Genomic DNA, 72,089 nt, shown 5'->3' on the forward strand with positions numbered 1-72,089 from the left:
GGGGGCTCCGGTTTCCTCCCACAGTCCAAAAACATGGAGGGTAGGTGAATTGGCTTCTCTAATAACTGTCCTGATGTGTGAATGAATGTCTGTATGTGTGAGCCCAGATATGGATTGGCGCTCTGTCCTGGGTTAAACCCTAGTGCCCGATGCAGTCCTCCAGGTGGACGGTCGTTTCTGGTTGAGAGTACGCTGTGCGCGTTTGGCTGCCGCTTCTCGCCAGTGTGTGTGAATTGAGCGTTCTGAGCAGTGTAGATTGTAAAGCGTCCTTGGGTGTCTAGAAAGGCGCTATATAAGTGTAACGATAATAATAATAATAATAATAATAATTATACAGTAACAGTACAACACTGTTTAATTCAATATATTAGTATGTTGCTTAAAACATTTCAGCATGCTCAAAAACAAAACCTAATCCCATAAATATGCATGTCTCAAATAGCCACATAACTCACCTCTTCATCTTTTTTCTTAATCTCAGCCTGCACCTCCTCAAGCTCTTCCTGACCTTCATCTGCACTCATCCTCAATCCTTCTCTCAGCATCCTCACACCAAAGATGGCAAACAGTGCCGTGGAGACATAGTAAGTGTAAATCCGTGGGATAATAGTAGTGGCATAACCAAACAGGACTGATAGGGAAAAAACACAGGTCAAAAGTTAATAATAGATCATGGCGGTATAACGTAGTTGTCGTTGGGGAATATTTGTTGCATGCTTGGAGGGTGTCTGCTACCCTTAAAAACATATTAATACGAGGCATGAGGTACTTCTGCCCAATAATGTCACAAACCTAAAAACGTTGTGTGTGTATTATATATATAATTAGAATATCATGGTCATTTTTTACAAACACAAAAATACATAGTAAATAGGTGTTTTCAGTTACTTAAGTTGTTGACAAGTACCAGTGTTTTAAGTGAAATGTTCCGAATGGAGATGTTGTATTGGATTTCGACAAAGTGTGCTGCTAGGTTAAGTGCAAGAAGGCTGGCAGTTCGTTTTATTACAAAAATACAATTCTTGACTTAAAGGTTTGAAAGATTGCTTCCTATTCACAATACCGATAGATTTTCTATGGGGTTAAGGTCAGGAATGGAATTACTGAAATAAATCAACTTTTTCATGATATTCTTTTTTTCTTTTATATATATATATATATATATATATTGATATTGATATTTATTGTTTGAAATAGAAAATAAAGGATTAGAATTAGAATCAATTTATTGGCCACTGTGCCAAACTCTGCAAACAGAGGAATCTGTTCTCCGCATTTAACCCAATTTGTGCAATGAAACACAAATTCACACACTCACACTAGTGAACACTAAGGGGCAGTGAGCACACATGCCTGGAGCAGTGGGGGTTGGTGCCTTGCTCAAGGGAACCTCAGACTGCCAGATCTGGGGTTCGAACCAGCAACCTTCTGGTTACAAGCCTAGTCCACTAACCACCAGGTTATAAAATACCCAACTAATTTACATGTAAAGTCCACCTAAACCTGTGGCATAATTAAACTTCTTAAACATATCATTTGCAAAAATCTTTCTAACAAAACTGCATTCTGATTTCATTTTGATAAACTAAGTAATTCTAATGAAGGCTTTTAGCAATCTTTCAAACCTTTAAGTCAAGAATTGTATTTTTGTAATAAAACGAACTGCCAGCCTTCTTGCACTTAACCTAGCAGCACACTTTGTCGAAATCCAATACAACATCTCCATTCGGAACGTTTCACTTAAAACACTGGTACTTGTCAACAACTTAAGTAACTGAAAACACCTATTTACTATGTATTTTTGTGTTTGTAAAAAATGACCATCCACCCCAGCAAAGATAAGATTGTGAAAAGGTTAAATCCAAATTGATCAATTACTCAGAGTGTGACTTGTGACTGACACTAAACTAAGCTTAAAATTCTTTACAGGAGATACTGATCTGATCACCATACATTAAGACCTTGAACTGTTACATTTCCAACAAATTAGTAAATTAGTCTTGATTGGTATGTTTCACTAAAAATGCTTTCAATTACATATGCTCTTTTAGCTTTGTCATTTCACAGAATTTTGTCTTTTAATTTTGTTGATGAGAGTATTTAAAATATTCACAGAAAGTAAAAACATTTGACAGTGCTTCCCCACTCACCTGACAGGCATGTCATGAGGCCAAGAGCCAGCATAGCTCCAGCCAAAACGGTGAGCCGGTTATAACGCATGGCCATGATGGCTGCGATAAAGAAGGTTTTGTCTCCCAGTTCTGAGACGATGATAACTGAAATGGCTGCCACAAATGCATGGATAAAGCCCAGGTTGCCTTTACTGGGCTCATCTTGACTGACCACTGGACCTGCAGGTTGGCCAGTGGCAACTTTCTGTAGATAAAAAGATGCAACATTTACACTTAGCAAAAGAGGAATTATAAAAGTGTGACTTACAGCATCCCTTAAACTGAAAGTGGTGAGTGAAATGCTGTCAGGTCTGGTTTTATAGCTATGCTACATTTGTATGTTTGTGTATGTTTTATAGCTATGCTACATGTGTATGTTTGACTTCTAAGTTCCAAAGCACTACACCCGAGTTATCTAGGTGTATAAAAGCTAATATTACTTGCAACACTTGTATCATAACACTATTCTATGTACTACTGTCAACGTAAGGCTTCTTTTGTGTAGTCTGCAGCTGGACGCACACAGTGGCATGATAATATCATTGACAACAATACCTCTGACTGAACCTATATAGCCACAGCTGTCTATACATCAGCCGTAGTATGTGCTGCTCTCAGAAGAGCAATCAGACCTGGAATAGACACCATTTACTTTGTTGAAAGAGCTATTAGTTAAAAGGCCAATGTTAAGTAAAGCTGACCTTTTGTAAAAGTTGAAAGCCATTCATTTGACTCCACGGAATCCATAAATGGAATCTACTTAGGTTTTGAAATGACAGTTGCTATGATGCCTTGAAAATCTAAAATTTCACAAATTTTCCAACAATTTGGCTACAGGCAGTCTAGCCCCAAGCAATTATTCCCTGAGGCAAAAACAGACTGGCCAATCAGGACTAATACATTGATCTTTAATGTATAGTAACAAAAAATCCTGTTTAATTCTAAATGTACAACGACAGGCTGGAAAAAATGCCAAGGACCACGAACTTTTAATGTTTCTGGCACATAAACTCACACGAGCTTACACAGAAACATTTACTGGGGGACACACACCCAAGAGAAACCAAGGGAGTGTTAGCTGAAGAAAATGTCTTGCAGAGGTATCACTACGACTGGAACTTCATTATCGAAACTAGACAACGTTAAGAAACTCAATCCAGCCTCAGGAAGCACACTTGCCAACTTCGCTCGCTTTTAGAAATGGGGCTAAATCTGAAATGGCTCCATTTCTTACCCTACCTAGTTGACTACGTAGGTCTTAAAATGACGGCTCCTGTGCCAAAAAGAGAGTATATTCCCAAAAACCATTTGTGATTCAATTGTGCGTTCACTTAACTATACGTTAATCATGTGGATGCAATTTAAAAAAAATAAAACAAAAAAACTAACAGTGCCCTATGTAGGGAGCAATGAGTAATTTGGGATTCGGCCCTAGATATGGTTAACCCACAATGCTCTACTTGCCAGCCTTAATTAATGTAACTTATACGATATTAAAAGTTTAATATTACCTCGATAGGCTGCTGCTCCTCGTTTATCTTAGTGTCCTCCTGAATCGCAGAGACTCCTGTCAAAATCAACAGAAACAGGGCCAAAGAGACCAAAAACAAGCTCGCCTCAATTCTCCGAGAACCGGCCCGGAGAGGCATCTTAAAAGTGTCCCCACACAGCAGGAAGATAATGGTTGATATATGTCCTACCTCAAGACCATAAAACAACTGAATATTTACTTATCAAAGGAATAACTTAGCGGACAGTGAGCTGATCTCTAACTTTAACTAACTAGCTTAATTCATGTCAAAGACTCAGCGAGTCTCTGCTGTAGCAGCTTCGAGCATGCTGTGCTCTGTAGCGCGCTCTAATTGGTCCGCGCTGAGGACAACGTGGACCAAGCATGCCTACGTCATTGAAATGTACGACCTATTTGGTTGTTGGAGCTGTCCGTAAACTACAGTGTGTCAAGTTTAGTCTCGCCACAACAAACTGCAGCATCCTGCTGGTCTCCATTTTTAATCTGATCTGAAGCCCATGTGGATCCACCCGCCGCTCAGCTCTGCTCCTGTATACAGCGAGATCATGGGCTACATACAAATCTATAAAAAAGAGAGACCCTCGCGCACAGCTCACAGGGTCTGTCCTGATTTGCTAAGCTACTTGTAACCATTGAGTGAACGATTTACAATCCGTGCGCGCGTTTTAATTAATTCGAGCGAACGTTTTCCTTAATTAATTGCTTTTATTAATTTACATTTATATTCATGTTCTTATTTTATTTTTTACTAATTTTAACTTTGATTAATATTTTTTCTATTTTTATTATTTAGTTATTTATGCATGCATTAATTGGTTATTTTTTTATTTATATGAATAAACTCGTGTGCAAATAGTTATTATTTTTATGGGGTTGTGTTTTGATTTAAAGCGCTATGTGCTTATAGTGATAAGCTGAAAAGACAATGATGATATATGCCATTTACTTCAACACTTCAGTGGAGCAGAGGGATGCCATGTTTCAGGATGCTCCCATGTCTGTGTGTCTCCTTTTAGTTAAAGCTGTTATAGTCAAATCAGCCGGAGTCATTAGCCACACTCTGGAAACGTTCACATTCTCAGTTTTACGTACACCAAATATTATTCCTCTACCTTTTTCCAACTGGACGACTGCCCACCTGCCTGCCTGGAAACTGATTGGATGACTGTCAAGCTTCTGCTACCCGCTTCAGACCAGCTGTCAGTTGCCTTGGACTAGCTACCCACCCTACATAGTTTTCTTGGACTCCTAAGTATTACTACTATGACTACTATTATAATAATAATATCTTCATTGCCTACATTATATATACTATGATTGTATCAGTACACATGAGCATAACATGTCGACCCGAGGAGGATGGGTTCCCCGTATGAGTCTTGGTTCCTTCCAAGGTTTCTTCCTCGTGTGCTGAGGGAGTTTTTCCTTGCCACTGTTGCCCCTGGCAGGAGGCTTGGATCCGGATCTCTGTAAAGCTGCTTTGTGATGACTTTTTGTTGTGAAAAGCGCTATATAAATAAAATTTGATTGATTGATTTATAACAGCAGACCTATGCTATGTATAGGGTCCTTTTATTTTTGTCAATAATTTGTAGGTAGACTCTTCAGAGGAGGATAGCCTTGATTCCTCCCAAGGTTTCTTCCTCAGCTCAGAAGGAGTTTTTCCTTGCCACTGGCGCCCCTGGCTTGCTCACCTGAGGATTTTACATTTCATGTAAAAACTTCTGTCATTGCTGGAATTTTGTGAAGCTGCTTTGTGACAACATCAGTTGTAAAAAGAGCTATTCAAATAAATATGATTTTATTTAATTTGATTCTGTACGCGCACTTCATAATTGATATGTACACATTATGATAAACACTGAGCTGATATCTTTTGTATTTATGGACTACTTAAGGTAATTCTACTTTACGTGCAGTGACTGCAGTCATTGATACCAGGGCACGCACATTACATACAGCTATTTTAAGGAGCTTTGGCAAAAGACTTAACCTCAGTGAATGAATTAGTTCTTTCATGCAAACAAATTAGAGAAAACATGAACATGAATTTTAATAAATTCCCTCAAATTAAATAAAATGTGTGCACGATTTGCAATTCATTTGCTCAGATTAATTAAAATTTGCTGATTAAAGGTGACTTAAATCCTAGCAGGCAAACAACAACAAAGCCAGCAATTTTTGGAGTTAGTTTTTTGACTCAATTTTTATTGAGTGCAGGTATTCCAAACAGGTTTTTTTCTGATGCCATAGCTAAAATTATATTTTCATATTGTACTATTAATTTGTAATATCTACAACATGAAATAAAATTGCTCAGGAAACTATTTTAAAAAATTATATATATATAAATTCTAGGTGCTGCAACACTATTCTAAAAACTTGTTTCTTAAAACTGATACAGAATAACAGCAAATTTAGTGAAATAATAATTTGAATATTAGTGCAAAGACAAACTTCACAGTAGCATTTGTGAGTAAGAGGATGTTTCATTGGGAGGTTTTTTAACCGTTGGAAACACTACAATGTAATGTTATGCTTAATGTGTGAACTTGTGCATTGAAGGTATATTTCTCAGTAAATCTTCTATGTTTGTCAGCAAATAAACAAGAAGGTATACATGAAAAACACCACTGTATTCTTTAGATATTTATTAATAAATAGTACATTTGTCAAAAATACATCTAGTCCAATCTTAGTGTAGTTCAGAGCAAAAATGGAATGAAGGCTTTGCGATTACTTGGATATGACTTAAATGTGCTTCGGTAGTACTCGTGGCATAGTTGGGCAGCCAAAGCCTGATTGAAAAGAACATAGAGGACCACTAGCCACCAAGTAACAGAGCAACAGCCACAGCACACACCTAGAGAAATGTATATCAGTAGTTCAGCCAGGTAATGTGGGCAGGACACAAGTTCAAACCAGCCCCCATGTGGGATCCTGTGAGCAAAGGTCTCCACTTTACCTGCACATAGAGAAACAGAGAGAGATCCTTTTGAGGAGCTTTAATTTACTTCTGGATTTTATTATTTTTAGATTTCCTAAATGAGTCCTTACCTGAGCTGTTTGTGCGCAGACTGGCCAGCAGTGACAGTGAACGATGCTGAAGCAGAGATGCCCAAATGAACAGCAAAACACCTGCTATATGATACCACGAGAACTGCAGACCAGCAGAGGCACCTGACAGAAAGGCAAAACATGAATATCAATACTTATCTTAACAACAACTTGAAAAATGAACACCCGTTACATTTTATGTTAAAATCGAATCACAGTGAACAATTGGTACATTAAAACCTGTCCTTTTTAAATGTAGCCTCTGCAAATAGATTTTCAGCTTGTGTGTGTGATTTAAATGTAAGTCATTTTTCTGACCATTTTCTTGTTATGCTCATTATGAGATCAGGTGTGTGACAGTGTATGAACTTATACTTCAGTTTCATTCATTCATTAATTATCTGTAACCGCTTATCCAGTTCAGGCCGCAGTGAGTCTGGAGCCTACCTGGAATCATTGGGTGCAAGGCGGGAACACACCCTGGAGGGGGTGCCAGCTCTTCGATGGACAACACACACGCACACATTTACTCTCACACGTATGGACACTTGAGTTGCCAATCCACCTAACAACATGTGTTTTTGGACTGTGGGAGGAAACCGGAGCACCTTTGGAACCTCCTGCATCCTAGCAGGCAAACAACAACAAAGCCAGCAATTTTTTCGAGTCAGGTTTTTGACTCAATTTTCATTGAGTGCAGGTTTTCCAAACAGGGTTTTTTTCTGATACCATAGCTAAAATTATATTTTCATATTGTACTATTAATTTGTAATATCTACAACATGAAATAAAATTGCTCAGGAAACTATAAAAAAAAAATATATATATATATTTTTTTTTTTTTGAAACCCACGCGGACACAGGGAGAACACACCAAACCCCTCACAGACAGTCACCTGGAGCGGGACTTGAACCCACAACCTTCAGGTCCCTGGAGCTGTGTGACATACTTCACTTTCAGACATATTCTCAGATGTATTGCTAAAGGCAGAAAAAACTGATGAAAAACAGGAGCTCAGTTTACCGTGTGCAGGTTGTTGAATGTCCACACACAGGACAGTCAGGCCCAATATGATGTAGTAACTCAAACCAAAGGCATATTGGACAACATGGATCACACCACTGGAGAAAACACTAACAAACAGGCACTCTAGCAGGCGTCTGAGACAATGAATCCACATGAGCAACTGCACCAACAGGACAGTATGATGAAGTTCTGTAATGGGGGAAAATAGTGAGTGAAAGAAGGTGGTCATACTTAGATATAAAATTATTATACTTGGCAATATCATGATGAGCAGCAACCATGCCAGTGTATTCTATAAAGACATACCAGTCCCAGGAACCTTTGATTGTCCAGTCAAGAAATAAAGAATATCAGTCAGGAACTCAGGGAGCTCCTCACCAAATATTACAGAGCGGAGATGGAGGAAGAGGAGAATTCCATTCCACAGGACAGATACAGCATAGAAATGCCAGAACCACCTACAGGAATTGAAGGAGACAATATTTTGAAAATATTCAAAGTTATAAAATGAGCAAGAATTTTAGAGTAGCTGATATCCTTAATACCTGCTTTTATTTTATCCTTAATACCCACTTTTACACACCCTTTCCTGGAGTATTTGCCTCTATCTACTCTCCTGGGAAGGCTTTAAAATAGGTGCTGGATCATCTTTGAGGTCAGGTTATGTTGAATGACTATTTTCTGGATCATAAATCTTACTTCAGCTCAACGCAAATACATTACATGGAGCTACACCACTGCAGAGAACAGTTCTACTGCTACAGCTCAGTGCTGGAGGGCTTTACTTCACACATTATGCGTGACTTCATTATGTAGACTTTACAGCCCATGGTTCCAATCATTGTACTGAAAATGTGTCATGTTTTATTGAGGATGTTGAATTTTACACCAAAACAAACAAACAAAAACGTGAATGACAAGAAAAAAAGTGTGTGAATGAATAAGTGAATCAGTTAAGGAGTAAACGAGTGATATATTGAGAGAGAAAGAGAGAGAGAGAGAGAGAGAGAACCTTTTGGGAACGTCAAAAAGCTGAAAGATTCCGGGGCGCCTCAAATTATCCTTAGTCTTTCCGTATCGAATTAAATCCTGGAAAACTTGTTGGACGTAAAGTGGGAGTGTTAGTGGCAGTTTGTGGAGGAAAAAAGCAGCGACGAATCCTGACGCCAGTAAAATCCACACGATATCAACAACCTGGAGAACAACAGTCATCATAGCAACGTGTCGTGCATCACTTAAACAGTTCCGATGAGAAACGAAGTGCTCGGATGACTTCGGGTTCAGATCATTCGAAATCCGTAATAGTTACTTTGTTAGTTTGTGACCTGATTATTAAATAATTTATACAAATAATGTATAGTTGCACTGTATTTAAGTAACAGTTGACTGACCAGTGTATTCGTTTTTAAGTGGATTATGTTGGTGTTCGGTTTCCTCTGTTTACAGCAGGGGGCGCCAACGCCTCGGTGATTGGGGCCATTTGTGTCTCATTGATATTACTTTAACAAGGAATTTTATACACGTGTTGTGTCCTTTAGCGCTCAACCTCTGTACTTTTACGAATAATTTTCAAGTCCTTACGAATTTGGAAAGCATTTCCCCTAGACAGCGAGCATATATCGATCCACTGGCGTAAAAAGGTTGGCACACCACTGACTGTGAACCCTGATGGTCCATCGGATCTAACAGGATCTAATAAAATTTTTATATCCTCAAATACATTTTAAATTCGCTACGATTTTTATTCTGGAAAACAAGCTAATACAAATATTACCTAAAACTATGAGAGATATAATAATGAATACGCCTGATATAAAATGATAATGCTGAAAATGTTGACACTGTGCTGAATTAAAATTATTTACTAATCTAATTTATAAAGAATAACAAAATAACCCAATGAAGGAAAAATTATTAAATTGTACTGGGAATGGAAAAGTGCTAAAATGTGGCATTTTGTCTAAAATTCTGTTTGATCACCGGTGGTCTGTAAAGAAAACACTGCAAAACACCAGTGGACCTCTAACTTTGTCATCTCCTTGCTATCAGGGCCCAGTCCTATTTCTCAATAACTAACAATTAAATATAACCAATATATGTTCAAAAATTCTATTATTTTTGCATTAATTTGTGAATTTGTTTGAGCATTTATTGTTCCTGATTTAATGTACTTATATCCCTCAGCAACCACTCAACCCTGATCTCATATCTGCTGGAATGTTCCAATAAGCCATTCATATTCATCTATGACCAGACCACCACAGGGTGTGTTGGATCATTCTATGCTGTAGTGTCATGGTCATTGTGGGGATGTGTAAGTGTGTGCTGTGCTGGTATTAGTGGGTTAGAAATAGCAGTGCTACTGGAATATTTAAACAATACCCAGTAATCCAATCTGTTATATTCACCGACCTTGTTGGTCCACCTTGGAGATACAAAGTCAGATACAGAGACAGAGACATCTGTTACTGCACAGTTTTTGTTAGTCATCAGATTGCCCTTGATCACTGGTCACAGGATGCTGAATGTTTTTGATGGGTTTGATTGTTAACCTAGGTGACATGCAGCTAAGAACATAGTAAAAGCAAAAGAAAAATAGGCACTGACAGACAGTACAAGTGAAATCTCTGCAGGTTCAGGTTAACATACGCAGTGGTATGCAATGTTCGGAAGGACAAAAATAACAGCATTTTTGGAATGGCATTTTTGATCTTGAACTAATTATAAACTCAGTGACTAACCTCACAAATATTTTGTGGCTGAGTGCAATCAGTTCATCACTATGACCCAACATTTAGTATAAAACTTGACTTGCTGCATGGGCGCTGTTAATTAGAAAAATTATTAACACAAAAACAAAGAAACAGATATTTAGGACATTAAAAATTATTTTAGGACACAATATGCACATTAGCTGTGTATTTGTATTTGGCACAATGATCTGCTGTTTTCCCTCTGCCTTTGTTTCTGATCCTGAGGGGCCGGTTTTTGGGAGAGTTTAGTGTTTTTTCCTTCTCAAATGCAACTAAATATGTTAATTTCCTGTTGAGTAGAATCACCAAATATTACATTTACATTCTCATTTATGGCATTTATCTGAGCAACTTAATTCAGAACAAAGTTCATCAATTCAGTGAATGCATTCCAGACAATTAAAAGAGTTGGAATCCAAAAACTATTGCACTAAGATACAAAAAGATTCAAAACCCAGTGTTGATATGTAAAAATAGGGAAATACAATATTAACAGTATTGCAACACCAAAATTCTTATTGATTCCTGGCACATAGAAATAGAGCAGTTCAAGACATGTCAAGAAAATCTAAGATATTTTAGTAATTTAAATACTGCGCAGTCAGAAGACAAGCGAGGTGAGGTTAGGCACTGAGTTTATTATTAGTATAGTCATATAGCCCATGTCTGCACCAAACTGTGGGATATTGTTTTCTACCATATAATAAATCTTGCTGTAGGATATGGTACTTGTAACATGTTCTGTTTTGAGTTTAACGCAGAGGGAAGTCTCTCTTCCTTTTCTGTGGATTTCTCTGCTGTGCATGACCTGCAAACATCAAAGAAAATGCAGAGTGTTTTTCTGGGCTTGTCTTCTGATTCTTCAGACAGGAACTCTGTGACCATGTGCAGCTGCTCTGAAGCAGATGTGTGTTTCTCAGCACAAAGAAACATGTACTGTTACCTCAGAACTGATAAATTGAATTTCATCTTCACGTCAAAAATACATTTCCATTATCTATCTGTGGGATTACAGTCATGTGCCAAAGTGACTAAGTTAAAATGACAGATTTTCCTGTCTTACATAGTATGGGCTTTCCGCTTATATGATGCATATCCTCAAAGGGGCATGCTCACAAAAAACAACATTAAACATTGTGCAGTATATTGGAGCTTATCTATTTAACAATCTTTTACAAATCAGTGTTTCACTACAGTCAGCTTGCTTTACGAAAAAAAATCCTTGTCGTGTCACCCAATCCTGATGCTATTCTAGCCACTATTGAAAGAACTATAGCTTTGTGACTACAATTAAGATGCATTATTTGCCTCAGAGATCTTTAATTTAAAAAAAAATTAGCAGCCAAAGCGGCTTTCCTTGAAGCTTACTCAGACAAACATTGATGTACGTCCATAAATAGCCACTTGTCTCTGCACTTACTTATTACTGCTCCTGAGGTACTTATGCTCCCATTTGCCATTTTCATATAGAAACTTATTTAGCCCACCAATAATACACCTCATTTTGTCTGTGTGCAACAGCAGAAATATTCATTTTATATAAGAAAAGATTTATCCCAATGAGCATACCCACATACACTGCTTTTAACACTTTAAATAAACTTTAATGAGACAACCTGAGAAGTAGCAACACAGCATGTCATTTTTCCCCCAGGAATAACTATTTTTCAGGTTGTCTCATTGGTTGAGACATTTTTCAGGTTGTTTTAGTAGCTTTAGTTTCAAACTGGATATTTTCTTCGCTGTGCAGTTGTTTGATCAGGTTTTGTGCATCAGAAATCATCTAATTATGTGGACAAAGATTTTTTCTGCAGCTGAAATTACCACTGGCTGCAGGAGAATGCTTTAATTTGCAATGATTTAGTGTAGATCGTTGTGGTTTGCTGATATCGTGTGGAAGTTATTACACAGCTGTAAATTTGAACTTGTTAGTGCACTGCCTTGGTTCTTTGTCCTTGGGTGTACTCCGTCTTTATAAGAACCTGATTTACTGCAGGAAAGTAATAATATGTAGGGTTCTGGTGTGGGAAGTTTTTGATGTCCCTTATGAGCTATTATCTTTGATACGCATGCATGTGTGTGTGAATCTGTGTGAGATACAGACAGAGTCTCCTAAGGCATTTGATTCCAGGCTGCCTCCTAGAGAAGGCTGCTTTCCTGTCTGAGGATGTGTACTCCGTTTCCTGACTTTCCTGCCACTTCCTCATTGTGCCCAGTTGTAAACCTCCTGACCTTCTTTCTGTCACTTCATCTCTCTTTCCATCACCATATTCTCCTAATTATCTATTAATTATGCCTCTTCAGATATCAAACTGTCCCACATAACCAGTGTCAGTCAACACAAGCAGTCCCTGCATTAGCACACTCAGCAGTTAATGCATGGAATGTGATAGTGAACTGACCTCTGCTACTGACACAAGAAGTTTGTAAACAGCGCTTTGTAGTTCTACAGATACAGATTTTACTCCATCTGTGGCTGTGCACACTTTTTTGTGCCACCTTTCATCCATATATATATATTCCAGTGCAGGTCATATTACCTTACACTGCAGTGCTGATCGAAACTTTGACATTAAACATATTACAAGCTTGGACCTTGGGTGTCTGTAATCTCTCCCATTCCAGTATTTATCAGAATGTATGTGAATGTATCCAATCTACAACATATAAAATGCGTGACAGATTCTGTGGCAAAGTGCACAAGTTACTAAGTTAGCTCTTTTAATTATTAGATCTCTCACAAACAAATCACACTTAATTAATGATTTTATTACAGCACATGTGCTTGATTTTATACTTTTAACAGAGACTTGGCTAAATGAATGTAGTGCTACTACTGTCTTAATGGAGTTGACTCCTCCAAAGTTTCGTTTTTAAATTGCTTAAATATGGAGGCTGGAAAGGTATCTACTTCTTGACCTCTGTGCTGCCTTTGATACCATTGACCATAATATTCTTATAGATAGACTCACAAAATATGTTGGACTCTCAGGAACACCCCTAAAGTGGTTAGTTTCATACCTGCAAGGCAGGAACTACTTTGTATAAATAGAAAATAATATTTCCAAGAGCATGCCAGTGACCTCTGGTCTCCCCCAGGGTTCTTGATCCACTTTTATTTATTTTATACATGCTTCCTCTTGGTTGCCCTGTGAAGGACTGGCGCCCCCTCCAGGGTGTATTCCTGCCTTGCGCCCAATGATTCCAGGTAGGCTCTGGACCCACCGCAACCCTGAACTGGAGAAGCGGTTACAGATAATGATTGAATGAATGAATGCCGAGCAGAGATCTCTGATCTTTAGGGACTAGTCAGTTAGTCCTCACACAGATGAAAACTAAACTTGAAGAAGCAGTGTTTAGCTACTATTCCGCTCTGAAATGGAACCAGCTGACTGAGAATATTAGAAGAGCCCAGACTTTAGACACTTTTAAATCAAGACATTCCTGTTTGGGCAGCTTACAGCTTAGTTTAAAATACTCTGCACTTTTATTCTGTAACGGCACTTTACTTCTTTTCTTTTATTGTATCAATTTGAATAGTTAAATCATATTTAGCATGTTTTCTTTTTTTCTTTTTATGTATTTCCTTTTATTGCACTCTTTTAAATGTTTTAATGGACTTTAATGATTTTTATTCTTGCTTTTAATTTAACTGTTTTTTTTTCTGTAAAGACCTTTGATTTGCTCTTGTATAAAAGGTGCTCTATAAATAAACATTCCTTGCCTATTAAACAGACATCAGTGAGTAAGAGGAGCTTCCTGGGAAAAAAACCCTTAACCAACTTGTTGTTGGTTGAAGACACTGATTAGTGAGTGTCTGAGGAGCAGAGTGTTTGGGTTGGCTCAACCAGTGCATTAGGAGGACATTATAATATGACGCAGCAAAAATCTGCTATAAAGTTACAGAAATAAGTAAAAAAAAAACACATTAGTCACTTAGACACTTGCAAACATTCTTTTATTAATGCAAAACATTCTTTGTTACTGAGTAAATACAGGGACTGTTTAGAAAAGAATATGAGATGCTCGTCAATAGGTCAAAGCTATGGTAAGCAATTTTCTACAGAAATCTTGCTGCAGAATTTGCAGCATCAGTATTATTATGTACCAGATTATTATGGACAATGATTTGTTTCTCTGTATTTAGGAAAAAGACAAAAACCTGGTGACTCCTAACCCAAAAGGGAAGTCTATCATTTACTATTACACTAAGGTCCAGTGTTTTGTAAACTCAACTGTTTAAATTGTATAATGCAGAAAAACTCTGGGATTGATATAATGCACATAAGTGTATATTCTCCCTAATGAGTTGTGTTACTTATAGAGGTTTAAAGGCCACTAGCACTTGAATGTGGAGCATTCACGATGATGTGGAGTGATGAAGCTCCTTCCAATAACTCTGGGTTGAGTTGGATAGTTCCAGATCTAATCATCCAAAATCAGCACCTGACCTCGCTAATCCTCTTGTGGTTAAATTAAATCAAATCCTCACACTAATGTTCCAACATCTAAATTTTAGCCACCCAGGAACAGCAGAGAGAGAGAGAGAGAGAGAGCAAAGATTTTACTGATACCTTTCTTTTCAGAAAAAAGCCTGGGTTTATGCCAAATAATGTATATAGAGGGATTTTATGATATAAATGATCTCTTCCTCAACTTCTCTGATTTGACTTCTAGTGTTTAGACACATTAGAGTAACATGTCAATGTCTATCCCAGTACCCCAAACACCACAACAGCTGAATGCCCTACATTCTCCTCTCTCTCTTTCTTTCCCTCTCACTCAAAAAAAAAGAAAATTGTCCCAGCGACATCCAGGCCACCCTCAGCAAAACCCTTGCTTCTGTTTTCTCAGCCGTGTAATACAATACAACACACACATCCACGCATACTGCTGCCATTAACAACATTCCCCAAATGCAGTTTATCAAACTGAAAATACAAAAACGATTTAACTTTGATCAGTGTTCAGATGTTTCATACCAAGGCATTCTGTGTGCTTGTTTATGAAGGAATGCTGAGAAGTCTAAAGGATCTTTATGATGGAGGAAAAGTATAGAGGGAAAACAGAATGGGGCCCTCTCAACTACATGTTAAAAGCCCATCCATTATCAAACCGATGACTTCCATGTTTATACACACTATAAGTTCTCACCTTCACATTTTGAGCTTGATCACATCTCCTTTGGGGCAGTCAAGCAGAGGCCTGTTTGTGCAGGGGGGGTTCTTGTCCAGTTTACGGTAGTTTATCTTAGCGGCTGGGTGTAAGATCTGCATGGTTTTCCACATCTGTAAGCATTCATGCTAATTGGAGCGGACATTGTGTATGTATACTTCAGAATACATGCAAACATTCACATATGTTGTAACATGCTCCCATCGTTATATTAAGCACTGCAGTGGTGTTTCTTCTTTTTATAAAGCTTCTTTGGAGCTCCCTTAGCCTTACATCAAATGCTGGATAATTTGTGGTAGGAGACTGCAGAAAGTTTAGTGTTGTTTTAATGTGTTGGATGTCAGGCCCTTACATGTAAAACCATAGACTGTCAACATAAACAGTGCTCATAAAGCAGAAAAGTCACTCAGAGGTAAGAACTGTGGTTTTTAGCTGAATGATACAATACACATGTTAAATATATATTAATATATATTAATATATTAATCCAAGGTTTCTTTTCCTTATTGTTGACAGCTATTTACCACTAGAGATCTTTTAGGTCCACAGGAAAACTCTATTCTTACAATATTAAATCTTTCTGAAACTTTAAACAGTTATGTTTACGCAGCTAAACCCACAATATGTGACCTGTATCACTGAATATGTCAATCAACAGATTAACTATACTTCACTTTTCAAATAAAATATTCTGAAATGTCTTTATGTATCACCCACCAAAGAGCCAAACCCTTAAAAAGATCTACTTATTTCTACACTCATTGTCCCGTTTTATAAGCTCCACTTTCCATATAAGTGCACTTTGTAGCCTACAGCTAGACTGTAGTCTGTTGATCGGCATACATTGTTAGCCCACTTTTACCTTGTTTAGAAAAATCCACCTTGTTAGACCACATTGTACATATAAAAGCAGAGGGAGAAGCTATTTCTGCAAAGTTTGTGTTGGTCACCCTGTAGTCCTTATTAAGTGGTCACAATACACTGTTTACTATATAATTTTGGTTGGTCCAGGAGTCCAGAAGTGACACTGAAGTGTCTGATCCAGTTCATCACAACACAGCCAGCAGATAGACTTCAGTCTGTAATTCTAAAATTACAAGGTACAACTATGTGGTCAAATTAGCTTATAAAATGGACAATGACTGTAAAAAAGTAGGCAATTTTAATGGTTTATCCATGTATATGTGCTGGTGTGAATGCATGCAGTGGTGAACTCTAAGTGGGGAAATTTCTAGGCCAAAGGAAACAGACTAATGATTTATGGGAGCTAAAAATATACACGTCTATTTTTTTTCTTAAGCTGTATTAAAACTTATTTGTGTGTAAAGGAATACAACATGAGAATCTGGCTTTTTTTAGTGTCCTGAGCACCCCCTACCTGCTGCTGAGTATAATTCACGTTTACAGTACTGTCCTGAAATTAAGTCTCACACACCTCTCTCTCTCTCCCTCCCTTGCTCACTCACTAACTTAAAAACGACCAAGTTCTGACGAGTTGTGCTACCTTGTCGAAATGTGTTGTCATACAGCAATTTTATACGTACAGTAGTTTAAATAAAACGGTAGTTCAGATAAATGTAGTGTATCAGAAAATGCTTCCTAAAGAAATATAAGCAGGAAATATGCACAGCCCAAATCCCCTTATTAAAGAAATGATAAGATTATTACGGTGATGATATAGATCATATATATATATATATATATATATATATATATATATATATATATATATATATATATATATATATATATATATATAAAACAAATAAAATAATAATAAATAATCAAATAATAAAATAAACAAATACAGTGGAACCTCTACTTACGAACACCTATACTAGCAATCTTTCCAAGATACGAACCAGGCATTTGAATATTTTTTGCCTCCACCAACGAACCATGACTGTAGAAACTAACTGAGCCTCCGCCGAGCCGGCGGCTGGAAATGGCCGCTGACCCCAATAGGCGAGTCTCCCAGCGCGCCCAGAATTGAGTCATTGGCCCATTTTCTCTCGTTTTCTTGACCCTCAAGCTTTTAAGATTAGCAAATTGTAGTTTTAGCAATTTAGCATTAGTGTAAATAGCAGGTTCCAGTGTACTCTGCAAAGTGCAAAATAGCAGAATTCAACGGTAGTGATTAAAAATACCACAACTGTCAACAAACATTTAACTGATTTAACATTTTCTTCAACTATTGTTGGAAGGCTGATTGGCATTCAGGAAAACCAAGTGTCTCAGCTTTGCTTGTTGTTCTCTGATTGGTTGAATGACAAGCCTTAGAAAAAAATGGCTCAGTCTTAGGCAGGAACCGGCTCTCATCGTTCACTTACAAGAGCCGGCTCTTTGAACCGGTTCGTTCGTGACCGACACGTCACTACTACTCACGCATGCACACTTTAACATTAGGTGTCAGTCAGTCAGTAAGCGCAAATGCCTCTTCTAGGTCTGGAAAACCAGTGGAAAAACATTCCACTGTCAGCTATAAAAATTCTGCTAAAAAAAGAAAAAAGAGAAATATTTGTGTACCCCTGTGTGTGTGTGTGTGTGTTTGTATATATATATATATATATATATATATATATATATACACTATACACTATACACAATATATCATTGTGGGGACCATCTGTTTATTGTGTCAAAAATCAGGTCTTCATAATGTAACTTTTTGCATTGTAAGATGAAAACATGCATTGGGGTTAGGGTTAGGACAAGTTTGTAGAATTGGTCTCCCCAAAATAAATGGAAGTCAAAATAATGCCTCCTGAAACCATGGAGACAAGACTGTGTGTGTGTGTGTGTGTGTGTGTGTGTGTGTGCGTGTGTGTGTGTGTGTGTGTATGTGTGTCAGTCACATGGGTCTCTAACCCCATTGTGCTGAGCATTTCCATTGATTTTTTGTGTTTTCTTTTCCAGTGCCCTTTGCTGATGACAGAACAGGAACTGGCACACCTTGGCCTGCACCGTCTGCATGTTCAACCCAGACAGAAACGGCAGTGAATAAACGGACACACTGCTATCATTAACGCCTGTGTATTGGAATACACCTACGTATTGGAATTACTGTAGGAGACATAAATGTTTTCCTGACTAACTCGGGCTAAGACCTTATCTGTTCCTGGGGCCCTCCAGTATGTTTGGAAGTATGTCATGAATTATATATTTTTTATAGAAGTTGTTTCACTTCTGACAGGAGCTAAGTGATATTTCTGCAGTTTGTATCAGAAATCATATAGAAAGCCTACATCCTGTTTTTAATAGGTTGTCATGCTTTTTAAATCCCCTTCACCTTAATAAATTGCCACCCTGTGGGCACATAATGTGCCTTTCTCACGATTGTGCATCAGACCACAATTTGGTGAAGGCTATTTTCCACAATCCATAGTGATCTCATGATATTTCATGCAGACACCAACTGAAAAACAGCTCTGACAATGAAAGAAAAATTGATTAAAAACCTATTTTAGGAGGAAACACTATTACTCTTATCCTCATGATATTAACCTGTGCCATTAGCAAGGCCTTGAGCTCACAGCAATTTTCCTCTTGGTAGTGTGGTATGGCATGTTTCCGATACTAATCTGAACACACTGAGTTCAGGTACCTGTGTTCATTCTTCATCACATTATAGAATGAATGCTTGTTTCTTTTGTTATTTATTTACTGTGAAGATTCTTTTGTTTCTTATGCTGGACACCAAAATGGAAAATGTGTTATCATGGATTTAAAATGGCACTGAGCCATACCACACTATACAGTGGAAAAATGCCTATAAGGATATAACAATCCAGTTTTCAAGCTTTCAAGCCTTGAGCTTTTACCTCCCTGTTGTTCATCTTTCAATGACACCATGAAACAGCACACTTCAAAGAGGGCCTTAGGGCTTATAGCAAGAATTGGGACAGGGCCATAGTCTTTGTCTGGTTTTCCTCTGAAACTGTCTCTGTTCCTGTCTCTTCCCGTTGAGTCTCTATATCTTGTGATTGCTTCTTAATTTGTCTCACACTAACCAACCACTAATGTGTCTCCCAGCTTGCCAACCTATCCACGAGATGTCTTTGTTTTAGTCTCAATTCAGGGGAGACCATGAGTGCTCCACGGTTTAAATGACACAACAAAAAGGAGAAAACAACTTATAGAAAAATGTTCCTGTCGGGAGCTTTTCCATGCCTGCCGTTGGGACTTGAGCGGAGCAATAGGAAGCTCTCTTTTTTTCTCTTCTCTTATGTTGAGCGAGAGAGGAGGTGCAGGTGCTATTGCTCCCAGTAGAAGTGACCAGGACAGGAAACATGTGGAGGCAGCACACTCACACTCCAACACCAATCCCATTAACACACACACACACACACACACACACACACACACACACACCTCAATAGATTCCAGCTAGTAAATTGCAGTAGCATAACAATGCTTGCCACTATTGTCCTTGATGTAGAAGATATGGACATGCTTTTGGCCATTTTCTTTCCAACAGAAGCTACAAAACATGCTGTAAAAAACTTACAGGTGATAGAGACTAGACCTATGAAGAGAATAATTTTATCAGATGCCTCACAGGATATATTTCCTGGCACCTCATATATTGTTTCGCCTTTGGAGATCTGGTATATGTAAGGCATCTTAGCTTTATAGACAAGAATTGGTGTGCAATCTTGCAGTCCAAAGATGATTTAGACAAAGGGGTCCAAGGACTCAGTAAGTTTCTTAAATGGTTCGCACTTGCAGCGGCATTTACACTTTGGAAATAATCATCATCATCATCCTATTCTTTTCTGCTTAATCCATTTCAGGGTCATGGTCTATGGAAATAGTATAAAACATAAAATATGAGTGAGTAGAATTAATGTGAGTGAATAATTTTTTTTAATTGACACATTTATATATATATAAGGTCTGTAGAGAACACGATAAGACTTTTAAGTTTGTTCACAATAGTTGGTCTTTTATTTTTAATATAGGAAATGGACTACATTAAAACATTATAAATAATAGGTAGGCAAGATTTTCACAATCAGTTTGAGTGTATATTAATACCTTTGTCTGCTCCACACCACTCTCACTTTACAAATGTTTTTTTCTGTGGCAGTCCCATTCACTGTCTGTGTTGACCATGTTAGACCATGTGTAGAATACTGAACTGTTTGATCCACAAAGCAGTTGACCTTTCGAACCAATCATTCAGTCAGTTGTTTCTCTTCAGTGCAAAATTTCATATTAAATCTCAAAATCTAATTAAACCATTTAGACTGTTTGAAGTAACTGAACTAATGGAGCGTTAGAAATTATGCATAATTTATTTAAAATAAGTAAAGAACATCCTGAACCAAGGTACACACTAAGGTGGACAACCAGGATCACAAAACAACAAGATATTTCCAAAGTTTTTTTTCTTCCTGTTTTCAAGAAAATCTACTTTAAGCAAATAATGTTTAATTAAAGTATATATTTATTTATTAATTTATTTACATATTTAAGTAAATACTTATTTTTTTATTTACTTATTTACCATAAACCTAGAACTGCAACCATGCAGCATGTTTTAAGTGTGTGACTGTGAGTTAAAAATGTTTAAATTAACTTGTGTTCAACCCTATCTACACTCAGGCCCAACCCCCACATACACAGCTGCTTTTCATGGCTCAGCTATGGGGAAAAATAATTCTCTTGACTGTTTTACATTATGCACAGGTCACATCTAAACCCTAGATATTTACAGTTGTTTTTAACACTTTTAAAGTTTTAACTTTTAAAGGACATTGTCCTGGGGTATTATGGTTATTAATTCAAAACCTTTGATGAGGGATCTGTTCTGGTAGACTACATGTATTTTTAAATAATTGTCTGTGTATTTTGACATTGTCAACAGAAATAATGACAAACGAACTAATATAGTTTTATTAGTAATAACATAATATATAGTAGTAATATAACTGCCAAAATATAATAATAATAAAAATAATAACAGTATTAATAGTAGAAAACCAAAAAGCAGAGTGACTAAATGTTAAAAATGATCTACTGTATATTTTACAGTGCATATATTTTCTTCTCTAATCATACAATAATCAGTTTAGAGATTTTTGTCATCATACCACCACCTTTAAATGGTCTAAAACGCCTGACTAAAATCTTTTATGGCCAATCTTTAAGATTTTTTTATTCTTATTTTATTTAAAATTCAGAAACCTCTCAATTTTATAGATCTGAAATAAAAGTGGAGGTTGATTTTCAACACTGTCATTCAAAGTAATTCAAAAAACATTTTAAAGTATTGCTCATTAATAAGAATTTTCATGGCTACTCAGTGTCCCATATTCACAATGTATATTTTAGCAGCTTTTAAGTTCCACCTACACTCATTGACTTAATTGAAATTAAAAAGTTATTTAGTTTGGGCGGCACGGTGGCTTATTGGTTAGCATGTTCACCTCTCAGCGATGGGATCTTGGGTTCAAGTCTCATCTGGGTGGAGTTTCTATGTTCTCTGGGTTCTCTGGTTTCCTCCCACAGTCCAAAAACATGGAGGTTAGGTGAATTCTTTAATAACGGTCCTGGTGTGTGAATGAATGAGTGTATATGTGAATGAATGTCTGAATGTGTGTGTGCCCAGATATGGATTGGCGCTCTATCCTGGATGAAACCTTAGTGCCCAATGGAATCCTCCAGGTGGACGGTCATTCCTGGTTGAGAGTACGCTGTGTGCGTTTGGCTACCTCTCGCCAGTGTGTGTGTGTGTGGATTGAATGTTGAGTGTTGACTGTAAAGCGTCTTTGGGTTTCTAGAAATAAATAAATATATAAATAAAATTTATAAATAAAATAAATAAATACTAAAGCTTAGTACTATACATTCAATGAAAGAGTACATTACATCCCAATTGGATTTGTGGGGATATTAACTGTAAAGCGGGTGGCAAGTTGGCCTGACGGGTAGTGTCGCTATCACATAGCTCCAGGGTCCTGGGGTTGTGGGTTCAAGCCCTGCTTTGGGTAAGTGTCTGTGCTCTCCCCTGTGTCTCCTCCCACAGTCCAAAAACACACATGGGTGACTCTGGACCAACCCTGACCCTGAACTGGATAAGCTGTTACAGACAATTCACTTTAAAACCATTTCATGCTCCTCCCTGTAGAACAAGCTCAGCAGGTTCTTGAACAACAGTAATTTTGCTTTACAATGTCCAGCTATAGTTCCCTCCTGGTCCCCAGCATCCCTAACCCCCTGCTGATGTTTCTCCCCACTTTGAATTATTCTACTCCCCCTTCAGGGCCCACCCATATCCTTTTGGCTGCCTGTTGGTGTCTGCTGGCTATATGGAAACAACACTAAACTCACTCCACTTCAAAGGAGTAAAAAATAAATGGGATAGGAAGCAACATGAACGTTTATAACATGCCACATAAGCATTCAAATATTCAAGTATCACCCCATATCACTCCAAAGGTACTGCATAGTGGACAGGCTTTGTTAACAACCTTTGGAAACTAGTCATCTGAAGAAGAAACATTATCACGATTTGTCTTGTATATCAGTGTACATTTCCACATGGGTCAACATAGGTCAACTAAATCAATGTTGAGTACAATGACCTGTTTTGTTTAGGACTACAATCTGAATGTCTTGATTAGTTTAGCTGCCTTTAGCAATTAGCATTTGATAAGAGGTTTCCTGGCTCTTAGATCCTGTCTAATCCCCCAGGGTACAGTTTATTGGGGTAATTTCATGATTGGTGTGATATTTGTGTCCCACTGATATTGCATTTTCATGTACACAATTTAAGGATTACAGACATTAAAAAGAAAAAAAATGTATTTTTTGTCTGTTTTATATCTACCTTGAAAGTGTATTCAGGTATTTGAACAAATCAAAACATTTTGTCATCAGAGTGAATCAACTGAACACCTCACCTTTGAAACAAAATTGCCTTTTTGTCTCTCATTCAACAAACGAAAAGGTTTTGAACATTAAAATTAATTAATACATTTCAGATGTCCGTTTGATAAAACGCAGATTCATATGTAAATGTAATCAATTTTTACATTATGTCCTTTATGTCAACATGTTGTTTATTTACAACCAACAATTCATCCCACTATTAGCAAAAAAAATTATTTAAAAATAATTACTGCCTAAGATGGGTTGTTTTGAGTGGTTAAAGGTTTTGAAGACTCAATACCAAGTTAAAAATTGTACCCAAATGGGGAAACCGCCGCATTTAGCTCATTTATAGGTTTGACCAGCAACATCCCTGGACTCCTCCCTTCCTCCATCTCTCCCTCCCTCTGTCTCACTCTCCCTTCTGCCTTTCTCTCCTCCTGTCTACCCAAAAGTCCAGTCTCTGTATCCGTCAAGGTTTGGAGTCACCTCAGTGGACTTTACACGATTTTCTGTTTATTTTTCCATTTTAATTTTAATTCGCGCCATTTTAAGAGCGGTGCAGTGTTCCAGACCGAGGCGCTGTGATGAACAGATGAGGACTGAAGTCCGTGGAACTTTTAATGTTATTATGTTTTAATGCTGGGACAGTCCATCAGAGTGGTCGAACGATGGCAAAGCCATTTTCTCTTCTTTCTCTCGTGGGCATCATGTCTTCAGTCTGCTGGGTGACAGGTAAATAAAGTTTATGTAGTTAAAGCTGTAGCATTAAAAGTCATAAATGTCACTGGTTTATGTTCCCCTTGGTAAATTTTGCGTGGAACGCCATTAGATGTCATTTTATTATGTTTGTGGTTTATCTGCGAGTTGTCAGTTGATAATAAACTATTTGGTGAAACAAATGTGATTAATGAATACTATGGTTAAGTTTGGCTTCAAGCTTAGGTTTTATACTTATTGGAATCCACTACAATCAGTACAGAGCCTCAGGTTGAACTGGAGACCTGATAAACAACCATAAAATAAATGTAACCATGATTTCATAAAATCCTTGTAACTATATTCCCCGTTGATACATTGCAGGGGATTTGGTAAAATTTAAGTAATTGTTTTTCACTTTGAAAAGCACAGTATTTTCATTATATAAACATAATCAATTTATATTAAGAATTCATAGAAAAACACATCCTTGTATCAGTATGTATTTGGTAGCTAGCTTTCTCTTACACACACACACATATAATTTCTTTGTTTATGAATCAGGTTTGCTTCTTTAGGTCATATAACTTTAGCTTGGTTATATGTGACATCTGCCCACTTGCTTTTTGGCTGATATTAGTTTAGTTTAGTTTATATTACTTCACTTAAATCTCACTTTAGCTAACCAGAAATTTAATTAATCAGTTAAATCTGAGAAAGGGGAATGGAAGCATGACCTAAACTGAGTCAGTTGTTCATTCGGTTTGGTTGAGAACTAGACATGGAATGAAGAGGAGGTAGAGGAGGCTGCCTTGTAATTATCTTGTCATGTCTTTGTAGGCTTATGAGTTTATGATCCTGTATATGAGCACAAACTTACTGAAAACACTGCAAGAGAATAAAACGTCCCATAGTGAGGTTTCTGCGTCTTTATTTCAAAAAGAATTAGTGCATTCTTCTCTAAGTTTTCTTAACACAGGGTCTATCCCATCTCTAATATTGTTTTTTCTCTTCAACAAATATCTTTATTTTAAAAATAATTTGTTGATCTGTAATGCATTTAGGCTATACTTTTATGCTAGTCTCCATATGTGGAGATGGGACCATAATTACACTTGACCTGGCAAAAATTTTCCCTAGTGTTTGGTGCTGTTCCCACAGTGCCATTGTTGTTTAAATGATCTCAGTGCCCAACAATTCTGAGATCAGATCTCAGTATTTCTTAAATCAAATGTTTGAATTAGCGGGGCTCCGCAGGGTGTGTTCTTTGCAGCTTTGAGCCTGTTTGTGTGTGTGTGTTGTCCCTTGCCCTGATTCCTTTGGAGCAGGAACCCCACCTCAGGGCTTGGAGCATGGGGCCATTTAGTACGGCCCCGGCCCATCTGCCTGAACTTCCTGTTTTGACACGGGCAGGCCTTGCACTGCTGCTGGTTCTCCAGTGGAAAAATAGCCCCAGAGCTTATGATGTACCTTCCAGAATTCTCAAATACTGCTGATCTTGGAGCAGTTTTGTCTTTCCTTTTCTATATACATGTATGTGGAGCTAATTCTAAATCAGACCTTGGTGCTCCAAAATTTCTAAAATATTTGATGGGTAACTGAAAAAAAAAAATAGTAATAAAAACATTTAAATTATGGGTGCAATGGGAGATAAACAAATAAATAATATTCTTCAAATGATATTGCATTATTTTAAACAAATAAAATGCTAAACTGTAAAAACTAAAGTTATTTTAAACATGGGCTAAAAAAATACATGTTTATTTAATACACAATTTTAAACAATATGTGAGTCGAATTGAAAAATAAGTGAAAATTATTACACAGTAAGTGAAAATGTAGATAACTTGGTGTACCTAAGATATGTCTTATTTAATGGTTAACTATTTACTTTTTTCTTTCTTAGCTGTGGAACTCAGGTTTGTACCTGATCCTCCAGTGCTGAGCATCCCAGATAAAACATACAAAATCAATGTCTCAGACTCACTGGAGATCACTTGCAGGTAAGACTGAGCTACATTCCTCAAAATGGAGAAGGTAGATATCTAAAAATAGTGAGTCTGTCAATAACATAATATATTTCCTTTTAAAACTGATCATGAACAACTAAAGGAAAAGTCAGCTTAGTCTTAATTCAATCACAACCTGGATACTCGCGCCTCCTAATTCTAATTTAAAAGAAAAGGTGCTGGTCCTTCTGAACAGGGTTGTTGTGTCATTTGATTCTATTGGCCAAAGCAGGTCTAAGAGATTTTGTTAAGACCCTAAAAGACTGTATTTACTTGTGGAATATGTCCCCTTTAAAATTAATTACTGAATAGTAAGATTATAGTGTAAGGGCTGAAGAATAATATAAGTGATAATGTCAATTACATGTCAACTTACATAATTTATTAATTATATATTTTTAATAATTTCAATATTTATGGAATTGAGAGTGCCTCTGCCCATATTATAGGGGCCGTCAATTTGTAGAGTGGTACACACCTCATAATCGCAGTGGCTCAGAGAACAGGCTCAAAGCATCCGACTGCAGCGGGGACGGACTCTTCTGCAGCACTATAACACTGACCACAGCCATGGCCAATGAGACTGGAGAGTATCGCTGTTACTACAGAAACCTATCTGTGGAGGATGGAAAGACTTCTAAGGCTGTGTATGTCTTTGTACAAGGTGAGTCACTTGCAATTTATTAAATTGATAATGATCCAACACCAAGGTCCAACACTGGTGGCCTTTATTCCACCTGTTGGACTCTTGGCATTGGGCATATTGATAACATGCTTATGTTCTACTATTTTATTTCATGCTTTTTTGATATGGGTGCACAAATGTAAATCCATGCCTGCAATGGGAGCAACTTAAAATAGATGGATTCATGGATTATAATATGTGTCCACAAACATATTATAAACATTTTTGGACATAAAGTGTAGGTCATAATGGATTGTTAATACAGGCCCTCAGCTTTAAACAGGACCTTTACATGCCCAACTTTACACAACAAAGAGAGAGAGTGAGAGAGAGAGAGAGAGAGAGAGAGATATCTTGCCTTAGCACACTTCCTGACTGATCTTCCAGTGTGACCTCTCCACATGCATGTCACCTCTGTGTTCTACTTCCTGATTAGAACTGTACCACTCCATGAAGCTTCATCCTGTTGCCTTTATTTCAGAATGAAGCATTGTTCAGAATTAATTAAAAAAGTTAATGAAACCTATCCCTTTGTGATAAAAGGGGCCTTATACGGTTGCTGCATGTCACGTTGCATGAGATACTGCTGCTCAGCAATCATGATCAAATGTAAAACAGACAGCAATATCACATGCACTGATATAAGAATATAATTATAAGAATATAATTAAATAAAGAGACTATTTCACTTTAAATAATCCAAAACAAAAATGGAGCATGATTAAAGCTGTATCTTCATTTAAGTTCATGCTTTTCAACATTTAGAATTCTCCCTGTTGTTTGAAAAAGTCCAGGTGCTTTGCTCTGCCGTGAGCAGAGAGAGAGAAAGCCTAGCCTACCGGACAGAGACACGGATTCTTTAACTATTTAATGACACTGGGTCTTCAAGCACTTTTTCGAGCACACAAACAGACTGGAGAGCAAGCAAATGGTGAAGATTTGTATAAAAAGTATTTTGATTACAATCGAGGCGGCACGGTGTCACAGCAGGTAGTGTCGCAGTCACACAGCTCCAGGAACCTGGAGGTTGTGAATTCGAGTCCCGCTTCGGGTGACTGCCTGTGAGGAGTTGGTGTGTTCTCCCCGTGTCCGCATGGGTTTCCTACGGGTTTCCTCCCACAGTCCAAAAACACACGTTGGTAGGTGGATTGGCGACTCAAACGTGTCTGTAGGTGTGAGTGTGTGAGTGAATGTGTGAGTGTGTATTGCCCTGTGAAGGACTGGCACCCCCTCATTCACCTTGCGCCCAATGATTCCAGGTAGGCTCTGGACCCACCGCGACCCTAAATTGGATAAGCGCTTACAGATAATGATGATGATGATGATGAATGACTACAATCGTGAATGCTGCCTTTAAATGTAAAACTTGTTTTATGTGCCTCCAGACCCTCGTATGCCATTTGTTCCCTCGGCTCAGGATTATGAAGTGGTCTTTATTCGAGAAGGTGAACAGGTGGTCATCCCTTGTCTGGGCACCTTTGAGAACATCAACGTCACACTGCTCACGGTGCGTGCATGCACAAACACACACACACACACACACACAGTCTATCTGTTTAGATATATGGATATACGGAGTTACCTTTTTCAGTACAGCAAGAGGTTTCAAATTATAAAAATAAAAAATGACAAAAATAGATACGTGTTTGTACCGTGATGATATTTACCTTTACAATTGCTTTTCTGATTTGTTATATATCTGCACACTGAAGTTCTTATATAATAAACACTCTGTCAGAGGTACTACTGAATGTTTAGTTTATAACACTTCTCTTTGACAGAAGTATCCAATGAAGGAATTGACCACTGATGGAAAAGACGTGTTCTGGGACAGCAAAAGAGGTTTCATCCTCCCTAGTCATGTGATCAGCTATGCTGGGGTGGTCTACTGCCAAACGCTCCTCTACAATGAAACCTTCCGCTCCTCACTCTATATTGTGGCTGTTCTGGGTAAAGAAAATATTCAATACAAGTCATACATAGACAGATGTGTCACAGCGGAAAAACTAATGAAAGTAAAGTACAAAATGTATGTTTAAATCAGAAATCAGAAATATTTAAAAACTAACATAATTGTTAACATAAATTACATTAGTCTCTATTTTTTTATTATTTACTTATAGCAAAACATGTTTTGGGTTTCAAAATATCTGGCTCAAATGTGATGTCATAATTTTTAGAAATGAAGTAATGTACTCTTAACTGTGGATGTATTTATGCTACTCTAGCCACCCCCGGTCAGAGTGCACAGGGATATGTTAGGTAATCCTAAAATGTCAGTGACATTGTGAGTGTAGAATAACTGTTTCAGTGTAAGAGATGTTTGGTTTTGTGGAGAACAATACCCCCCTCCCTTCTCTTCCTCAGGATATAAGATCTATGACCTCACTGTGAGTCCTACTTATGAGAAGTTGCTTGTCGGAGAGAAGCTAGTATTCAACTGCACCGCTCGTACTGAGCTCAATGTGGCCATCGACTTCCAGTGGTCCTTGCCTCAGCACAGGGTCAGTCTGTGAGGACATCTTTTAACAGCAATACATAATCATAACCACAAGCCTTCCGCTCTTCATGAACCTTACAATGGTTTTTCACATGCACAAAACCCTCATTAATTTTCTGTCAGTTTCACAAAGACATAAGAACCAACAATAACCTCCTGGGATACAACATTGTTTTCAGTTCAGTGAAGGTCAGTTATTTTAAATCAAATTGGATATGCAGTTAGATAATATACATATTTTTAATATTTCATTCACATTACTATACATTAGTGATTCAGACTTAAATTAATTTAGTACCCATTCAGTTCAATTTATTTCAGTTCATTCCAAATTCAGTTTCAATGAGACATACAGTATTTATAATAAGGTTTTAAGTTTGTATATCTATGGAATAAGAATTAATTTGATTTCACTTTAATTCAATTCAAATGTATATATTTTTTTTGTCCAGTTATTTAATTCAGCTGGATTCAAATTCAGTTTATTTAGATCTTTTTTCTCTTTCCCATCAGGGCAATGCCAGTCCCTCCATACGAACAGTTTATGAGACTAGGTCCTACAAGAAGAAACTATGGAACTCACTGGAAATGTCCAACTTGCTTATAATGGAAAATATAACAATCAACGACATAGGAGAATATATCTGCACAGCGTCCAGCGGTCAGATGTCCAAAACTGCCAAAGCATCTCTTATAGTGTATGGTATGTGTGCAATGTATTTCATTATTTGTATTTTTGGCTTGGAAATTCATACAATCAAATGGAATTCTGAGGAACTGCTGCATATGAGCTTCATTCCTGATACCTGTGGGATGAGTTAGAGTGGTGTTTATGATACAGAAGGAGGCAAATACTGCAGCAAAAGGGTGACAAACTACCTATTATTTATCTTGATTTCTGTAGAAATTTGGATGAGTAAACTTTTGATCAAGTAGTGCTTGATATTAGCAGTGGAAAAATCTTTTATCTTAAATTGCATATTATAAGTCTTATGTTATATTATTATCATATATGATGTATTTTTTTCCAATATATTTTGGCCTCCGTAGATGATGATAACCTGTTTACAATGGCATACTTCTGCTTATATTCATGCTTTTTGACATTTTTAGACATTTTTTAGAAAACTTTATTGAAAGTTAGTTTATGATATTGCAGAGAAGCCTTTCATAGCCCTGAGTGACCAGGGGGTTCGTGTTGTGGATGTAAACACAGGCCAAAGGGAAGCAAAGATCCCAGTCAAATATGATGCTTATCCAGAACCTAATGTGAAATGGTAAGTTCCAGACTTCTTTTGTGTGTGTGTGTGTGTGTGTGTGTGTGTGTGTGTGTGTGTGTGTTTGTAACTATGTGTGAGATTCACAATTCACATGGGTGCCCCTAGTATGCAACATGGGTTGCAAAGATACCAACTACCCTAAACCGACTACATTTAATTTACTTTAGTTGTATTCATTTATGTTCCTGTGTTTAGAGGTGTTTGAAAACCGATACTGGTATTTGTACGATACCGTGTTCATTTACTCGTAATTGCAAACGAGGCTCCGATACCAACATCCGATACCTTGTGCCTAGTGCACATAATAAGCAGACAACTCAAAATTTTTTCTCCACTCCGAATTGGATTCAACGCCACAGATCAGGCTGCTGCTCTTAAATAAACTCTCCAAATAAATAAACACCCCCAAGTGTAGAGCGTCCCAGCCATTATCTTATAATGGAAACTGTTTTCCCAAAGATGCACAACACCGTGCAAATGCATATGAAGAGCTTGTTGCATCTCATGTTACTAATATATATGTAGATAGATACTTTATTGATCCCAGAGGGAAATTCTAATTATTGGTGGTGGAATATGGGAACATGCTGAATAAAAGATGGACAGTTCCAGAAATTAACAATAAAGTTTTTAATTTAACAAAAATGTTTTAATTAATAACTACACTATTACACAATGCTCCTGACTCTATTGAAGTATCAGCATCTGTATCGGCAATTACAAACATACACATACTCGGTTGAAAAAAATTGCTATTTATACATGCCTACCTGTGTGTATATTAAGTTCTGACTGATTTTCTTTATTGAGGTTGAAGAATGGGCAGCCAATTACCAGTGAAGAGTACAGGATGAAGCCAACCAGAGACTCTCTCACTATATATGAAGTTACAGAAAAAGATGCTGGGAATTACACTGTGGTCATGACCAATAAGATGACTAAAGAATCCCAGAGACAGACCTTCCAGCTGCTGGTCAATGGTACTCCACCCCTCTCCTCTTCTCTCTATCTGCTCTTCTACTCTTCTCTTTTTTCTCTTCTCCCCCTCCTCTTCTTTTCTCTTCTCTTCTTCCCTCTCCCCTTCTCTTCTCTTCCCCTCTACACTTCTCTTCTCTTCTCTTCTCTTATTCAATGTATATGTGTTTGTTTGCAGCTCATCCTAAGATTTTTGAAAAGGAGGTACCTTTGGATCGAAATGTTTATATGCTTGGGAGCAGTCCCATTCTGACCTGCACTGCATCTGGTGGCTCCAGCCCAGTCAATATCCAGTGGCAGTGGATGCCCAGTGAGGACTGTCCAGCCCGGTTTCAGTAAGTCTACATAGTCTACAAGTCTACAAAGAGAAATAAAGAATAAAATATCATCTCTTACTCTATAAACAAGAAAACATGAAATCAGAAATGAAATACACCCCAAGTTCAGTATTATTTATCTCCCAGTGCCCATGGCCACAAGGCAACTTTTGGCCACTTAAAATGTAGAGCTTCTGGCCAGAGTGGTTATTTCCCTTTAAGCTATTGTGTTGTTTTTTCGTTTTAATCAACCAAACCAACTAAATTGTCAGAGAATCCATAAATCTTCTTCTTGTGAAACCCACATCATTTTATTATTCTAATTCTACATTTTATAGCAGTGTGTGTATTTTTGCTGTTGTGTATGCATGCATATGTCTGTTGCTGCCGGTCTCACAGAAGGCCAGCACTGGGTAGTTGTTTAGAGGTTGAACGCTGCTGGCTGTTTCACTAAGGAACACAGAGTTCTGATGAAAAACAGACTTTTAGACAATGAGAATGAACTCCAACCTTTAACAGATAAGAGGATGTGATTCAGACACTACACAATGAAGGCTGTGCAATGATTCAAAACAGCTTAGATTCACACATAGATTTCACACATGCAAGATGACGCGGTTGGTGTGCCATTTGACAGCAACAACTTTTTGTACAAAATATGTACAGATTGGCATGGATGAGAATGTTTTATGTTTCAATATTTCTATCTGGCTTTATTTAAAATGAAATGATCATTTAAAGTTTGGAAGTACCATGTGATGTACATAGACGCTAAAATGAACTTCTCTTTAGGGGTAAAGGATGTTTAAAAATCCCTACTTAACAAAGTGCACCATTCTGGGGCCCTGTAGCTAACTGGGACCAGGTGAGGGCTGCTCCATTTAAGGTGGATTGGAAAGCTCAAATAAGAGGCTGGCATATAAAAAATAACTTAGAGATTTGTTGTTTTGTGTGTTCTTGGATTAAAAATGTGTGAATGCTGAGACTGGTCCTATTTAATGTGAGATTACAGCGACATTGTTTGTGAATAAATGTCGGGTGCCTTCGCTTCGTTTAGAATTGTGGTTCCTCTTGGTCACTACATTAAGTTACATTCAGTTCATTGCACAAAAGTATAAAGTTTAAAAATATTAGTATTGACAAAGATTTTGGCATGAATATTTGATGTGATTTCTAAAACAAATCCCAGCTTCAATTTATGTTCAAATGTGTGAGAGCACTGTTTGCAAATAGTGTGTGAAGTAAACTTTACACCATAATTGGTGGATAATTTAACGCTTGAGCTCCAACACCTCAGTGGGTTTAAAATTGTTAACTGTAAACCTAGCACAGTTCTGCTTGTAATACTTGACAACTTTGAATGAGTTAAATATTTGATTGAAGTTCACAAAATACCCTGTCTGATCATGTTTTGACTGAGCACTGGCCATTTTCTTGTTAGCTATCACGCAAGCCTTATCTTCAGACTTCACCTTTGCCTGCTTCCTCTCTCCTCATCACAACTTCCTGTTGTTCTGAAAACAGACTCCTTCAAAATCTCCCATTCCTGCTACATCCCCCTGTCCTTCGTCAAACACTACCACAATGGCCCAGTCAGAAATATATCAATAGAATTTGACATAACAGGCATGGTGTTGTACCTACTGTCTGTAGGATTAAGACGCTTTAAGATTCATTCAGTGTCTCTTTGTTCCCCTTTCTGTTTTTCTCTTTTGTTTATTTTTATCATTTTCTTTCCTCTCTCTGTCTCATCCTCTCATGCTAACCCCGATGAGTCCTATATCTGACCCTAATGACTGTTTGTTGACATTTCCTATTATGTGTTTTTGATCACAGATACATTGTGTAATGAAGGCACAAACATGTCCAGCTGTTAGTGAAGGAAATTTATGGTGCTCTATATTTAAATGGGGATATGAATAGATGCTGGCTGTTTACTTTAAATGTTGTTTTTTGCTGATTTGTGATGTGTTTGTCAGAGGGATGACATAGGGTTTGGGTTTTGGACAGGTGTGTATCTCCAAATATTATTTTTTAGGCATACTGTTGTTTTCATATCAAAATTTTGTACATTTTATTTGAAAGAGTTTTCTTCAACATTGTGTATTAAAGTTCAAAAAAAAGGTCTGTTGTATTTTTGGAAAAATCTTAAAGCATTGACTTACATTCCAAGTGAGGAAGGCTTTTTGCTCCTTCTGTGAAGTTACAATTTTATCTTCCGTCAAGCAATATCATTTTGATTTGCTCTTACAATGTGATAAAATTTGAGTAAGTTCAATTTATTTAAAATATAATACATAAAGCATTTTTAACATAAATAACACCACTCTAAATGGCAAATGGTTCTGTTGCTTGGCACATACCAGACCACAAAGATGTACGTACGGTGTATTAAGGAAGTTGTATGTCTCCTCACAGGCCCAAATCAAATCAGAATGTAAAGTGTGAGGGGAAATGGAGGGAGATTTCCAACAACACAGGGAAGAACCACATTGGCCGCCTCACCACGTTCATAGATCCCTCGCTCAAGGTGACCACAACCACACACAACTTCACACAAAAACTCCCAAACATCACACTCTCTGGTAATGTGATAATGTAATCAACCATTTGAGTGATTTATTTAATAATTTACTGATATGGGATACGTTAACGCAATGGGTAAGTGAAGTATACACTTCCTGACATAGGCCAAACCTCAAATATTTCCAAATACATTGTTCAAAATATCTCAAACATAGGTTCATTTGGAGAGATGTACAGTGACCTTAAGTGTTTGTATTGTAACTTTGTATGTTTATTCATGGAGTTATGTATTTGTTTGTAGACCATCAGCACGCTGAAGATAGAGAAGGCTGTGACCCATGCTCTGTACAGATGTATTGCCTCTAATAAAGTAGGAGAGGAGGACAGAGTCATTGTCTTTCAAGTGACACGTGAGTTAATCCATGCCCCTTGCACCCCACAAGTCTGCTGCCTCTTTCACACTCCAGAGTAGTGTGTCTGGAGATGTCCAGGAGTGGTACAGTGCCTGTGTAGCGCAAGCAAGTGAATCTCCGGAACATTTCCCACTTTCATATGCGGTGAAAGAGGCATGCTTCTTTTATAGCATTATATATTGTTTTTGTCAAAAAACCTGCCTCTGCAAAATGGTAATGTACGCTGTCAGAAAAACTGTTACTGTGGTGGTACCCTCAAGGGGACATATTATATACATTTAGTTAGGAATATAATTGTACCTTATTCTATTATAATTGTAGATTTTCAAATTGTGTTAAATTTTTACACCCCATTTAATCTCCAGGATTTATATTAAATTCTTTAAGATTATAAATATTCACCTCTCCCTCTAGTGAAGAGAATGTAATGTACCTTTACGGAACACAGCTCTACTTTAACACTACTGTTGTATCTTTAAAAGTACATTTACACTCTTTGTACATTTAGTGACCAATAATGGACCTCTACCAAGAGATTTAATTATATGTGAAATGGATGAAATGTAGATTCGAAGATTCTTTGGACATTCATTTTATGTAAAGTACATCGCTCATGCACACAATATTTGGAAATAATGACAAAGTTTTATTCATTTAGCCATTCTGTGTGTGTGTGTGTGTGTCTGTGTGTGTGCTTTTTTCTCCCAGGTTTCCTGAACCTTAGTGTGTTTCCCTCCAGCAATCCTATAGAAGAGGAGGATGTACTTCTGCGTTGTGTGGTTGATCGGATGCTGTACTCCAGTTTGAGATGGTACCGTGTGCTGAATGTGTCTAATCCAGATAAGCTCCCTGCCACTGTACCCTGCGCTACTCTCTCTCTGGTTCCTTTCACTCAACTCAGTGCTACAGTGATAGATCTGCAGGGCAACAACTTCACACTGGACCTGTCCCTACCCAGAGCATCCAGGAAAGACCAGGGTCTATATGCCTGCAGAGTGGATAATGCTGACAGCAGTGAGAGAACCTGTCTACTGCATTACCTACGACTCAGAGGTAAGGGCCAAGAGTAGGCTACAAGGGTATAATGCTGATGCAAATTGGCACTCTTTTCTCTGCAGTAGAGTAGAGTAGCTCTGTCCAATATAGAAAGTATCATGAGAGTGTCCAAAAATAATGTCACCAGTGTCATTTAATGTCCTTTTGAAATCACACAAAAGCAGATAATATGACAGGCAATGCCTATGAGAATAAATATTTGTAAATGTCTATGTAAATTAATCCCTGCTGTCATGATTTGCTTGGTGTCATGTCAAGCATCCTTAGAACTACGGTAAAGTGTGACATAGTGTCAGTTTTCAAATGTAGGTGAACCATTTTGCACATTTAAACCCCTGCTTTTGATTTTAGCTCTGAAGGCACCATCGATTGTAAGTAACTTAACAGATCAGAGGGTGAATGTGAGTGACTCTGCAACACTTGTGTGTGATGTGAATGCAACTCCAAACCCCAGGATCAGCTGGACCAAAGACAACCAGACTGTCATCAAGGGATCTGGTGAGTTTTACTTTGATATGATCTTTTAATCAAATCAGCTTAAGAATTACACCAGACCTGTTATATTTATGAGTTATATATTTTAATTCTTTAATCCTAGTTTGTTTTTTGTTACACACAAAAAACGTATTGTAGTCTGCATGCCCATTTTGAATTGACCATAACACATATCACATTCAGCATCACATTTTTAAATACTTCATCAAGTATTTCACACATACAAGGAATTTGTCTTGGTGAGTACAGACAGGAATGTCATGTAACTTACATGACATGGGGGAGTGGGGGGCTGAAAAGCGGGGTGTGACAGAACAAGTTTGGGAACCACTGCATTACGGTGTTAAAAGGTCATCACGGGACATTTAAACAGCATTGTGTTGTTAATAGCTTCCTATATGTCCTATATTTGTTTTTCTTGGCAGGTGTTATTCTGACTGATTCGAATCGTGTTTTGACCATCCAGAGAGTAAAGAAAGAGGACAGTGGAGTGTACACATGTGAAGCATGCAACAAACAAGGCTGTGATTATGCTCATGCCAAGATCACAGTGGATGGTGAGTGCCTTCAAATGATTATTGCAAAATTGTGGTTCTTATTTTTTTAATTATGGTTTAGCGTAGGCCCTGGATAATATTTGGCATTGAAACTGATTTGATAAATCAATGTTTAATGCCATGAAGTACATGTACACAAGAACAGGTAATATTTTTTGCACTCTCTTCATTTTGGAATTTTCATTTCCATATGTTATTTTTTATATTATTCATCACAAAATATATTATGAAAGCTAGCTTCACATGTAAATAAGCTATGAATCTCTTTACAGGGGCATGCATCTAGTTACACTGAATATATCTCACATTTGCATTAACAAAATTGGGATTATTTTGGGAGGATTACCTTGAGAAATATAAGTTTTGGGTTGTGAATATGGGAATGACACAGGCAAAACAATCCCAGTAAGGACATCCCTAATTAAAGCTACTTTTCTTTAACCTGATGCTTACATTTTCATGAGACAGTACTGGCAAGTCAAAAAAGTCACTAAATCTTATCTCCCCTAAAGTTCAAGCTTCAGTGACTTTCCCTTTGGCACATTCATATTATTGGCTGGGTGATATATCAGCTTGATCCTACACTGTCATAAAGACTGTTACTGTAGTGGTACCCTACCTGTAGTGGTAACAGTTATACTCTTGAATTAGGGAAAATAATTGTACCATATTCTATAACCATTGTATACTTTTAAAACGAGTGTTTATTTCATACACCGTATTTAATCTCCAGAATCATGTTCTTTTAATTTAAACATTTCTATGATTAAAGATTACAAATCTCCAGAGTTCATGTGTGAAAGATAGAAGCTCTCCTTTTGAGAGAAATTTGTATAGAAATTCTACAAATATCTCAGTCTGGAAATGTCCCGGAGTGTTCTTTCACACATCTCGGTCTGCAACACATACTTTGAGTGTGGTGCAGCACCTGTGCAGCACGTGCAAGAAAAACTCTGGAATATTTCCCACTCTGTTCTCACATGCACTGGCTGGGGTCTTTACTAGGGCACTACCAGGATAAAGTCTGTGTTATGTCCAGGACTAATGTTGTGGGTGGTGCATTTACACATACAAATCCTCCGGTAAAGTCTGGAATATTTCTGGATTGCCATGCATGTGTGAAAGAGGCATGCTTCATTTGTTGCTTTATATATATTTGCTGTCCAAAAAATAGTAAGGTACAGTGTACAAAAAAAAAAATAATAATAATAAAATAAAATAAAAGACTGCTACTGTGGTGGTGGTACTGTCAGTGGTACATATTTTCTACCATTAATTAGGGAAAATAATTGTACACTACAAATGTGTTGATTTCATATGCCCCATTTTAATCTCCAGGACTTATGTTATTTTATTTTACACAACTCTTTAACTACAAAATTCACTTCTCCTTCTGGAGAAGAGAACGTAATGTACCTTTGGGGAACACAACAGTTCTTTAAAACCCACTGATATACATGTAAATTTACATTTACATTGTTTGTACTTTTAGTGACAATTATGTACCTGCACCATACATTTTCTGAAAGTGTAGTTTAAAGTTACTTTCTGTGTTTCCTTGGTGATTATGGGTTCTGAGGGTAGAGTCCTTTTTTTTGGTTTTGATTGTTTTACTCCTCTACATATATGGTAGAAAATGACTTGCTTTAGTGTTTTCTGAGTAAAGGGAAGCCACAATCCATACAATAATGGCAGGAAATCTATTCTTAGCTTAAAGGGAGAAAAACGGTTTCATTGTGGTGATGCTGGACAAAACTATCTCCAGGAAGTGTATACTAAGATTGTGAAGATCCATTCAGTAGAAACCATTTTCTTATTGGTTATTCTGTGCTCAACCTGTTTATGACCAGGAATTCCAGCAAAAGAGATGTTTGTCTTTCATTCAATTTCATATCGATTTTAAATATATTTGGAGTGTTTAGAGTTATAATTAAAACATTTTTGAACAGGAAACGCAGCTGTTGAGCTTGGATTAACATCAAATGTAATTTTTATGTAACTCATTCTATTTGGCAAACCTGTAAACATTTAATAATCACTCAACGAACCCTTTCTAGCACCTTAATTTTTAAGATTGTATAGTATCTGTGTTGGAACTATGCAATGTATCTTGGATGACTAGAAAACTGACCGTGTAATTCTAGATTAGACTAAGAATGTGTTGTGAATGGGAATGTGAATCATTGATTCACTAAATCATGTTGAGTTTAGCTTGCTTTCCACCTAATGAGCACATCTTTCCTGTTTTAAGGCCTTCGGTACGTGGTGCAATACCTGGCGGTGGAAGGAAATGCCATAATATGACGGACAGGAAATGCAGCATAGTGTTCAGGCATAGTAGACAAATGAGTTTCATCTCTTCCTGTAGGCTGTAGTCTACATATAACCTCAACCTGATCAGCACACACAACAACCCTGTGACCTGTACATTGAATGTAACCTCGTATTTTTTTCTCATTGCAAAAGGAAAGTTGGCAACAAATTGTAAAAGGACACTGATAAACAGACACAAACACAGTATAAATGTAAGTCAGTAAATAATAATTAAAAAGCAATACAATGTATATAATAGAACAGTTACGTTAGGAGTAGGCAATATGCCCCTAATATAATATCACGATATTTCATGTTATTGTGGCGATAGCGATATACTAGGCAATATGACAAAACACAGAAAAAATACTTCAATTAATTTCAAGAACACACTATTGCTATTAATATTAATTATATTAAATCAGGGATATTAAATATTTGTTAATTAAATTGTTGTTGGTTAAATTGTTACTTATTAAAAAGTTTTTTTACTACAAATGTAAGTAAAACATTGTAAGTCATTATGTAAACAAAGTCGGAATATCACAATTATCTTTTTTTTTTTTTTATCATTTAAACAATTATGACAACATTATCACAAACAATACAATATGGCACAGCCCTAATGCACATACCAATACAAGAAAAACAGAGCTAGTCATTCTAGTGGTAAATGTACACTCAGATTTTTGGAATTTAAAGAACTATATTCATCCAGGATAATAATTTGAAGTATGGATAATATCCAGTGTTTCACAGCACTTCAGTCTTTGCTGATGGTTCAGTCTTGAAGGGAAATTTCCGGACTACTCTGCAACACTCACCCCTGTCTGAGGTTAATTAAAGTCTTGAGGTAAAAATAGCTTTCTTTTCAGTCAGCCAGGAAGAGGGTTGTGTTAACGCACATCCTTCTGGGAGCACTAACAGAAAAACAGTACAACATCCCAGAAGAGTACTGAAACTCCCTCTCTAGAGAGCAAGTGAGAGAGAGAGAGAGCACAAGGAGAGGCACAAATAAACAGGATTAGCGGAGGTGCTAAGAGAGGCACAGGCTGAGTGTACGTGACTTGTCTCTCATCGCTGTCGTTTGTCTTCGTCACAGCAGAGTTTGAATGCTGGGAGCCTGTTCCACTCACTAACGAGGTTCTGCTAACAAGGAGACTTGTTCTCACAGAGACAGAAAGAGATTGTGAGAGAGTGGTATAAAATGTTCTAACCCCTTTAAGAACTGGGTTGATTGTTCAGCTAGCCTGTTATATTCACCACCAAAATGTAGCAAACTATATTTATGAAAGAGATTGTTTACTGTTTTGTATACAGTTCAACTTACAGAGGAGGAATCAGTTTGATTTGCAGATCCCGAATAACATTGTTTATGCTTCATAGAACATGTCGTCCATGTGGCCATATTTAAATAGATCAGGTGCAGAGTCTCTGAGCCTCTGGGTTTCAGTATAATTGGAATCATTGGAGACTCTCTGTGTAAGGGGTAAAGTGGCATGGTGGCACAACTGATTTCGCTGCCACACAGCTCCAGGGTCCTGCGGTTGTGGGTTAAATCTTCACCTCATGTCACTTGAGTTTTGTGTGTTCTCCCCATGTCTGTGTGAGTTTCTTTTGGGTGCTCCTGTCTCCTCCCACAATGTGTTTCAGTGGGAGTCTCTTGATCCGCTGTGACCCTGAACAGGATCAAGTTGTTACAGAAATTGAACTAGTAAACTAATGTAAGGGATTCACAAACCTTTTTGGGCAGATTAGCCCAAATGGACATTATAAATGTTTAGTATTGTACAACGTTTACAGATTAAAATCAAAGTGATGACAGAGCCAAAGTATAAAAAAGTTCAAAGCAAGAGTATTATGTGAAAGCATAATATGTCGTTGTCTGGGTTCTGATGCTACTTTTCACAGACTGCTCAGTTACTGCAGGTTGTGTTTGGCTCAACATCTTTGCAGACTGCAAAGATACAATATCAGCACACACAACTAGAATTCCTCTAGAGTCACAGCTGGTTCCTCCTGGTAATTTGTGCCTGTGTTTGCCAAAACAACAATGATTTGGTGTGGAGTTTGTAATCCAGAACTAACAATGCAACATCAGTATCTCACTTCCCTAATGCTCTCATGAGTGGATGCAATCAAATATCTACACAGATTTTCCAACATCTGTGTAAAGCCTTCTTAAATATATTTATATCCTCCAATTCAGAAGAAATGCTGACTAACCTTTGGCTATTTTGTGTGTTTTTTATAATATAAGAGTTAATGTGTTCAATAGACAATACACTGAATTTACAATTTCACATTAATAAAAACAGGCCCCATATATCCACAATTTTTGTCTTATTTTATGATTATTATTTCTGGCAATATCTGCTTATTGATGTATTATATGTGGAAATTAATTCTGTACATTAATTTAATTAATTTTCTTAACTCTGATTTATGTGTCATGTTTGGTATAATTAAGGAGCGGAGGAGAAGATGAATGTGGAGCTGATTGTGCCAATTGGTGCTGTGGTCATCGCCATGTTCTTCTGGCTTCTCATTGTCTTCGTTATACGCAACAGGAAAAGGGTAACGATCTCTCTCTGACCCTATCTCTCTCTGACCCTCACACACACACACACACACACACACACACACACACACACACACACACACACACACACGTGAATGTTGCCCTGTTCTGACTGATGTGAAGTGACTGCTCAGGCCTCAGTTTTCCTCTGTCTTTTGTGTGTTCTTGGAAGCATTCCCTTTATCCTGCCCCCTTCCAGTACCCCACGATTACGTGTGTGTGTGTATGTGTGTTTATGTCTGTGTGAGAGAGAGAGACAGCTACAGAGGGAGAGAGAGTGTGTGTGCGTGCATGCGTGTTTGAACAGCTTGGGTGGTGCTGGTTCGTTAGCTGATGATCATTAATGATGGACTGAGGGTGACCCTCTGTGTGGATGTGTGAACCGTCATGTCTGCCATCCACAGACCTCCACAAATTCATTCCTGGTGTCTTAACACTTAATTCACTAGACACAATCTAATTCAGAAATTAAGGTTAAAATGTTATTGAGGGAGATGGGCAGCACATGTGTTCTCCCCATGACTGTATTGGGTTCTTCCGGGCGGTCCAGATTTCCTCCAAAAGTCCAAAAACTATGGGAAGGCAACTGTTAAAATGGAACCAAACAACATGCAAAACAAATGCTAATTACATGAACAGAAAACTGTTTATACTGTTATCTTTCATTGTTTCTATATATAATCATACTATTCAAACCATAATGAAACTATATAATTTTACTGTAATATAGAGTACAGTAGGTGTTTTCGCACATCAACTCTGGAGAACGTTCAGAGATTCAGGTCTGGAAATTCTCCCAAGTCCTTTCACACATAGCTCACTGCCTGAGATTTTCTGTGTCAGATGTGTTCTCACTACAGAAAATGTTCAGAATCGTTCAGGCATGGTGCAGCACCTTATGCAAACTATAATTATACTATTCCTCTCACCCTTTCTTTCCATCTTTCAGCCCACTGATGGAGACATGAAGACAGGCTACTTGTCAATCATCCTGGACTCAGAGGATATGCCGATGGATGAACACTGTGAGAGACTCACCTATGATGCCAACAAGTGGGAGTTCCCCCGAGAGCGGCTGAAACTTGGTGAGTTTGACTCCTTAATCTGCAGTTTCAAATCTGACACAGCCTTCATAGGTTTGTAGTATTGGAATAATATTATTTAATAATAGTATTTTTGGGTGGCACAGTGGCACAACAGTTAATGTCACTATCACACAACTCCAGGGTCCTGGGCTTTTGGGTTAGAATCCTGCTCCGGGTGACTCTGAAGAATCTGGTGTGTTCTCCCTGTGTCCATGTGGGTTTCCTCCAGGTGCTACATGGTCTAGGAACACACGCTGGCAGGTGGATTGGCGACTCAAAAGAAAGTGTCCATAGGTGTGTGTGTATGAGTGAATGTGTGAGCGTCTGTGAAGAAAGACTGCGTTCTTGCTTGTGCCGAGTGATTTCAGGTAGACTCTGGACCCACCACCACCCTGAACTGGATAAGTGCTTACAGACAATGAATAAATTAATAGTTTTTTTTGCCTCCGGGCCCCCTTCAGTTGCAGAGTGCAATTCACATTTAGAGCACTGTCCTGAAATCAAGGGGGGAGTGGGAAGGAGTTGTTTCCTAACCTCCTCCTACAGTTACATAGTGCAGTTTCTGACCCTACAGTAGCAGTAACAAGAGGTTCTGTTCTCCATAGTAATGGCCATTGAAGCATCACAATAATCACAGTTGAACATGAAACTAAATATAAATTAGTGGTCAGTGAACAATAAAGATCACAGTTATTCAGCTCTTGTTGACATTCACATTACTATTCACATTACTCCTAATGTACCCAACCAGTCTCTACTGTATATAGTGTACCTAATCAGATTTTGTTTTGCAGAGTCACGTGTAATGAATGTATGATGTATGTAAGATGTTTGTGATAATGTGTATGCTAATTCTGAACTTCATATTCATATGTTTTACTTTTGTGATAAAATATGTACATATTATTTTAACATGTGTATAACTGTAAGAGTCCAGCAATAATTTGAGGAAGCATTCATTTCTCCAATCATCTTACTCTTGTGTAAGTGTAATGTGACAATAAATAGATCTGATTACAAATATTTTAGAAAATAAGCAAGATGTGATGGGATCAGTGGTGTTCAAACAATTGCATATAACTGCAATGTTGCTTGAATTACTTAAAACAGTCACTGAATATCACTGATGTGAAAACACTTCAGACTGTTAGACCAAAATCAATATCATGATTTTTTTTTATGTCAAACTCAACTCTAAGCTATAATAAGTTTATAATTATATTTAAGTAGTTAAACATAATTCTATGGCAACTTACACAGACTGCAAATGTGCAGTTTTTCATGAAAAAATGTTTTGGAACTTAAATGATAAATAAGACAGGACAGTAATGTGAAACGACTGTGTGTGTAGGGGAGCCACTGGGCCGAGGGGCGTTTGGTCAGGTGGTGGAGGCAGCAGCCTTTGGCATTGAGAAAGCCACCACCTGCACCACAGTAGCAGTGAAGATGCTTAAGGGTAAGTTTATTTCTTTCATTCTGAAGTATAACAAGCCACTATAGACCAGTTTAGTAGCATGGTCTTATTTTCATAAAGCTCAGTGGCCCTTGCCAGGTTTTAATTAAAAGCATTGTCATTCCTTTTGAAGTATATATAAGTTATCCTTTCGATATCATACATTATGTATGTTCAGAAGTTTGCAGACACTGACACAAGGATTTTTGTTTACAGTAACAGCAGTAGCAGTAAAAGCCACTACTCTTCTGAAACTGCCATTTACTACATATTGGAACATTGCTGTGATAATTTAAATAAACTCAGACATATAAACATTAGGCCTGATTAATTCTGATTAAATGATTAGTTTTGAATTACTAACACCACAGGAGTCAATCAAGCTCCCAATAACAGGTTTTCACTGCTCCACAGAGGGGCAGTGCTCTGGGGGCACTGGTGGAACAGTGTAAGATTACAGACTATATTTTAGTGTTGTAGTCTATAAGTTTAAACAGTACACTACAGCACTTTAAGCTATATCTATATGTTGTGTAATGTCTATCCTCATCTACAGAGGGTGCTACCTCAAGTGAGTACCGGGCCTTGATGTCTGAACTGAAGATACTTATTCATATTGGACACCATCTCAATGTAGTCAACCTGCTTGGTGCCTGTACCAAACCAGGAGGTCAGTCCACATCAGTATACCAGAACACATGATGATTTTTAATGTAAAACCAGTTCTAAGTATTATTTTAATTTAATTAATGACATTCAAAATATATAGTTATAAAATAAATTAAATTTACATTTTATATTGTTAGGCTCTAACTTTGCATTAAAGTCTTTGCATAAATGAAGAATTTCTCTACCTATGTACACAAATGTGCTATGGATAGAAAATTTATAATCCACATATAATCCACAGCCTGGAATGACTTTCCTTATTACTATAGCATTCAAATAAAAAATATTTTATGTTAAATACGTCTGTACTTTTGTTATATCGAGTTAAAACATCAAATTGTGAGGATAAAGCCACACTTTTAAAGCACACACATCAGCCTGTGTCTTTTTACTGTCTACTTGGGAACAGCCCATTCAGTACAGACATATTGTTCTTCAGGAAGTGCGCAAGTGTGTTTTTTTCAGGGAGTCATGGTCACAGTGAAAAATGCCTGTTTTGTTTTATAACGAAACTGTTGCTGTGTACCAGAGAACACACTGAAATAAGTGTTGTGAAAGAGTTAAGAATAAATAGAAAATTTTACGTCAACACAATTATATTGCCAAAAAGTGAAACCCAGCAGCAGTCATGCTTTATTTTTGCTTCACTGATCAGGCATAATATTATGACCACCTCTTTGTTTCTATGGTTGATCAGTAAATATGGTTATAAGGTTTCTGGACACTTATGCTTCTAGCATTTCTTCTGAAATAAAGGCTTTAATAGCCTGTTAATAGCGCATTGTCTGTTTTAGACATAGTAACAGCTTCCACTCCTCTACGAAGGCTTTATATTAGATGTTGAAAATTTGTTGTGAACACTTGATTGCAATCAGCCACAGGAACATTACTGAGGTTAATAAAAAAAGTTTTTACTGCTCTACAGCCCATTGCTGGTGGGCTTTATACCCTGCTAACTGATGCTTGTTATTAGCATCCCATTTCATTTCTTGCTCCTTTGATTTTAAAAGCTGTGTGTGTACACAATGAAATATATGTGTCCAGAAAGGAGGTGCATCTTAAAGGAACAAAACCCGACACACATAAACACGGTCTTTCTTCTTCTCCCTCAGGTCCGTTGATGGTGATTGTGGAGTACTGTAAGCATGGAAATCTTTCCAGTTATCTGAAGAGTAAGCGTGGAGAGTATAGCCCCTTTAAGGTAAACAAACAGCACTGCATATGTGATGTTGTCTCACTGATCTCAGGTTATTACTTAACCTCTCTTTGAGTGACTCTGATGTAGTTAAAGTTGATGTTGAGCTATTATGTAAGAACGGAAGCATGAGCCAAAAAACAGAGTACATTAACCTTCAACTCACCATCTCTCAGTAAACCCCTGGAGAGATTGTGCAAGCGATCATGGATTTTATGCAATTTACTATGCAGTTATCAGATCAATAATTACAATATCAAGAAGGTAGTACATGATTATAACTCATTAGCTACTTAAATCTTTTTAAATACATTTAAATAATAATATAATTTGGTGTAGTTATTCTTATTTTTGTGATTTTTAGTTATATGTCAGATTGGAATGTAGGTTTGTCGATTAAGGATTGATCTAATTTGTAAAAATTAATTCCCCATAATATCAGAAGAATATGTCAAATATATTGTTGAAATGCACTCTTGTTGTGTGTTGTTTCAGAGATGTAGACCTAAGCAGCATCAAGACAGAGCATGTGGACTGGAGGGGGGTCAGAACGAGGGGGATCTGAATGAAGGGGATCTTGGTTTGGGTACTACCACCCGCCTGGACATCTGCACTGGCACAGCCATCTGCTCTGGACTGAGAGGAGAATGTGTTTCAAACCCCCCCCAGGATGAGCATGGTACTGCAGCTCATATGCACTGACTAATATGCAATGACATTCATTGTTGCGTGGATTAGCTAATATAAAAGAAACAGGCAGTTAGTGTTGTACAAGTAACATTGTTATTCTAGCAGCAGTTTGTAAAGGAATTCATCCATCCATCCATCCATTATCTGTAACCGCTTATCCAATTTAGGGTCGCGGGGGGGTCCAGAGCCTACCTGGAATCATCGGGCGCAAGGCGGGAATACACCCTGGAGGGGACGCCAGTCCTTCACAGGGCAACACAGACACACACACATTCACACCTACGGACACTTTCGAGTTGCCAATCCACCTGCAACGTGTGTTTTTGGACTGTGGGAGGAAACCGGAGCACCCGGAGGAAACCCACGCGGACACGGGGAGAACACTAAAGGAATTCATGTCACTTGCATAATTAATTACATAACTGTAAACTTTTACATTGTATTAAATGGTAATTTCTAGATTTTGATTTACAATTTGTTAATGTTTGGCTTTGTAGCACACAATTCGTTTTGTTTGGTTCCGTGCAAACACAGTAAATATGTTAAGGATGTTTTCCCTATCCACTAAATAATCTAATATGCTCAAAAACAACAAATTTCCATCTAATTCAAAAATGTATCATTAATCTTCAAGTGTAAATGTGATAACCATTGAAAGTGTAGGAAAACTGCGTCAGATAATACTGATTTGCATACATATTTAGGTCTTTACTCAATGATGTCACAGGGACCTGATAAAATGATGATAAGTGCAGTGGTCTTGGCTGCATAATGCACGTCTGTTATGTAGTTTGACTACTGTTATGAACCTGTTATGAATGTGTTCTGCAGAGAGTTCAGATTGGGATCACCTGACCATGGAGGACCTCATCAGCTACAGCTTTCAAGTGGCCAAGGGCATGGAGTTCCTCGCCTCACGAAAGGTGTCACACATCATAATTTTTTGACATGTAAAACATGATCAAAACATGCACCTTAATCAAGGCTGTTACTTGTTATTTTGCCTCTTTCCTGTAAGTACAGCCTCTAAATTTCAGAGAAAATTTCATTTAAATATTGGTATATTTCTGTGATGATTTGAAGGCATCTAAATCATTAGTGAGGTCAGGCACTGACGTTGGCTGATAAGTTTTTGATCACCAACAGCACTGCAACTCATCTTGAAGATACTGGATGGAGCTCCATTATTTCCACTGCTTACAGCTCATTTTCTATAGTGGTGTCTACATGTGTCTGGACATATAATGTAACAAAAGTTTAACTAATGTTTGATGTTATATTAATCATGTAGACACTGGAGTTAAATAATGAATGAGTACTGATGAAATTGTGCTGTACCTTTGACAGTGCATTCACCGGGACTTGGCGGCCAGGAACATTCTTCTCTCTGCGAATAACATTGTGAAAATCTGTGACTTTGGCCTGGCCAGAGATGTGTATAAAGATCCAGACTACGTCCGCAAAGGAGATGTGAGCATGTGCACACACACTTTCTGTCACATAATTTCTTAATGAAATAATATTGGAATATTGACATTTGTCTCTCTCCTTCTTTCTTTTCTCTCGCTCTCTAAGGCTCGACTCCCTCTGAAGTGGATGGCTCCAGAGACTATTTTTGACCGTGTGTACACCACTCAGAGTGATGTGTGGTCTTTTGGAGTACTGCTTTGGGAGATATTCTCTCTGGGTGAGTGAGCTGCAGTTCTTTACTTGCACTGCTATAATTTCAGATGTACACAGAATAATAAGTGCTTTCTGAGGTCTGGAGCTACCTGTTCAGTTTTATTAAAATAAAATTGTTGATCAACATCAGCTGATATTACATCATCAGTTTGGCCTTTTGGGTTATGTACTGAATTATTTATCTTTGCATACATTGTATGCCAAGAAATAACATTTCCCTGTCTGTTTTTTAATGCAGGAGCATCTCCATATCCTGGAGTAAACATTGATGAATCATTTTGCAGGAGACTGAAGGAGGGAACCAGAATGAGACCACCTGACTATGCCACTCCTGATATGTAATTTTTTTTTTGCACATTATATATACAAAACCAGTATGATAGCAGAAATTTAATTGATGAATGAAATTAAATGTAATTAATCTCAGGTGTTATGTTATGTAATCTATTTGAATGTTCTAGAGTTGATACAGTGTATTCATTTGATACAGTATAGATCCCCCTAAAGGATCTAGTTCATAGCATTACCTTTGTGTAGCTGAAAATGGCTGAATGTGCAGTTATAAATTGTGTTGTTTCAGCTATCAAACCATGCTGGACTGCTGGTTGGATCGGCCCACAGACAGACCCACTTTCACTGAACTAGTGGAGCATCTGGGAAACCTGCTGCTGGCTAGCGCTCAACAGGTTAGATACGGGTCTCTGTGTGTCTCTCTTTATGTGAACTCCTAATACACATCAAAGATGAAACTGTTTGGTGAACAATGCAGACTCAGTGATAGTACTCCCACTAGATCATTTATTGGCTACTCTGTCCAAAAAAAGCCAGGTCCCACTATTATCTTTATACATAAATCAGAATCAGTCCAAAGCACCCCTGTTTCATTACTTACAAACAAATAGGAAAAGAACAGGAGTCTGGGGTTTGTTCGTGTAATAGCACAAACTCTCTTAAGCAAAAGACTGTCCAACACATGAACACGCTATGCCTAAGGCCTCTTATAAAACACTGCAGGATGTTTTGGCTGTCATAGAGACAAACCATAAAAATGCAATAAAAGTGTGTATAAACCTGGGAAGTTTGAGAAATCTGCTGTGTTTACTCATTACTAACACTTTAACGTGGAAAACCCTAATGTAAATGTATGTACGTAAAAAATTAAGTACATCGTTTTTGACCTATCAAAGAGTTTTGACCCTGTCACACAGTTAGGGTGTGTATAGGACGTGTTCTCACTGGGTGTTTTTTCCTCTACCATAGGATGGGAAGGACTATATCCCACTGACAATGGGGGAGATGGAGGGGGGCTCAGAAGTCACTAACCTCAGGCTGACATCATATAACCATGGACACAGAGCAGACAGCACTGGAAACCAGCTCAACTACGATAATGCTCCATCAGTGGGGTTAGTAGGCACACACATATTGTTGCATATTTGCATATGTATTTTATAATAAAACAATTATAAATCATTGGGATGATGCTAGTGGGTCTAGCATATCACCAGCCCGTATCAAGATAAGATGGAGAGACAAAAGAAGACTGAAACTTTAAGTGTAAATAATGAGAGAGACATTTACTTACCTGTTCCCTGGTGGGAATGGCAGCATGGGTCATTTGCTGGGACAGGGGGGTGCAGGTCGACCTGGACGGGAAAAAAGAAAATTAAAGTTTTTAATGATTACTCTCCACATTGAATAATTAATATGGAGGTGGATACTGATGTGATGTAATTATTATAGTCTGGAGGGGAGGTGTTTGTATTCTCTGGTAATATCTGAATGTAATATTCAGTTAACTCAGTAGGTGGGGCTAGGGTTATTTGATTTGGGTTTTTTGCTAAATAAAGTGGGAAATTTGATCAAAGTTAGTCTTCCTGTCTTCTGTTTAAGTTCATCTATCCCTGCAACAAAGGATCCTCCAGACCATTTGAGACCGCACTACTACAATCATATTAAGAAAATTAATAGAATGGAAACTAAGTCTGTATAATATAACACATTTATCTCCTTTCTCACAGATATGGTCAGCAGCTTGAATTGTCTGGTCATCAGATATTTGAGGATATTCCCCTGGAACGAAATGCTGTAATGGTAAAGTGCATTGATCAGTGAATTCTGTTAATTATTTTTGGCACCATCATAAATGCTTCTGAGTTATATTTAATGAATAAAAATATTAACAAGCAAGTAATGATAATTTATTTTTCCTTTCTCACATATAGCATGGTCAGATGGACTGTGGGATGGGTTTATCTCATGAAGAGATGAAGGCTCTGAATCACGTACAGAGAACAGCCACATTCAGGTAAAACTCAGCCCAAACTGGTCAGGTTTGCTTCTTTAATTTAATACTGGGGCTAAAAGGACTGTGTAGATAATAATGGAAATTGTATCCCACCAAATAGCATCATTCAAACGGCATGCCTGAATCATCACACATTACCTTCAGTACAAACAGTAAACAGTATCACATATGTATGGCATCTGACACTGTATGAAGCCTAAATGTTTAGCTTTTTTCTAATAAATGTGGTAATATATAGTATGTCGGTGTAACAACAAGAACAAGGTCAGAAAACTGCACTGTCCCTCAGAATGTTAACAATTCTTAAAATATTTTAAGCTTAGTGTAATGGAGAGATCTTTGTTATTTGCTCTCCTCCCACAGCCCTCTCCTGCGGTTTAAGAGTAAGGAATCTTTAGCCTCAGAGTCGTCCAATCAGACGAGTGGTTACCAGTCAGGCTACCACTCAGATGATGCAGAGGCACCAGTTTATGCCAATGAGGAGATGATCCTGAAGAAGGATATTCTGAAGAAGCCTCCACTGCCCAAGAGAGATGACAAGTTTAGTGCTGAGGTCCGTTACAGCGCGCCCCCAGTTTAACAACCACGCATATCCCTCACATCCCTAACTTTAATCCTGTGTTTATCTCATTGGTGAGCATGAGTTTTGAACAGTTGACCTGGAATAGCAGAATCTGTCTTTTACACTGGAGACAAGGTGTGATTGAAATGATTTGAATCGAAGGGATTTCCACATGAATAAAAGAAACTATCAGAAGAAAACCTGCATATCCACATTAATACAATATCAGTTTGAAGCCTTTCTGTGGGTTTGTTTATCATCAAAATTCTAAAAGGCAGTATGAGTATTCAAATTATGCAAGAAGTATGAATGTGAATATTAAGGACTCATACAAAGAATACAAATTGTGTTGTTCATGAGGAAATGATTCACAGGTTAAATACATACCTTTTAAAGAGCTGGACGGTAGCAATAAAACAGGTGTGGGTTTTATTCCCAAAGAAGGTCTGCTTATGATAGGTTGGCCATAACTTTAGTCGTGTTACTCTGTTGGTTACTTCAGAACACTATTAGTACAGGTCACAACAGGGACTAAATATAATTTTCCTTCCAGATTGGGCTTTCTTTTATAGTCTCATGTTCTAGGTATAAGCAAAGTTAGTGGGAGACGCTAGTGGTTCTAGAATGTTCTAGATATTTTGGGTAACATGATGGTATATTCTCATATTTAAGTAAGTGAAGAGTTTGTTATGTGTGGAGCTACAGTATCTACAAAGTGAAGCGGAAGTTGGATCGGGGTTACTGTGGTAAACTGGGTCTCAGTCTGCTATAAAGTGCACTTATGGCAATAACTGTGATGTATAAATGCTATAGAACTATAGCAAATGACTATAAAATGCTGTACAATACAATGCTGTAGATTTAAAAGAGTTTTTTTTTTACTTTTACTTTTACAATGTAGACTGTCTAGGTACATATTTATAACACAGCATTTTTGACACAATACAGATGTAATCTAGAACCTGTTGGGCATTATAATATAATTTAGTTAAACTGGATTAAAAATCACCAAAGTACTTATGTAGTACTTTTGGAGATTTTACCTTACACTTACAGGATTTAGAAATAAAACTGTACAAGAGACTGTAAAAGAAAGCCTTGGCCTTTTTCCATTCTTCCTCTGAAGAGCTGTTCATTCTTAGCACAACTCCCAAACTGCCATTCAGAGGCACTGTTTTCTTGTATTACTTATTTTATCACTATTTATCCAGGTACATGTTAAATCAGAGTTCATGTATGCCTGTACCCACTGTACCATTATGGCTCACCACTGTGCCTTAACTAGAGCCTACAACTGATTTTATATTTATACTTTGTTAACATTTAGTTATGAACTGAACTGACCTGTGCTGATTAATCAAACAAATAGCACATTTATTACTGACACTTATCTTCTTTAAGGAATAAGCTTAATTTATTGTGCTGCTGCAGAGTTCTCTATGCAAGTTCACTTTCTTTTAAGAGTAAGTTTTTCAGAGAAAGCTTTGGAACTGTAATCACTGTTTACACAGGCCACAGTACAGACTTTTGAGAGACCACTCCCATGCCCTCAGCAAGGGCCACACCCACTTTATGCCAGACAGGACATAGAGACTGGAAAGCAAGACAATCGAGTGAGCGAATGTTGTTATTTTTTTCTGTATTTATCTTTTGTATTATTATAAACAGAAGTTAGGCCAATTTTTTTCAGTTCTGAACTCTCCCAGTGGCCTTTCTTTCACCTTTTGTTTTTCTCCACTTGACGTTTTGCATTGTTTCATGGCTGAGTTGTTTTCTTGTACAGTTAATAAAATGAGGACTTAATATAGTCCGTGTAAGAACATGAGTTATTTACTGAACTTATTATAAATGTAACTAGTTTTATAAAATAAATTTTCAGCAAAAATAATCCCACTAATGGTTTGTCGTCATACTTTCAGTCTACGAGTAACATATTGGAATTTGTTAAAAATAAGTCATAAATCATTTTGATTAGGCCTTGTAGAGCCTAATCTACATGCAAAACACCCCAGGTCAAATTACATCTATTTTTGATCTTCAAAATGCAAACAATTCTTTACAGCGTGAGGGGGGTGGGGAAAAACTATATGCAATATGCAATATTTATGAAGAGTCTAAAAAAACATAAAAATAACACTTAAATATGGCAGGTTCCCAAACATTGGCTAACCCACATTTTCCCACTTTTTTCCCACAGTATGTCCTCATGCTTTTAAATGTGCTCTCTGCAGCAGTTGTGTAAACAAAGCATGATGTAACCAAGGAGTCTAAACTTGTGCATTTATATTACACCTCAAGGGAAAAACCATGAGGGTTTTTTTTTTCTTTTAGCTTGAAAGAAAAATCATTTTGAAAAATCATAAAAGGCCAAAAGGTGGCTTATTTAATCTGTAACAGTGGCTCTCACGCTGGTCCTCATGGACAAGGGAATAGTCTGAACTCCCAACACTTAGATACAGAGCACTATGAACCATCCGAGGCCCCTCAGGACCAGTTTGGAAATATCTTCAAAAAAATCAAGCCCCATAAAATCAAACCCAAGTGAATAAAACCCACCAGCATTAGTTTGTAGAAAGTATCTGCATAGCTGTCTTACTAATGTGCGTTTTCTTCCATAAAAATTAACAGAAAGGATGAGGATTTGTGTGTGTGTGTGTGTGTGTGTGTGTGTGTGTGTCTGTTGTGAGACCCTTTTCTTCCTGTATCTGTTTCTCAGTGACCTTGAAGAGACAATGTGCTTTCAATGTTATTTTCCATTGTGTGCATTTGTGTGTGTGTGTGTGTGTGTGAATCAGTAAATAGAATGAATAAATCTCTGTGCATGTTTTTTTTTTTTAATAGGTTTGTGTGTCTCATTGTTTTGTAATGTGTTGTGTGTGTGTGTGTGTGTGTGTGTGTGTGTGTGTGAGTGTAGTGTCAGCCCTAAGGAAACAATGTTCTCCAATCCTTGAATATTTGCTTAGGAACGTTGGGCCTAAAAAGGCCACCCAGAATAGCCAATGGTAGGAGGAGTTTACTGGAGTGTGTTGATGTGAAATGAAAGTAGGTTAGTTACAATCAACACCTCATGTCACTTATTTATTTTCACTTTATTTCACATGTGGCAAGACCTTTGCAGACATCCTTCAATCAACAGACAATCCCAGATAAGGGCTGTCATCCTGAAATATCATCTTAAACTTGTTTTTCCTTTCAATTCTCAGTGAAGTAAATCTTCTCTTTAATAAATGACACTGGAGAGTAAAGAGGGTTAAGAGGTTATAAATGGCTTCATGTTTCTGAACAACTCTTAAGGGCCAAAAGTATTTGGACAAGTAGTTTTACATTCATTCATTATCTGTAACCGCTTATCCAGTTCAGGGTCGCGGTGGGTCCAGAGCCTACCTGGAATCATTGGCTGCAAGGCAGGAATACACCCTGGAGGGGTGCCAGTCCTTCACAGGGCAACACAGACACACACACACACATACATACGTTTGAGTCGCCAATCCACCTACCAACGTGTGTTTTTGGACAGTGGGAGGAAACCGGAACACCCGGAGGAAACCCACGCGGACATGGGGAGAACACACCTAACTCCTTACAGTCACCTGGAGCAGGAATCGAACCCACAACCTCCAGGTCCCTGGAGCTGTGTGACTGCGACACTACCTGCTGCACCACCGTGTCGCCCAATAGTTTTACAGTGTCTGTAAATAGTTATGTATATATATATTTAAAAAAGAAAAAAAGAGGTTTAGTCAGGTAGGCTTTCTCTCTCTGCTCACAGCAGGGAAATTGCATCTGGAAATAAACAAAGATGTCCAAGCATGGAACAACATGAACCTAGATGAGGATGTTGCTTTATTGCTGCTCCATAGGTGAGTAATATTGACTTATTTTTGCTGTAGATGGAGCTGACTCTGAATTCAGGAGAGCACCAACTGCATGAAAGTAAACATAGACAAATGGTGCAAAAGTAAACGACTTGAGTTACAAGTGAGTTTCTGTGGTAATTTAAACAGTGAACACAAACTTACAGACAAGTTACTTCAGCCACATACTAATAAAAACAATATATTTTTTTTTCCCGCTAAAACATACAGTTCCACCTTAAAATACACAGGGGTTCTGAACATAAACAAACGAGATACCAGTTTGTCCTCACAATCATAGACATTACCTTTAAGGCTTATTGCAATTGCCAGTGCAATTAAATGACAAACAGCATTTCTAGAGGCTCAGAAATGCCCCCAGCACTGTGTTCAACACACACACACACACACCCACACATACACACATACACACAAACACACACACACACCAAACATAGGGGGGAAGGATGTATGAAGATGGTGTATTAAGCTACAACAGAAATCCACTATTGCTGTAAACAGAACAACCACAGAAATAATACTACACTACATCAACAACAACCACAGCAATGTCCTTCATCAGCGTGATTGAGGAGGCTGCTGGGAGCCACTCTGCCTGGCCTTGTCTCTTAACCACACATCAAAACATCGGACTGCCATGTCAGATGCCACTATTTTAATACTCAGGTCCAGAGTAAGATCCTCCAGTAGTTACATTTTTTATGCACTCATGTTTATTAGAGATGGAGGAAGTGTCTCCTAAATGTTCTATAATCCCTTCAACATATGTATATCACACACCTGCTGCTTCAAATTTCAGGCTCCTGTGACTCACTGCACCCTGGAAGGCATGAAATGGACTGTGTTGTATTACCAAAAACCTCATCACACTCTAGAGATTTGATATGGCTTTCAACACATGCTCAAAAATAGAAACAAGAACACAACTACTCTCCCTTCCAGACAAAAACGAAAGAGTGAATTCTTGGGAATCAGTCTCATCTGTGAATGTTTTCTCCTAATGGTGTGGAACCACTGAGATCTAAAGGAGAACCTCAGCACCGAGGCCAAACTGTGTGCTGTAAAGCAGTATTTTAACTGGGTTACCCAAACCTCTTTGCCAGCATGTGTTTGTTTTATTAATGGTGTTTATGTACTGCTATGGACCTGGCTGCTCTCTGGCTCTGCTACCCACTGGGGCAGGAAGCTAAGCTTACATTAACTAAGGCTTCTGTTTATTGCCCCTTGCTGTTCCTGAGGACTTCTTCACATCAAAGCGACGTAGCTGATCGTTACCTCAAAGCTCTTTCTCTTTCTGAAAAACACGGGCATGCACTCTACGTGACACTCAACAATGACAACAACAACACACACATTTGTTTTTATACTCTTTATGGTTTCATACATACCAATGTCCAAGTCTTTTGATGGCTGATTTTCACAGTTTTAAGATGCCGCATTAATGACACAGAATTTCAGTTGTGCACACACACCCAGCTGGTATGGCCACAGAGAGGCACTGACGGTAGAATGTGATGCTCTGGAGCAGCTGTACATGAGCCTAAGGTCACCATACCCAATGCCAATTGGGCTCTGCAAGAGTAGTTGGGGTGATGTTTGTTATCTGCAGAACTAATCCTGCATGCGTCGTAGTACGGTGAAAAGTGGGAGTGCGATAACAGGACGCTATTACATTGTTTTCACGTTGCTTGACCTCTTTACACAAACAATACACGAGCATTTGCATTTTAAAAATGACATGCCATATTAGTGTCAGAATTGAATACAGTCTTCTCGAAACAACTGTACTGTTATACATCGTGAGATACTTAAAAAAAATAAAGGTCTCATTGAAATGCAATACACATTAAATTGTTTTAATGTTGGATGGCACTGTGGCAGCAGGGAGTGTCGCAGTCACACAGCTCCAGGGACCTGGAGGTTGTGGGTTCAAGTCCTGCTCCAAGTGACTGTCTGTGAGGAGTTTGGTGTGTTCTCCCTGTGTCCGCGTGGGTTTCCTCTGGGTGCTCTGGTTTCCTCCCACGATCCAAAAACACACATTGGGAGGTGGACTGGCGACTCAAAAAGTGTCCATAGGTGTGAGTGTGTGAGTGAATGTGTGAGTGTGTGTTGCCTGACTGGTGCCCCCTCCAGGGTGTCTTCCTGCCTTGCACCCAGTGATTCTGTGTAGGCTCCGGACTCACCGCGACCCTGAATTGGATAAGCAGCTACAGACAATGAATGAATGAATGTCTCTCTATCCCTTACCAGTAAATACAATACCCGCCGATTTCCATTTGAAGAATAAAATGCTGAATTCATGTCAGAAAAATGCAATCAGCTCAACTGTACTTTATTCCACTGTGGCGCTGTGAACATGCCAAAGCAAATCGCAAAGCAGGGATCGCATTTCAGCTGAAAGCAGTGCAGTATTTGTCCCACAACTGAAAAACAATAACTATCCAATCACAGTCCTCTACTGATTTCAGGGCGTGGTTCTTCAAGGGTACTAGACTGTGGTTCATTGATGCCAGGGGCGTATCTAATGTAATATTTATGTATAAAAAAATTACTTTGATTCTTAAAGTAAGTCAGCTTTATTTTCATCACAGAATTAAATGTAGTTTCTCCAGGACACAGCACTAACATTAGTTCTGTCTGCTGCAAGTTCCCAGCTCTGACCTGCGCTCTCAGCGCCGCAGCAAAACAAACCCCTGTAGGAGGAACTGAGACTTCATTGGTCACAGAACTGAATGAAGGCCAGCCAACTCTGGCTGCTCATTGGCTTAATAAATGTGACGGCCAATGAGGAGCGTGTTCTGTTCAGGAGTTTTGGAGTATCCCCCCCTCCCTCTGACTGAGGGAGAGCAACGTGTCTCAGACAAATAATCCGTCACAATGTGGGGAGGGGGGTGGCATGGGCACTACTTGTGTATAAGGCCCAGAAATTGGTTCTATGCCCCCTGTATGTGGTTGAACGCAATCAAGACCCCACTGCAATGTTCAGACATCTATAGTAAAAGAATGAAAGGCTGATACCAGAGTGAACATTTGAAATGTCAGAATTATTAAAGAGTTTCTGAGGATTTGTTTGCATTAGGCCACAGACATTAGTGGGATCAGGCACTGATGTTGGATGATTAGTTTTGGATCACAAACACCACTCTAAACCATCCCTGAAAACACTTTTCCACCCACACAGCAGGGCTGTGTGTGCACCATTATAGATGCACACACGGATGCGCGTGTGTGTGAGTGTGTCTGTGAGAGACAAAGAGAGAGAGCGAGAGATAGAGAATGTCAGTACATGTTTGTCCTTATTCAGGGCCATGGTAATGGTTATTAATAGTGCAGTAGAGGAAATAGCTGTGGGTTGAAAGAAGTTTACTTCCTTTGTCCCACGCACTTGCACGGGTTAAAAATAAACACACACACACACACACAAGCCATCTCTAATGACCCACGCCTTGTTTGAGCATTATAGTTGTTGTCATCGTCTTCATCATAATCCTAAATCTACTCTTATTTAAAACTAAAGCAGAAAAGAACTTCTTCAATAGTTTTGTTAAACCAATGTTGTCCATCTGTTTACATTTTACTAATCAACTAATAAATCAATCAAAAAAAGACTAATGTTTACATCCCAAAACTTTCATTTAATCAATCTCAGCCATTTTAAAATCCAGCTGAACCTGTCGTTGACTTGTATCGTCTTCTTGTTTTACCTGGAGTTATGGATGATAAATAGCACCATCTAGCGGCTGCAAAGAAACATACACCTTCCGCACCATATTATGTACAGTACAATTCATATAGGTGCATGCTGCAGGAGGGCACTTGATATCAAAAGACCTGGTTCCTATCAGCACTACAGTAAAGAATTCAGTGTGGTCCTCCACAGCAAACCATTTCACATAAGACAAGTCTGAATGATCTTGTTTACAGCTGAAAGTTTGGTGAAATTACTATGTTATCTTTTATGCATTAATTAATTACTTTTTGTATTTATGTAACTGCTTCATCCTTTTCAGGGTGGCAGTGGGTCCTTATTCACTAGTGTGGATAATTCTAGTTAATTCTGGAAAAAATAAAAAATTTAATTAAACATTAGGATGATATTAATAACAAAAACTAAATGGATTTCAACAAACCCACACTTAACTGCCAAAACATAACAGTTTAGGAATTACAGCGTCTATCAGTCAGCAAACCAACATGACCTCAGAAGCATTGTACAGCAGCTTTCATCTTGCACATCCAGCAACAGAATGCCTTTAATTTCACATTGAAAATGAATAGTGCCACACAGTTAGCTAGGCATGATGTACGTTCTGCCCCTTTCACATACAGGCACTAACATTAGAGTCACAGTAGAATTCACAGTGCCATATCATTTAAATCAGACTTTATGAACAAAAGTTCTTGTGAGGATCTGGAGCCTACCAACAAACTGAAACAAGACCGTCCAACTGGTAGGATCAGAATACACAGGATAAAACAATTTGTTATATTGTTTTCATTCATTCATTCATTATCTGTAACCGCTTATCCAGTTCAGGGTCGCGGTGGGTCCAGAGCCTACCTGGAATCATTGGGCGCAAGGCGGGAATACACCCTGGAGGGGGCGCCAGTCCTTCACAGGGCAACACAGACACACACATTTACTCACACCTACGGACACGTTTGAGTCACCAATCCACCTACCAATGTGTGTTTTGGACAGTGTGTTTTGGACCGGAGCACCCGGAGGAAACCCACGCGGACACGGGGAGAACACTGGGAAACGAACCCACAACCTCCAGGTCCCTGGAGCTGTGTGACTGCGACACTACCTGCTGCGCCACCATGCCGCCCAATAGTTTTACAGTGTCTGTAAATAGTTATGTATATATATATTTAAAAAAGAAAAAAAGAGGTTTAGTCAGGTAGGCTTTCTCTCTCTGCTCACAGCAGGGAAATTGCATCTGGAAATAAACAAAGATGTCCAAGCATGGAACAACATGAACCTAGATGAGGATGTTGCTTTATTGCTGCTCCATAGGTGAGTAATATTGACTTATTTTTGCTGTAGATGGAGCTGACTCTGAATTCAGGAGAGCACCAACTGCATGAAAGTAAACATAGACAAATGGTGCAAAAGTAAACGACTTGAGTTACAAGTGAGTTTCTGTGGTAATTTAAACAGTGAACACAAACTTACAGACAAGTAAGGCACAAGGCAGGAATACACCCTGGAGGGGGCGCCAGTTTGTTTATGTCAAATTCTGATGGTTTAAGAGTGAGATTTGTGTGGCTCGTTGTCTTTTTAAAGAACAGGCACTACATTCCGTCATTCTGAACAGGACTGTATGGACAGTTTGAGAATGGTGATGTAGTGTTTGATGCTTGTGGCACTTTCACCAAAGCATGTCACTGATGCTTTATTAAGATCCCAGAACTGTACTAACTTTTGGAAAAGGAGTATTATATGTCCCCATTAAAATACATTAAATTACTGCTGGTAGTGACATTGTTTGTTCATGGATTGCTAATGTTTAATTACACAGTTATTACAGACAAATGTATAAAGTATCAGTACTCTTCAAGTCAACAATGTTTTTATTTATTTATTTTTTGACAGCAGCAATTTTCTGCAGATTTATCTGGGCTTTGTTAACAGGACATCTCTTATGTCGCTTTTCCACTGCATGGGTCCGGCTCTATTCGACTCGACTCTACAGAGCTCGGCTCGGCACGCTTAAAGCTTGTCGCTTTTCCACTGGCAGGGATCCCCCGCAAAATGGACCCGGTGGAGTTGCAAAACCCTGTCTCTAATAGGAATCGCTGGCTTTTCAAAAATCACAACAATGGCACTGTTTACTCATCATGTATTTGTGTGTTGTTTTTGTTTTTTGGATTGAACACAGCTCTGCGCCCCTGTTCTCACAGATCAGTTTTACTTGCACATTCAACTTTCACTAGAAATTTTTGTCAGCTACCGACCCATGGAGCATATGAACCCCTTCAAAACACCTCGAGGTAAAGTTACGAGCTGCTGCTGTGAGTCAGATAAAAATAAATGTGAAAGCTGCTGTAATTTAAGAGATTTTACAAGCAGCAAGTTTGTGTTGGATTTGAATGAGCTCTGCATTTCGTGGTGATTGACATGTCTCTGGCCAATCAGTGCTCTGCAGGGTTTACACATCACCATTCAGTACCTACTCAGCACATTTGGAACCCGGAGGGAGCTGGGACTGAAAACCTACCCATTTCCAGGGACCAGGTACCAGATTTGGCAGTGGAAAAGCAAAAGAGCGGTGCAGAGTCGAGTCGTGTAGGTCCTATGAAGTGGAAAAGTGCCATTCGTTTTTCTTTCACATTTATACTAGTTGCTGCAGTAGGCAGCTGTGTTTCTCCTTAAAATATGTTCACATTGTAGGCTTGAAGGATAAGGGCTGGAGGCTTTAATTGTGTGGAACTTTAATTAAAGTTCCCAGCAGGTTTATTGCCAGCAATATCAAGTGAAACCTTTTATAAATCAGCACCACATATATCTTTAATTATGAATTGTGTAATTTTTAATTAGTCATTACTACCTCAGAGACTTCTATGAATCAAAGGCATGCTTTAAGCACATCTGGCACACTGGATCTCTAGGCGTTTGGTGACTTGAACAGACTCCTCAAGGCCAGATATCAGTTGAAATAAAGATAAATGTCAAGACAGTCATAAAAGTGTTTGCTTTTCTAAGTTTTTTTGGCCCATGGCTGTTCTCTTGAATTCCTTTCCTGTCTCTGTTTTTCCTTTTGAGTTCATATAAAGACAAATTACCTACAACATCATTTTAATGAGGATAATGATGAGCTGTTGATGTGATGAGTTTGACACTAGGCTATAGACTCTCAGGAAGATAAAACAAAAATCTAAAAAGGTACAAACAACGTCAATGTAACTTTAAAAGCTTCAACAGTGGTTTTAAAGTATATTTGTGTTCACTACATTCTCTTCTCCAGGAGAGGTGAGTGTTTGTAATCTTTCATTAAAGAATTGTGTAGAATAAAATACATAATAAAAGTCCTGGATAAGAAATTGGGAATATGAAATCACAACATAAATCTACAATTATTATAGAATATGGTAGAGTCAGTTTTCCTAACATGGGGTATTGAATATGTACCCTTGAGGATACCACTATAGTGACAGCAAAATATATCTCTACAGTGACGGCTTGTCTGAGAGTGTAGACAGAGAGAAGCATGGAATGAAATGGGTATCTCTGAAAGATCTGCACATGACCATTTGGCACCTGTTCTCACAAATGTTCTGTTGTGTGAAGTCCATCACGTCCTCAAATCAACGCTCCAATATCTAGTCTAGTGTGTGAAGCCTTGTTAGAAGTGTAGAGGTGGTTGCTGCATGAAAATGGAGACAAAATACTGATTTATAATTTCAGAATTCATGGATAAGCAGATGTGTACAAACATTTGGCTAAATTATGTCTAGAAGTGATTTCAGTATTATTAGACATATTATTAGTAACACATTTACTGTAGTGTTGAGAGAGTGTAAAATTGTGGGATACATAGTGGAATATATTCATTAAGACAAAGGGCTAAATAACTAAGTTTTAGAAATGTAATCAGCAAATTTAGATGTTGTCCTGTAATAACCCTTTTTTGATGAATGCAGGAAACAAAACTGTATGAGATGTAGACAATTCTGCAGAAATCACATGATGAAGATAAATTGCACACAGAGGAGAAGTGCTATAAAAACAAACCTGACTCTGTAGATGATAGTCTCATGGAAACATATGGTTTAGCTTTGGAGGTTTCTTCCAAATTCCACTTAAAATTTCTTAGTATGACTAATAATTCTGATTAATGTTTCATTGTTGTTGTTTTTTTAACATTTGTTCTATAAAATACCATTTACATGAGATGAAGAATCTGCTTATTTTGTAGTCCCTAAATAGAAATGTACACGGTCCATAGAGCAGCTACCCCTCACATGGGGGCAGCCTTATTTATCAGGATTGGTATATAATCTCTGACACTGATCTGTCAGTATATGACTGTTTTATAACATCATCATGACACCTTGTATACCACATTAATGGCAGAGCATGTTGAAGGCAACCACTTAGAACAGGATAGCAATAAACACCAAGTGCATACTATAACACTTTTATTGCAACAGCTTATCAATCATCAATGTAGCATAGCAACCAATTAGGATATCATACTCTTTCAGAACAAAAGGCACTCTACAGGTATATTGCTGTTCTCTAAATGTAATAACATTGTGTCCACTCCTGGAAAGGAAAAAGAGGGTATAAAATCAACCTAAAAATCTATATTACTCTCAATGATACCAAATACCACCACAGTGACAGCAAAATATACTCTACAGTGACAGTTATTCTGAGAGTATAGTGTATTAGACTCAAAGTTAGTTCACAAACTTCACCCCTTGAAAAAAATTTCTAATAATGTCAAATATAGTTTAACCATTCAGTGTCCTGAGTTGGATTCAAACTTAGCCCCAGAATTAATGGCCTGATTAATCTGTTCTGATTGGCTGATTTCCATGAATGGTAAATGTGGGGAGGAAGTCTGAAATCCTGCTGTCACCAAAAGGTAGTGCAGTGACGATGTGTGTGTGCTGGAAAACGAAGAGAAATCACCTGCACACTCTGTCCCTCCAATTTTCCAAACCTGCATTTGCCTTCAGTGACAGTTAGTGTAATAACTCTCAGACAGAGACACGTTATCAGTGATTGACAGCACTCATTAAACTGCTGCAGTGAGCTGGAGGGGGACGTTCAGAACGCACACCTTCATGCACGTATGTGTGAATGCATGCACGCACACACACACACACACACACCACAGCCTAAATACCTGTCTGCAGTAGGTCCAAAAATACAGCAATGATTTATGCCTCTGAGTAAAGTTTTCATAGTTCACAAAATCTACTTTTACAGTGCAGTTATAGCTACTAATATAATTTGGAAGCATTAATGCTATCTAGCTATGTGATACAGTATTGTGTAATGGTGCAGTCCTCATACATTTCATTTTTCCAGAGTAACGGTCATTAAATGATTCAAGCAATTAAAAAAAGAAAATAAGTTAATGTTATATTTCACAGAATCCACCTACAAATAAATATTTCATTTTTTAAGTATTTCACCTCCTCCCTTGGCTTGGTTCAACATTCCATTCTCTTAAGGAGACTCAGTTTCAGTTTCCAAATTACAACCCCAATTCCAATGAAATTGGAATGTTGTGTAACATATTTCTTTTCTATTAGTCCCTTCTCATTATTTAAAAGATTCCTGATTCTTATAGTAGAAGGAATCTGTGTTGATGTTATTTTCTCGGTCAGAGATGAAAGCTCTAAGTACTATTTATCTGATGATGACATTTTTATGGTTTTGTGGCATGGCTGTTAACAGCTACATGATTTCAATAACTTTAAACTGATCTCCACATTCTTCTCTTTGAAAAGAAATAACTCTTTTGACTTTAGTTGATACTTTTAAAGAGGGAATAAAAGAAAGCACACAAAGTTACAAATTTTATGAAGTGTGCTCCGTTGATGTGGTACTGAAGAACTTAAATATGGCGTTGATGTTTACAGTGTCCACCAGGGGGCGGTACACCATAGTACACCAAAATGCCACAGGTTATAATTCAAATACAGTATGAGAGCGAGTGCATTTTAAATATGCTTGCATCATGGTGCATTGGGCGCACATGTCCTTGTCCATGTTTAGTGTTGAAGTGATTAAAGAGACACAGGCTGGCCATTGTAAAATCCTGGCTTTGAACCTGGGTCCAAGGTCCAAATTCGAAGACCTCTGTCTTATGCTACTAAAATGATGTAAACATATTGTGGTTCAAATTCAGTTCAGACTCAGGTAAAAAAAGAACATGCTTCTTACTTTAACAGTAACTCCACCCCAAGTTCAAATGCTCAAAAATGCGAGGAGAATTTTGGGTGGAAATACTCCCTTGCTCTAGGCTCTTATGCTTTGGGATTAAGACGCATTATCTGCCACAGAGGAAGAACTGATCACAATAAATATGATATTTTAACAATCTGGAAAAATCTGTTTAATTTTTAAACAGGGCTTGTATATTTTATCATTACAGAGCAAAGTGTTAGAATATAATTACTCTTTAAAGGTGATGTTCATGATAATTTCATTAAAATTTGAGGATGTCTCACCATTTTCTAGCTCTCTAGACTGTTTGAGTGCTTGAAACCTAATGGGTTTACGAAATCCCAGTGTCAGTAAATGGCTAAAAAATCAGTGACTCAGTATGCTAGGCCTTCCCTCTTTGCTCACAGTAGAGAAAAGGCATCTGGAGTTGTTTAGACAACAGAGAGACTTCCCAACTTTGAAAAGCACTAACCTAGATGAGAATATTGTTCTATTCCACCGCTATAGGTAAGTAATACTGACTTATTTTTCAGACAGTTATCTCTTAAAATGGAACAGACACCAATTCCGAAAACCAGTAACTGCATGAAAGTAAACACAGACCAAACAGGCTACAAAACTAAACAACTTTAGTTACAGATGAGTTTCTGTGGTAATTAAAACATTGGACAAAATCTTACAGACAAGTTAAACTTCAGCCATGTACAAACAACAGTCATTTCCCCCTCACAAACCTACCTTTCCACCTATTGAACCTAAACAAACCCGTGCGAGTGGCACATCCCCAGAATTGTCAACATTATCTCTATGGAGCATTTCCCCAGGAGCTGTGTGTATACTTTGTTTTATCAAATAAATATGAAAACCTCCATGACAGGAGCGTGTCTAGCAGGGGGCTGGGAATTATTTGCCCACTCACAGGAATCTACCCATCCAATGTAAGTATATATATATGTACTGAAATAATAAATGTTATCATCTTTCATCGGTATGTGCCCCAAACCCCCTCTATGGGTGGACAAACTGAAGTCGACACCTGTGTTTTTTATTCAGTACACAAAATCCACCCATTAGCACTGGAAGGTTAAATGCTCAGTCATGGCACTGACTGCTTATTTCATTCAGAAAATATGTTCAAGAATATAAATGTTACCACAAAGACATGTTCACAAGATACAACATATTATATTCACTGGAGGAAGTCTAAGTAATTTTGGAAGAACTTAATTTAACACAAGTATTATTGCCAATTAATTTAGATTTTACAAGTACATTTCCAGCTGAAAATGCATACTTTCTACTGAATATTTTTTATCTATTAGATTTAAATTTTTTATTAGGTATTAACATTACATACTATACATCTAAAAAAAAGCAGTAAATGTTTTATTTATTTTATATTACTGCTTACCTATCTAAAAAACAAAAAAATCAACTCTCCTCATGACAAGTTTTATCTATTATTCATTTTTTCTTCATATACTCATATACACTAATGTATGAAACATACCAAAAGATTTTTGACAATTTTGAAGAATGTCATGCAAGAATGTCACCCATGTGCCAAGTTGTGGGATATGTAATGTCATACCACTTTCATACAGCGTTTGGGAAAGGCTGTGCTTTGTGCGCACTTTTGCTTGTTTGATAAATGAGACAAATTCAGACACTTAACCGCAGAGTAGGAAAAAAATAAACAGTCCTTAAAAAATCCTCTCCAGGTTTTCATTCCAACTTCCACGCTCCTCTACACATCTCAAACCAACCTCAGAGGTGTCAGGGCAGCTGAAATTACATTCTGAGAAGGGTTTTTTCTTTCTGGACCTGAATTCTGCTTACCAGAAACACACACCAGTACAGGAAACTGCAAGTGGACTTTGCAACAGATGACAAGTGCCTTGTGATTTGTATCATAACAGGAGGAAAAAGAATTTGACAGTTAAAAAAAAAAACACATATATTACAGTGGGAAAGTAAAACTTGAACATATTTGATCACATTAAGGAGACATTTAAATGAAGGATGTCAACAGAATCCAGCCAGAGTTCAATATGGGTATGATGCAAACATGAAAGTAATATTATTGCACAATGCAAGCAGCTTTATGACTGTGTACAGTTAACTGATTAATGGTTTGGCACAGCACCTATTCACTATTATTTACTTAAATGTATAAGGATTTTATATTTTGGAAAGATGTTTATTTTGTTTACTGTATTTCCCAACACTGTATATTTTATGTTCCTACCTTAGTCCACACTGTCTGACAGGGGTACTGTCTGGTTCGCTTACCTTTATTATTTTGTTACATGTTGTCTGATGTACTTATCTGCTTATCTAATTTGGACAGTGCTACCTTAACCTACTGAGGCTTGTGTAAAATTTTAGTTGAATTTTAGTAGAACTTTCAATAAACGCTAGAAATGAATGACATTTCCAATACAATATATTAAAAGGTTTCTAAGCAATATTAGTCAACATTATCCTCATTTGTTTCATGCATCTTTTCTGTTATTGCCTACTGTTGTTAGCAACAACACAGTTCATAGTTTGTCTTGTGCTGTTTGTGAATTTGTGTTGTTATCTTAAGCAAGTGATTCAGACCTTGTTTATGGCAAACTGTTATAAAGGTTATAACAAAACACATATCTTCCCACAAATTTCTACCAGTACACCGGATGAACCGGTATGCAACTTATTAATAGCAGATAGCTCTTCTAAAGAGTGAATTCATCTGCTTTAAGATGCTGTGCACACCCACTGATTGTATATTTTAAAAACCATAGCACTGTGCCATTCACTATACCAATCCCAAGCTTCAGTTTGAGGAGGATAAAGCTCCTAGCACTGGGCTGTGGAGCAGTGGGGCAGTATTCTGTTCAGTGGCATTTGAGGTATTTGAGCTCCACCCAATACCTTTAAGATAAGTTGGAGTGGTCTTCAGGAGAGATTCAGAAATCCCCTAGAAAAGTAGACAGTATATTCTATGGCAAATTGGGAACTTACTCCTTTTAGACACTGGCCTATTATTTAAAATCTAATAGTCCTATAGTGTATTTATAGTGCCTTGAGCACTTAATATTCTCATTTACATTTTAAATACTCTCCTCAGAGAATTGCAAATGTTTACCTTTCTTGGCATGTCCATGTGGTGATGTTTGTAGGCTATAAGATGTATTATAACAAAAATAAGCAGTCGACGCCCATGGCTTAACTTTGAAATGACTTTAAACCTGCAGGGTTCCAAAGACAGTCAAAGGTGAAGGTGTATATATAACTTTTAGGTCAACAGGAGATTTTTTTTGGTAGAAATAACTACTAAATTTGTAATGTGTTTTTAGTATTCTGATCATTTTCCAGGCCCAGGATGAAGCCTAACAGTGACTGGAATTTACAGAGAAACTGGCTCCAGATGACACATCAGTCAACACTTGCTGAAATTGCTCTTACTGTTTCTGGAAATTACACGAAACTCGTGTTTATGGTTCTGTTACACCGTGACCACATGGACAACATAGAAAAGATTAATGAATGTCTCAAATTGAAATTCACAGTAAGTAACTGAACTTGTCAGAACAGAGAGCTCTGTAAACCTGCAGGAAAAGGACACTCTGTGTGTATCAACCCTGGGTTGCCCAACATTTCTTCTGAAATCAAGTGTTTTAGGGAGCTTGTCCACCCTTGCAGCAGTTACAACCACAACTCTTGTTTACAGTGAAGCAAGGGCATAGAATTAGCATGGATGGAGGTGACGTGTTCCCACCGATATCCAGTGATTATTGAATTGTCCCCACCAATAATTTGATCCCCTCCAAAATAAAAAAGAAACGTCTCATTAACCTACAGGTGCAGAAAGGGTTTAATCATGAGTCCTGAGCTTACTATTCTATTGACAATGTCTTTCTCTGGTGATTATGTAAATAGTGTGTGTATGAACATCTCAAAGCCTCTCTCACTCATTAGAATTGGTGTCTATAAAAGATTCTACCAACGGTTTAGCTACTTGTCCAATCTGTAACACAACTTTTTATAACTTACTATTTGCTTAATAAAAACCTTGTATTTCCAAAGTGGAAACATTTACTTTGGAGTCAATGTAAAAAGGATTTTCCAAAATTAATTATGAACAATTTTTTATTGGTCAAATCATAATAAATCAATAAGTCGTCTTCATGTTATGAAACAGCCAATGGCTCAGAAGTATCAGAGATTCTCTACCAAACCCAATTTAAACACAGCCACCCCTATATGGAGCATTAACTGGTTCATTCAGGGACTACAAATTAATGTGTTTCTTCATCTCATGTGAGTTGCACTTTACATACAAAGTGTAAAAACCATTTTTTGTGGTAAAAATGACTATTCAATCTTTCAATCTTAAATACATTGAAAGAATACCCTGGTCTCTACCTGTGGCCAGAACTGGACAATATCGAGCTTGGCCATGGTCAGGAGAGCAGGACAATGTTTACAAACATTGATGTTAGAGGTTAGATGTTAGAGGTCAGAGTTCCACACAGAGGGCATGAAGGGAATTAGAGTGAATGCTTTGAGCAGCTTATCATGGCATGTATGTGTGTAGACAGGTGTATAAGGGTGTGTTCAGCCTTTTCTGTTTTCCTTTAGTCCAGCCCCTAAGAAGCATATTCCTCTCACTGTTTTGAGTCATCACAGAACCAAGTCTCCAAACAGATCAATATAAATGGAATAAGCTGAATCTTTCATGGCTCAGACTTGATGTAATGACTGCATATTGCGCTAATTGACGAAATTTCATTTATCCAACAAAAAAAATTACTTGGTGGAAGGGAGTTTGGGGAGGTGGGGGGGAGGGTGAAGAGGAAAACAAATCTCTTAATTGCATGACGTTATAATTCAAAAGAAATGTGGGAAAAGGGGATGGATTTCAAATCATCACATAACAATATGATTACACTGAAAAGAGGGTTGCATGAATCAAGCAATAATTTGATAATGGCCAAAGGCTGAGACACAAAAGCATCACAGTTGAGAATAAGGAATTAAGCCACAGACAAATGCAACAGAGATGATACAATACTGAGTCTAGCCAAAAGATGACATGCATTTCCTGTTTTCAGATAAACACTCAGAAAAATAATACTGTGCTGCAGAGTAACTTCACATTAAGTGATGTTTGTAAAAAATACAAAAGATTTTATTAGGACTTAACTTGTTCAACCTCATAAAAGTAGGAACAGGTCTTCAAGACCAACTGCATTGAATTCCAACACAGAATGGTAAAATGACCTTTCTACATTCATTGTCCATTTATTATCAGCCCCACTTTCTTTTGTTAACTGCAACAAAATCACCACAAAAACAGGTTTTAAATGGGTGTTGGATCATTCTCAGCGCTGCAATGACACTGACATTGTGGTGATGTGCTGATATGTGAAGATCAGACACACCAGTGCTCCTGCTGGACTGAAAACAGCCCACCAACCAAATATCAAACCCACAGTGTCCTGTGTCCACTAATGGAGGACACAGAGAACGTCAGAGAATGACCAACACAAACTGTGCAGCAACAGATGAGCTACTGTCTCTGAGTTTACATCTACAAGGTGGACCAACAAGGTGGCCATGTCTAACAGAGTGGACAGTGAGTGGACATTGTGTTTAAAAACTGCTGGGCAATGCTGTGTCCGATCCACTCATACCAGCCCAAAACACATTAACGCATCAACACAACACCACCACGTCAGTGTCACTGCAGCGCTGAGAATGAGTCATACCTTCTCTGTGGTGGTCCTGTGGTGGTCTTGACCATTGAAGTACATGGTGAAAGGGGGCTGACAAAGTATGCATAGCAACAAGTGAAACACAGTCTGTAACTATGGAACTACAAGGTGTACCTATGGTCATTGGAGTTGATCAAATATGACGATGAGTTTAGGGTTGATGTGTGTATACTTGTTATAATGCTCTCCTATACTTTATTCATGTTGTTGTCGCTGTAGATGTGTGATACTGTATTTAGTCCATATTATTTACATTTTAAAAAATGCAATTTTTTAAAAATTAAAAAAAGGTTTAGTCACGTTTCCTTGGATTGGCTGGTTACAAATCTGGGAGGATGAAGGGAAGTATGTGACCTGTTACAGTTTCTGAAAGCTCAGCTCAACATGTTTGAAGGAGAACCTTTGGCCTACAACATTGTGAGGACTTACCAAGAGAGGTCCAGTACACTTTTTTTTTATTCTTTCTTTTATCTCTATACTCAGATGGCTGTAGCATTTTCCTGGAACATAATTGCTGCCTTCCTATGACAAGGCCAACATTTAGAGTGTCACCCCACTCTGAAGCTTTAAGATGCATGTGTTAATTGTTGGCAGGACCTGTAAATGACTCCTCTACATTACATCCCATACATTCTTTCTTAAAAACTGTTGCCAGGGTGGACAAGCTTTAGAAAGTTTAACACACACAGTTTAGAGAGGTAACACTTGACTAGAGGTCATTGTTTGAAAGGTTGCTGTGGTTAGTTTTGCTTTAGAGTGTGCTTTTACTAACTCTGTTTATGAAACAAGCCTTTATAGATGTTTCTGTAGGCTTCATGTTAATCACCATGGAAAGCTTGTTACTAGTAACAGTTTTTCATTGGGTAAATGGGACATTTGTCAGTGTTCTGTACAGCTTGAAC

General features: G+C 37.8%; 3 protein-coding genes across 3 annotated transcripts in view; 1 reads left to right on the plus strand and 2 right to left on the minus strand.

Annotated features, from left to right (window-relative positions):
• Positions 1-4,223, minus strand: part of tmem165 (transmembrane protein 165) — a 12,865-nt gene extending 8,642 nt beyond the window's left edge. The window contains exons 1-3 of the mRNA XM_066677819.1: positions 3,683-4,223; positions 2,151-2,376; positions 456-631 (exon numbers count right to left, since the gene is read on the minus strand). Coding sequence (XP_066533916.1) covers positions 456-631; positions 2,151-2,376; positions 3,683-3,820 — 540 coding nt within the window. The 5' untranslated portion in view covers positions 3,821-4,223. The remainder of the gene's footprint in view (positions 1-455; positions 632-2,150; positions 2,377-3,682) is intronic.
• Positions 4,224-6,338: 2,115 nt separating this feature from the next.
• Positions 6,339-9,039, minus strand: srd5a3 (steroid 5 alpha-reductase 3). The gene is made up of 5 exons (XM_066677466.1): positions 8,799-9,039; positions 8,093-8,244; positions 7,784-7,975; positions 6,760-6,882; positions 6,339-6,667 (listed from the first exon to the last, which is right to left on the minus strand). The coding sequence occupies exons 1-5, from the start codon at positions 8,999-9,001 to the stop codon at positions 6,408-6,410; spliced, it is 930 nt and encodes a 309-aa protein (XP_066533563.1). The 5' UTR covers positions 9,002-9,039; the 3' UTR covers positions 6,339-6,407.
• Positions 9,040-24,066: 15,027 nt separating this feature from the next.
• Positions 24,067-53,508, plus strand: kdr (kinase insert domain receptor (a type III receptor tyrosine kinase)). Its single transcript, XM_066676842.1, has 30 exons — positions 24,067-24,324; positions 26,195-26,291; positions 26,747-26,961; positions 28,368-28,489; positions 28,764-28,932; positions 29,350-29,486; positions 29,996-30,185; positions 30,642-30,759; positions 31,573-31,742; positions 31,916-32,072; positions 34,473-34,584; positions 34,882-34,990; positions 35,702-36,046; positions 36,401-36,547; positions 36,970-37,101; positions 41,885-41,991; positions 42,945-43,080; positions 44,432-44,536; positions 45,090-45,203; positions 46,315-46,403; positions 46,893-47,076; positions 47,919-48,010; positions 48,435-48,557; positions 48,663-48,774; positions 49,009-49,108; positions 49,351-49,456; positions 50,031-50,176; positions 50,792-50,864; positions 50,996-51,078; positions 51,442-53,508. The coding sequence occupies exons 1-30, from the start codon at positions 24,213-24,215 to the stop codon at positions 51,656-51,658; spliced, it is 4,119 nt and encodes a 1,372-aa protein (XP_066532939.1). The 5' UTR covers positions 24,067-24,212; the 3' UTR covers positions 51,659-53,508.
• Positions 53,509-72,089: the final 18,581 nt, after the last annotated feature.

This window comes from Hoplias malabaricus, chromosome 7, assembly GCF_029633855.1.
Source record: "Hoplias malabaricus isolate fHopMal1 chromosome 7, fHopMal1.hap1, whole genome shotgun sequence".
In the NCBI taxonomy this organism is placed as follows: Eukaryota; Metazoa; Chordata; class Actinopteri; order Characiformes; family Erythrinidae; genus Hoplias; species Hoplias malabaricus.

Excerpts from the sequence above, each read along its gene's own strand:
- srd5a3 (XM_066677466.1), bottom strand. The coding sequence starts at position 9,001 with ATGATGACTGTTGTTCTCCAGGTTGTTGATATCGTGTGGATTTTACTG. Across the intron at positions 6,883-7,783 it reads CATTCAACAACCTGCACACG|GTGCCTCTGCTGGTCTGCAG; the intron begins GTAAACTGAGCT and ends CCTTTCTGTCAG. Across the intron at positions 6,668-6,759 it reads TCTGCGCACAAACAGCTCAG|GTAAAGTGGAGACCTTTGCT; the intron begins GTAAGGACTCAT and ends CTCTATGTGCAG.
- kdr (XM_066676842.1), top strand. The coding sequence starts at position 24,213 with ATGTTATTATGTTTTAATGCTGGGACAGTCCATCAGAGTGGTCGAACG. Across the intron at positions 24,325-26,194 it reads TTCAGTCTGCTGGGTGACAG|CTGTGGAACTCAGGTTTGTA; the intron begins GTAAATAAAGTT and ends TTTCTTTCTTAG. Across the intron at positions 36,047-36,400 it reads GCATTACCTACGACTCAGAG|CTCTGAAGGCACCATCGATT; the intron begins GTAAGGGCCAAG and ends TTTTGATTTTAG.